General features: G+C 32.5%; 5 protein-coding genes and 2 long non-coding RNA genes across 9 annotated transcripts; 5 read left to right on the top strand and 2 right to left on the bottom strand.

Moving 5' to 3' along the window:
* Positions 1-22,421: 22,421 nt before the first annotated feature.
* On the top strand, positions 22,422-29,128 carry LOC112797834 (cyclic nucleotide-gated ion channel 2). The gene is made up of 8 exons (XM_025840937.3): positions 22,422-23,104; positions 23,186-23,834; positions 26,846-27,061; positions 27,153-27,484; positions 27,586-27,697; positions 27,864-28,100; positions 28,190-28,276; positions 28,375-29,128. The coding sequence occupies exons 1-8, from the start codon at positions 23,079-23,081 to the stop codon at positions 28,867-28,869; spliced, it is 2,154 nt and encodes a 717-aa protein (XP_025696722.1). The 5' UTR covers positions 22,422-23,078; the 3' UTR covers positions 28,870-29,128.
* Positions 29,129-29,620: 492 nt separating this feature from the next.
* On the top strand, positions 29,621-33,361 carry LOC112797831 (phosphatidylinositol 3,4,5-trisphosphate 3-phosphatase and protein-tyrosine-phosphatase PTEN1). Of its 3 annotated transcripts, none has more exons than XM_025840936.3 (8): positions 29,794-29,934; positions 30,520-30,834; positions 30,945-31,121; positions 31,396-31,509; positions 31,738-31,911; positions 32,266-32,505; positions 32,684-32,785; positions 33,086-33,361. In XM_025840936.3, the coding sequence occupies exons 2-8, from the start codon at positions 30,559-30,561 to the stop codon at positions 33,224-33,226; spliced, it is 1,224 nt and encodes a 407-aa protein (XP_025696721.1). In that variant the 5' UTR covers positions 29,794-29,934; positions 30,520-30,558; the 3' UTR covers positions 33,227-33,361. The 3 variants fall into 3 exon arrangements, with proteins under 3 accessions (XP_029153851.1, XP_025696721.1, XP_029153850.1); XM_029298017.2 differs by having other exon boundaries at positions 29,839-29,934; positions 30,583-30,834; XM_029298018.2 differs by lacking the exon at positions 30,945-31,121 and having other exon boundaries at positions 29,621-29,934.
* LOC112797833 (uncharacterized) lies at positions 31,324-32,704 on the bottom strand. The gene is made up of 4 exons (XR_011880597.1): positions 32,608-32,704; positions 32,275-32,452; positions 31,677-31,899; positions 31,324-31,596 (listed from the first exon to the last, which is right to left on the bottom strand). It is a non-coding gene; the product is annotated as an uncharacterized lncRNA (long non-coding RNA).
* A 7,302-nt stretch (positions 33,362-40,663) lies between the features above and the next one.
* On the top strand, positions 40,664-45,140 carry LOC112797830 (receptor-like protein EIX2). The gene is made up of 2 exons (XM_025840935.3): positions 40,664-44,017; positions 44,890-45,140. The coding sequence occupies exon 1, from the start codon at positions 40,842-40,844 to the stop codon at positions 44,013-44,015; it is 3,174 nt and encodes a 1,057-aa protein (XP_025696720.2). The 5' UTR covers positions 40,664-40,841; the 3' UTR covers positions 44,016-44,017; positions 44,890-45,140.
* Positions 45,141-46,646: 1,506 nt separating this feature from the next.
* LOC112795389 (receptor-like protein EIX1) lies at positions 46,647-50,651 on the top strand. Its single transcript, XM_025837320.3, has 2 exons — positions 46,647-49,843; positions 50,268-50,651. The coding sequence occupies exon 1, from the start codon at positions 46,748-46,750 to the stop codon at positions 48,716-48,718; it is 1,971 nt and encodes a 656-aa protein (XP_025693105.1). The 5' UTR covers positions 46,647-46,747; the 3' UTR covers positions 48,719-49,843; positions 50,268-50,651.
* LOC114927602 (receptor-like protein EIX2) lies at positions 49,093-49,823 on the top strand. The gene is made up of 2 exons (XM_029297665.1): positions 49,093-49,357; positions 49,501-49,823. The coding sequence occupies exons 1-2, from the start codon at positions 49,093-49,095 to the stop codon at positions 49,821-49,823; spliced, it is 588 nt and encodes a 195-aa protein (XP_029153498.1).
* Positions 50,652-56,751: 6,100 nt separating the features above from the next.
* Positions 56,752-60,396, bottom strand: LOC112797829 (uncharacterized). Its single transcript, XR_003199875.3, has 7 exons — positions 59,503-60,396; positions 58,906-59,347; positions 58,409-58,644; positions 58,132-58,277; positions 57,735-57,835; positions 57,587-57,639; positions 56,752-57,344 (listed from the first exon to the last, which is right to left on the bottom strand). It is a non-coding gene; the product is annotated as an uncharacterized lncRNA (long non-coding RNA).
* Between the last annotated feature and the right edge of the window lie 11,693 nt (positions 60,397-72,089).

The raw sequence follows: 72,089 nt of genomic DNA, 5'->3' as shown, positions 1-72,089 counted from the left end.
ATCTGACACGTGGCATACCCATCCACGTTAGCATGTCACGTGTTGTTGACCGACATGTCATCATATCGTTACACGTGGCCAAACCATGAGGTGACACGTGTCACCAGAGATCTACGTCATCAAGCCACGTCAGCGCGTCGTTAATAGAAAACGGGTCAGAAATTATGTATTATGATGTAATTTTTTCAATTTCAGAGACGTAATTGGTACAATTGAAATCTTATGAACGATTTTAGTGCACAGCATCAATCTCGAGAATTACTATGAGAATTTACTCTCATATGATAGAGACATGGAGCAAAAAAATGTAAATTAAAATGTCACAATCGTATAGCAAGCGGATACAAAATTTGTGTGGCCATCAAAGATAGTGTTCATATATATATATATATATAAAATTATTAGGACTTAGAGTATTAAGTTATGGTTGAGACTATTATTTTCTATGATTAGTTTACCAATTTTTATAGACTTCTTGTATCTGAAACATTGAGTGGTTGGGTTTATATATATCCATACACAATATTATGTAGGCATTTATTTATTGGCTAACAGTAAATTTTTAAATAAAATTTAATAACCCAATAAATTAATTCTTGATTTATCAAATTAAAAAATATTTTACAAAATAAAAAAATCACTAATTCTATTTTTCATTTCAACTTTCTATTACCCTTATTCCAATAATACTACTTATAAGAGTTTAAATTTGATTGGATTCCGTGATCTTTGAATAATATAATTAACTTATATTTTTTGAAAACAAATGAATACTCTTATTCTTTTGTTATTTATTTTGTCAGTTTAAGATCAGTTTTTATTTTATTAATATTTTTAAAATTTAAAATGTCTACTTACTTTGATTATTTGTAATAATAAATGTACGAATCATAGTTAGATAACTAATATTTTCTTCAACCAACATAATTTTTTTAAAGTTGTTTTGTTTAATTTATATTAAATTTTATATAAATTTATAATTCTACACTTGAAATGATAAATTTTAAAATATAAGTTAACTAATGTTAATTAATTAAAAGTTAGTTTTCAATATTTTTCTATATATATATATATATATATATATATTGTACATATCCAAAATAAACATTCAACTATTACTTACTTTAATTAGCTTTCTCGAAATAGAAGATAAGGTGTTGATTGAAAAATGTTGCCCCATTATTATATATAGTAGAGGAATCTTATCAACGCGTAAAATGCAAAAAGGTGGTGAATGATGGCTTTTTCATACAAACACATACATGGTGACAAGAATTACTGTCGTTTAGCATGAGTATTGTATCTGAAGTTAATTAATTAGTTATTGCACTGATAATGGTGGGTTTACACTTTCGCTTTTCCTCTTTGTCTTTCTCATATTTGATTAATCATTTATGGTAATACTAAATAGTGTTAACTAATTAGATGGATTAGATTATATTTTGGTACTTGCTTGATGCTTCAATTTTAAGTTATCTTTAGCGGATTCATTTCAAAGTTGCTTTGTTCATTAATTAGATGTCGCGCGTCGCTAAAAAATAAACAAACATACATATTCAAAGAAGAATAAAACGCATGGTCAATAATTTTGGTTTTCCAAGATATTTCTAAGTCCAGCACGCTAATGACGGATTTGTCGCTAACCAATAAGTTGCTGCATGTACAATGTAAGGTAGGATTCGAACTCCCAACACTTACTTAAATAGACTAGTGAGCTAATCCCTAAACCAACCTAACTTGGTTCGCATTGTCAATAATTGATACCACCAATAATAACAAAACAGTTATTGTTACGAGAGAGAGTTAACCTAGATTTTTAGATGGATTAATTTGGGAGAAGACATCAAACAGTGACATTTCAGTCGATAAGTTACTCCATGTTCAAGTCAACATTAGTCAAAATTTAAGAGGTACAAAAATTAATGTTAATATCTTCGTCCGGGTATATTATTAGTTTAATTATTAGTAGCATTAAATTAAGGTGTGGTATATTTTTATTTGATTGGTAGTTGTTTATATTGTTCAAGATGATCATTGTTTACCTAATATTCCCCATATTAGGATTACAAAGAGGTGGAAATTTAGGTACAGTTAACTTTACGTAAAGTTGATAATTGACGGTCGTTAGATGAAAATTTAGTAAATCAGTCAAATTATTTAATTGTTCTCAAATATCAACTTCACATAAAATCAACTGCACTTGAATTTTCACCTTGCAAAGATGGTGTGAGTGAGGTGGTTGACTCAGTCTTCAAAAAATAAATCAACAATCTATTATGAACAAGATTTACAATGCAAGCAGCGATGATGAGGCATCTCAAACTGAATCCGCTGCGTACAAGAAGACATTAAGTGCTTCTCCAGGGCAGTGGTGAGCATGGAATGTACATTTTTTGAACGTGTCACTATTTCTAAAGCAATACCTACTCTTCCGATTGCACCTACCATTCTTGTTTCAATTTGCACTTCTTTAGATGTATATCATACAAGATTTGGACATCCTTCATAAAAGATTTGGACATCCTTCTTCTATGCCTATTGTAAAATCTAATTCTTCTTACCAATTGCCTATTAATAAAGAAATCAAGAATCTACTATGAACGTTGTGGTACGTGTGTGAATGACTCTCCAAGGCTATGTATACAAGTGTTTTCATGTTCCTATTCTATGCATATCACTATAACACATGCGTCGAATAGTTGCGGTTTATTTTAAAACCTACGGCAATTTAAAGCATAGTCAACTATTATAGGTTCAATGGTTTAACGATAAGGATGGCAGGAGTATCCAAACTTGCGAGTGTTTAACCCGTCTATTGGAAGGCGGAGCTAGAAATTTTTTTGAAAGGGGTCAACATGAAAAATATAAATTAAAAAGAAAAAAAAATTCAAAAGGGACTAAACTAAAAAATTAGAAACTTATACATACAACTTATTAATTTTGTGGGGGGCATTGCCCCCCTTTCTTATAACGTGGCTCCGCCACTGCCGCCTATACTTGATCGGAATGAGTTTAAACCCAATCCGAGACAGGACTGGATCATATTTATGTATTCGCCCCTACTCATATAGGAGTATATATATATAAGGATTAGGATTTTCGTTTGTGCCTACATTTAGAAATTCACTAATCGACCCGGACTCCCAAAGAAACCAAAGTCATCTTCTTCTCTGCAACCCACTGGCCTAGCCCTGCTCACCGTCACTACTCAGTTTCTCGTTGTTGCTGCTCAGCCCCTCGCCGTCGCTAGCTGTAGTGAGTCCCTTTCTTCTAACTGCGTCGGTGTCTCTTCCGCGGGTGAGTCCCTCGCCGTCATTGCTCAGCCCCTCTCTCTCTCTTTCCATCACAGTTTGAGTCTGTACTTGGTTGATCTAAGTTCTCCTCTTCTTCTTCCACAAGTTCATCACTTGGTTGTCGTCATTATGAACCTGGCCATCCCATTGCATGTGAGTCCGACACTAAAACCCATTTACTTTGTCTCTTTGACCGCCAGTAAATTCTACAATTTTGTTAATATATATATTGTCACTACAACAAACGCGACAGATGGCAGCGGTTAGAATTTCGAATGGCGGCGGTTTTCTAACCGTCACTAAATATTCTCCAACGGTTGATCGACTGCTGATAGTAAAGACACCAGTAAATTTTTAGTGGCGATTTTTAATGATCGCCAGAATAATTGCTGCAAAACTGTGTTTAGCGGTAAATACATTTTGCGGTGATTAACAACCATTGTTATCTTCTAGAACTGATTTTAGACCCTTTTGTTTATTGTAATTTTGTTTATGTGTCTGATTATAGTTTTTCATTTTTTATTTTGATCGAAACTAAGAGACTTTCTATAGTTCTTATGATTGTAGTTTTTTTTATAGTTTATACTAATATTTGTAATTTTGTGATTGTAGTTTTTCTGTGATTTTTCTAATATATGCAACATAAGTATTCATTAATTTAATTACCTTAGTAAAAATATTTTCTTTTTCTAGTGATACTTTTCTTATGTCTAGGGACTCATCATAAAGCACGGTTGTTACAATAATACAAAATAATTTCTTATAATAAAGTTTAAATTTGTGAATTTTGATGGACAAAAGCTAATAATACATATGAATAGTGTTAATAATAGTTTTTTTTAATATGGGATGTATAAAATCTATCTTTTTTAAATGTTCTATATAGTTTGTTTAGTTTTTTTAATTTTTTTAATGTAAGTTCTTTAATGCTATTTCATAATTAATAATGTTAAAAAAGACACACAAATAAAGTAACAATATTGTTTCTAATGATAATGAAATTGAAGTTTAAAGTAATACTATATAATCCAACTTCAAAAATTCTACAATCAACAAATAATAATGTCTTAACTTTAGAAAGATCAACTCCTATGAAGGTGACAATAAAACTAATATTAAGAGTGTTTATTGAGAGTATTTTGATCGTTTGAAAATTGAAAATGAATGGAAGACGAAATATAAATTTGTAATGATTAGACATTATTAATTTTTTTAATTTCAAGTTATTTGACATGGTATGAATTTTATATTTATATTTTAATTTATGTATAAATTTTAAGTTTTTATTTTAATTTATATATAAATATAAAAAATTAAAATGTTATTTAATTTTTATAGAGACAAATAATTAAGAATTAAGAACAGAGCAAGTACCTAGCTATGAGAGTGGGTTAGGATACAATAATTTATTATCCACGGATAGAAGTGAGACTGATAGTAGAAAAGTGAAAGGAATGCGAAACGAGGTCGGATAGCAAAAACACGTCCCTATTCATCCCACTGTCAATCCTATTTAACGGTCTAACTACAATTAAATCGTAGTTTTATTAATTAAAACTAATTTAAATATATAATTAATAAATTGTTTTACTTACATACATATGTTAAGAGATATTTAGGAATTTGGATTTTTTAAATTTTGAATTTGTACTTTAGAAGGTAAAGTGTGATCTTCTACTTTTGAATGATTTTTCTCTCATATTTATTTTTAGTTCCATTTATGAAATAAATGGTGAGAAGTTACACTTTACTCTCTAAAGTGAAATTCAAATTTTAGAGGATTCAAATCCGATATTTAGTGTGTAATTATTTATGTCTCTGCCTGGCAATAATTTTTTTTTTGTAAAAGAACAAGGTATGTATATTTCCCTTTAAATATAAAACGAAGACGACGGCGACTAAATAAATAAAGCTGAAATTAAACTTTTAAAAAAACACAATTGCGGAGCAGAATATTTTTAATTTTTAATATTTTATTCCCTCTTTGCTTGTGATAGTGCTTGAAGAATTGATCTTATAGTAATAGCAATATACATAAAAGTACCCTTTTTGTTCTTTAGAGTAATTTCTTCTTCTCTTTCTCTATCAAACTTTTCAAAGACGGGTTTTATTAGAAACACAAGGATGGTTCCATAGCAATTATATATCTCGTGTCATTTCGTGTATTCAAAAGAATGAAAATAGGTGAATGGTGGGGAACCCTTTTTTGTTTGCATCGATGGAAGGTTCCTTGTGGTCTCCAATTATATATATTTTGTTTTGTTTCGTCGGCGCATGCATGCATATATCCCATCTTACTAAATAATATTAATAGAATAAATATTTAAATTAATTTTTACAAATTTTAGATTAAATATTTTAGTTTTTATTACATAATAGTTTAAGAATTATTCTTATCAGATAGATTAAATTATTCGTTACTTTTAATTAAATTTTTTAAATTTATGTTAGGCAAATAAATTTCAAACAAATTTTATTATAATAGAATTAAATTCTCAAAAATAGCATTATTATAAACAAATTAGTATCTCTTAAAATAATAATAAAAAGACCCATTTATTTAATAAAAACAATTTTTAAAACTTCTAAAAAATAATTAATAATTTGTTAAAAATAAAATATTCAATCTAAAATTTTGTTTAGATGAATTTAAATGTTTATTCCTATTAATAATACCGCATTTATTGACATGCACATTCATTTTCATGTCATTTGCTCTTTTGTATTAATCATAGTTATAGGACCATATAATATAATGGGTCCCAATTTCTAGCATACATAGGCTAACTACGACTCATTTATGAACTATACTCCAACCTACTAATCGCCACTATTATTACAACCATACAAATTAATATATAGTTCCAACATATATATATTTATGGGAGTATGTATATAGCAACTTAATTATACATTTGAAAAATAAAATGAAAAGACATATAGCACTTAGTTGTAGCCGTATATATCCTATAAAGGCAAATAAATTCTATACATATGAGGGTGATTATTACCATATTCCAGCTATCTTCTTGTCGGATTGGATTTTAATTTCTTATTGTTTTGCTAATTAAGAAACCGATCCTACTAGAGAGAGGGGAAAAAAATATCAACCACAAAATATTTACATATTAAAAAAAATTCAAAAATTAGACGTCCAATCATTTAATTTATTTTTTATTCTTTGATTATTTTCTATTATTTATCCTCAAGAGGTATACCAATATATGGCATAATCAATACAAAGTAGTTATAAACACGCAATCAATACAAAGTAGTAATATTTTATCAAAAACAAAATCAAAAACAGATGTTTAATATATACTTATCTTAGTCCTAATCATTATAATTATTTTTTAAAGATACTTATATTTTTTCGTTTACAATTAGTATTTCATAAAAAATTATTCTGAAAATTTTCATAATTAGAATCATTTTTAAAGTCTAAAGTACTTAACTAAAAAATTATTTTGCAACAGTTATAATAAATAAATTAATTGTCGGAAATTTAATTTTTCTTGTATGTCCTTTCATCCAACCAATACTTTGTTGGTATAATTTTATATAATTTAATACTTAATCTAGTATGTCACATGCATTGTCACTATAAATCTAAGAGATGTATATAATTAAGAGTTTAATTTTGATTAATCATAAATGGTTTTATATAATTATTTAATTAAATTTATGTATTTAAATAATTTTTTAAATACTAAATTTAAAAATAGTTATTTTTAATAATATAAAAAATTTGTAGACACCATTAATATATATGAAAATTAAATTATATAATAACTTTAGTTTATGAATTATGATGATGAATTGATGATGATAAGGATATGTATGTAGGGTTTTTTATTTTTTTTAATTATTGGTGGCTTTGTGAGATTATTATTTTTGAATGCAGAATTGAAGAAGGTTCGTGTTTTACCGTTGCATAATCTTTTTCACAATCTGATGATGATTATTATGAGACTCTGAAAAATTTTTTAGGAATTGATATAAAGAAGAAAAAGATTCCTCTATGATCAGAAAATTGAGAATAAAATGGAATAGATTGTTGTCTTTTTTTGCATTCAAATGTCCCTAAAGTGAAATTAAACGTGATGCACGGTTCCATATCCAAAAATTCTAAGAGGTGAAAACGAAAAAAGATTCCGAATAATAATGATGTTAGTAAAGTTAGAGTTAGAGCTTCTGTTCTTCGAACTCAAAGCAGAAAGCGAAAGCTACATGAATAAAGTGAATTGTGACGACTGAGGACTGAGGATTATTTACAATAATATATTAACAATAAAAGTAAAACTAAACTATGTTTTTTGAAAAATATTTATGAATAAGATAAAAAATATTTTTTAACAATAAAAACGAGATTCAACAATTTTTTTTGTCCCGGTTTTTTTTTTAATTTTAAAATATGCTTTTTTTAATATTTGAAATATTTTTATTTTATTTTTAATGGTGATATTTTTACGATAAATAATTAGTCAATAGTTTTTTAAATTTTATCTTTAACTATAATTATTTTATTTATTAAATTTAATTTTAATACACTGTTAATATAAAATTATTTTATATGTACATGTAATTACATAATATTATATTAACAAAAATAACTATTTTTTATATTAATTTTGTAAATAATTAATCATCTAAAAAGAGATGATTATAATTACACAAATATAAAACATTTTATATTATTAATATATTAAAATTAAATATTATTTTTTAATTTTATTATTAATCTTACTTAACTCTAATCTTCTAGAATATCCTAAATTAGAAACCCTACCTAACCCTAATTTCCTAGTCCCTACCCCACCTAAGCCCTCCCTACTTCCTCACCATTATTATTGCCACCACCCATAGCTACCTAACTTTTTACCTTACCACCGCATCTCACCATTGCCATCCACCGCACCACCGTCAACATCAACAAAATGAAGTCCCCAAATAATTGATTAAGAAGGGAAAAGATGACCATGAGAGGTGAAAGTGAGTGTTTATGAAGTATGGACATGCAACATAACACGACAACACGCAAATTTTTATTTTTTATAAAATACGAATACAATATATATATATATATAAAATATAATTTTTTTAAAAATAAATAATATATTTTAATTATTTTTAAAATTTTAATTATATAAAATATTTAAAATAATTTTATGGATTAATATAATATATATATTATTTTTAAATTTATTATAAAAATATAAATTAAAAATAAAATTTAATATGGTGAAAATTTTTAGATGTGTGTAAGTATATTTAAAAGAAAAGTATTTTGTATTTTTTAAAATATAATTAAATACAAAAAACATATATATCAAATAAGTATTATATCTAAAATATGAACAACACATAGATACAACAATTAAGAAGTATCAATGTTTGATAGGTGAGTATAAGGGTGGTGTTGGTAACCACAACAATGATAAAAAGGATGAGGGTGGTGGTGTGCTTATTGGTTACGTTGATGGGATTTGGAGTGGATTAGGATTGGAAATATGTTTATGTTTAAAATTAATGTTAGAAATAAGAATAGAGTATAATTGAAAAATAAAATTAATTATTTGTTAATTGTAAAAACATTAATGATAAAAATAAATTTTAATTTTTTTTAAATATTAAAGATAAAATTAATCTAAATTAAACGTTAAAAATAAATTTTAAAAAATACTAGAATCAAAATACATATACTTTACCTTGTGAATAGTAATAAATAATATTTAAAAAAAAAACTTAATTTGCGTAAATATACCCTATTTATCTTAGAGCCATCTCTTATACATCCCCTCACAGAAGAGGGTTTTTAGCCTAAAGCGTAGATCATATACAGGTCTATTTTTATCTTGCGCTAAAATTGTTTTTTTATTTAAAAGAATAAGTTAATAAGAATTAAATTTTATTTTTTCATTAAAATACATACGATATCATAAAATCATTCCTTCTAAAAACCAATATATATCTCCTACGAGTGAACTATATATTTCTGCTTGTCAACATACATATGGAAGCGATAATAATTAAATATGACGCGAAATTGTTTAAAAATTATATTAACTCAAATAAACTTTAAAAAAAAAACTAAAAAATTCCAAGCTAAAGTTGAGCTGTCTCTTAGTAGATAGTTTTGGCAAATAATACTTTGGCTTTTGGATGGTATACAGAGCCACTGTATTTTATGCTCTTAAAATTGGAAGGATATATATAGGATCAGTGTATTGCCATTGGCACATGGTTTTTTTCAGAAATTCATAACAATTATATGCACATCCTTTTGTTAAAAAATAAAGCGGGAAAAAAAAGATATCGAATTAAAGTACAAATTTAGCGCTTATGCAGTTATGCTACTAGTAGTTCTTCTCTTCATCTTCTACAACTATATATATATATATATATATATATAATTCTTTCTGTTTCTATAATTTTATTAAATTTATAATTAAATAATTAAAAAAAAATTAATTCTTCTTTTATAAAACTGTCAATATTTTTTAGTATAATATTTTTATTTATGTTTTATTTACTAAATATAATTTTATGTCATTATATTTTCATTTCTGTATTTCGTACTTATAAATAAATACAGATTAATATAACAAAATTAAAAAATTATTATGTATTTATTATTCTTCCTAAATATGATAAATATACTTTATACAAATTAAATATATATATATATATATATATATATATATATATATATATATATATATATATATATCCTCTACATTAATAAATAATAGAAGTAATTAATTAAACATAATTCTGAAATATTGCATAGATAGACGACTTTGATAGTCTCGTCTTTCATAATCCAAACACACACATATTACCTACTCTACCTACACATAACATAACCCATCATTCGTAGCAAATTCTTGATCTATTTCTTGAAGACTAAGTCAACTACCTCATTTACATAGTCTTTAGATTGATATATTCACCGGTCAAATTCTTATAACCTTGTAATAATATATGCAGAATGTATTAACATTCATTATAAGAAAAATATTGAGTATTATCAAAATTATCGTCAAATTTAGCATTAAATTATATCGACAGATTTACTGTCAGATTTTTCGACAAAAAAAAAGAAAAATTTATCGTCATAAAAATTATTGTTAGAAGAGATTTTCTATCGATAAAATTGAGGGTAATTGTTGATGGGAAAATATAACTCAACGACGCCAATATATTTTCCCTCGGTATAACGGTTTAATGAAATGTGTTGTTTTTGTGATTTACCAGCAGAAAAATCCAACAATAAGATTGGGTTAAAATTCAAATGTGAAACCTCCTCCCCTCATTTCACGAAAAGGAATTCGCTAGATACCGTCGGATTACTGGCGAAAAAATCCGACGGTATAAATCTCGCCGATAATTATTTACCGTTGAATTTTTCGTCCGCCGCTAATTACTGTCAGATTTATTTCCTGATAAATCCGACAGTAACATACTATTTACTAATAATTAAATAATAATACCAGCAGATTTATCCCACGGTAAATCCTCTAGTAAACTTGAATTTTATTTTATTTTTTAAACAATTCGATCCAATTTAAAATAACAATTTTAAATAAAATCAAACATCCTAAATCATATAGTAGCTACAATATGCAATTTAAAACGCATACTAGACTTAAGGGCATATAATCGAACGCTTAGCGTGCAAAAGCATCAAATAATAAGAAATAATACAACTAAGTATTCGTTCAACATCAATTCACACAAATTCATCCTATACAACACAAAATCATTATAAACGATAACATTATATAAATATATTATATATTAAGATAAGACAAATAAGATCTAAACTTATTATACAAATACATTATATTAAGATAACACAAATAAATTAAATATAAGTAACTAGATTTATGAAATATTTTTCTTGGTAGATGATAAATGATTCAAAGAAATAAAACCCTGCTCAGTAATCAAGCTTACAATGACAATGGTGAGAAAAGAAGAGCATTACCTTATCATAAAGGCATTAGGCATGCTCCCTTGACAAAGGAGCATACATTTTATCCGTATCACAATATACCATAATAAATACAACCTGAAATAATTTAAAAAAAACTCATTCATCAAAATTGCAAAACAAGGCTTGGTCCTATATATATTATAAGAAACTAAAGAAAACTGAAAATTAAATACATCAAATCTAAACATCAAATTTCCTCTTTGTTTTCACTCGCAAAGTTACTGTATAAAAAAAATCCATTGAACAAATATACAAAACTCGAGATAATGCATCGACAACGATAAATTACTCATAAACAATACCAGATCTGGCACAATAGAAGAAATCGATGCAACACACAACAATAATAAGCTGATAGGATTTTTTTCAAATAAATTGCAAAATAAATAATAGGTTTTTTCTTTGTGTTTTTTCAAAGAAAGTATTCTAAATTTTTAAGTACTCAGCTCAATTAACACATTTTAACAAGCAGGTAAAGGGCATTCCTAATTCTTTCATGATATGATCTTCATCATTTTCAAACTGAAAATTTAATTACACAAAAAACCAATCACACCAACCTTAACCTTAGTCAGCATTCTCAAAATCCCCAAACTGACTTGTACTTTTCAAACATTCAATACATTAGTAACATTTTTAATGCAAACGCAAATAATAAACCCTTAACAATAAGAAAACAATCGCTTTCATCATTCATGATACCAAAATAATAAACAGAAATCGTAATAATAAACACAAAATCATCAAAACAAAATTCAAAGTCAGAGTTATAAATGAAATTTCAAACACAGAATCATCAAAACAGAACTAAAAAATTCCTAACTCAAAACAAAATAAAAAAATCCTAAATCTAAACTTATACATGAACTAAATCTACAAAAAAAAGAAAAAAAGCGGAGGACAACATACCTGGAGGGAGGAAGGAAGCAGCTCCACAAAGTGGTGGCGGTGGTGACCAACTGGCAAGGTTGAATTATTAGGATTTTTTAAAAATAAATTAAAAAATATATAATAGGAAGAAGGAGGAGGACAACATACCTGGAGGGAAGAAGGAGGTAGCTTCAGTGACACAGAGAGCAGCAGCAACAGTGGCGGGAACAATGCAAACGGCGGTGATAGAGCGACCAATGTGACGCAAGGAGTCCATGTAGCCTTTGAATGTTGTTGGTGGTGGCGAACGTTGGTGGAGGGGGTGCTGGACCTGGTTTGTAAGAGAGAGAGAGAGAGAGAGAGAGAGAGAGAGAGAGAGAGAGAGATTACCGTTGGATTTACCGGTGAAAAAATCCAATGGTAACGCTTTGAAAGTGACCAAAACGCAACGTTGCACTAATCAGGGATTACCAGCGGATAAATTCGACAATAAATCTGATAGTAATCTCGGCACCAATTTTTCTTGTTTTCTCTCCAATTATTACCGGCAAATTTATCGTCCAAAAATCAAATCCAACAGTAACCTTTTTATCTGACGAATTTGTTACCAAATTTGCCGGTAAATCCTACGGTAAATCCGTCGCTAACGTCCAACGCTAAATTTGATGATATTCAACGTTTTCTTGTAGTGCTTGCCCGAATGCTCTCTCTCTCTCTCTCTCTCTCTCTCTCTCTCTCTCTCTCCTCTCGTGTTCTCTCTCCATCGCCGTCGATAGGTCATCGTTGCCACTGTTGGGAGCTCGTCGGAACCTCATCGTCGTCACCTCCACTGCCTGGAGTACCCACTAAAACCCGCCGCTGCACGCCATCGTTGATTCTGGTGCTGTTGCTGTCCTCGCCACATCCTCCTCCATGGTTGCCGTTAATGTTGCCGTCACTGCCACCTCTGTGACCACCACATTAAAGAGACCCTGCAGCCACTATCATCGGATTTATTATTGGTATGGTTATTTTATTTTTACATATTAATTTATAACTTTAGCATTTTGTTAGGATTTAGGTTAAATTAGTGGTTAAATTTGTTTAATGAAGTGCGTGATTAGGATTTGTTATGTTAATTTAATAGATGTACAAATCAAATAATGTTAGAGTAGGTTAAGTAAGGGGAGATTAAGAGTGCTTGAGTTGTTGGAAGATTTTAGTTGAGTTTAGTGAATGAGTTTATTTCAATTGCATTAAACTTATGTCACTTATTTTTGTCATGCCTATTGTTAGTTTGGTGAAATTAGAATTAGGTTTTAATTAATTGGAATAATGGGTTTTACTTATTCTTTCAAATTAGTTTCTAATTTAGTTTCAGCTTGTGACTTTAATTCGTTGTCCTTTTTATTAGGATGATGCTATTTTCTCTGAAATTAGTTGGAGTTTGATTTTTTTGTTGTTTGTGCATTAATATTCCAGGTTGGTATTTTATCTTTGAATATAATAAATTGTTTAAATCTTATGTTGGACTTACTTTTCCTAGGATAGAGTTTTAAAATGGAAGTGAGAGAAGGCCGCGTAGTGGCGCCTTTTTGAAACCTTGGTTTGCTGAAAAATTGTGGAGTTATAAGGGGTTGCGTACTAGAACGATTAAGATTTGATATTTTATTGAATGCATGTATGTTATAACTTATACCTGCAGTTGTTTCCTATGTGAAAACTATTATATTTATTTGATGGATGTCTCTGAACTAAGGAGAAGTTTTGCCGAATTATCGTTTAAATTGTTTAAAACATGTTTGGTTTGTCAGAAAATGATAGTTATTTTCAGTGGAAGATTCTAATTATAGGGTACACTCGGTCGAATTTTCTAAAAAATTTAATAATTTGTGATGTTCGTTGAACGTTAGGGTGTGTGTTTCAATATAATTCCATGTCTTCGTCTATGGATGTATGAAAGGGATAATGATAGACGGGGGTTTAAAATCCAAATTCTTGGACAGAGCTGACGCATTTGTCGCGCATGTCATCGGCATGGAACCGTTTAGGTCTGAAGGGGTATCTAGGTGTCCGTGTCAAAAGTGTCGGCTGAATAAGTGGTTAGAACCTGCAGACAAACACTACACCTCTACCGTAACGGGTTTAAGAATGGGTATTGGATGTGAACGGAAGATGGAAAAATGGACGAGTAAGGAATCATATAGTCTGCCTCTAATTTGAATAGGTCCGACTGTCAATCAACGAAGGTTGGGGTGGTGAGAGACCTAAACATGGATGAAATTACTTGGGAGGCTAACCAAGAGAGAGACACAACGAGATGGTGTATAATTCAACAGGTGTTACGAATTGGAAGAGGCTGAAGAAGAGCCTAACCCGGAGGTGAAACAATTTTATCATTTGTTAGAATCTGCTACGAAACCTTTGTACGAGGGTGTGTTCATTCAGAATTGTCTGCATGTGTTAGAATGATGAGTATTAAGTCGAAGTCAAATCATACCAAGAGTCTTTTGATAAGTGGGTCACCCTTTGCATTGAACTGGTACCTATCAGGTCTACTGGCATCCGCCAAAACCACTACGAAACAAAGAAGCTAGTTTCAAAATTGGGTCTAAATGCGGTAAAAATTAATTATTGTTTTGAATGATTGTATGCTGTACTACAAGACGGATGTAGACCTAATTGAATGCAGATTTTGTAGATCATCGAGGTTCTAAGTCGAGAGAGAACAGATTGTTAAATGTCAATGAAAGAGAATTCCAATGAAATGGATGCACTACTTGCCCTTAATCCCAATGTTGAAACGATTATATGCATCGATAAGTTCGGCTCCTCACATAACTTGGCAAAGTAACAACAAGAGAGATGATAGAATCATGGTGCATCCGTCACACGGAGAAGTTTGGAAGCATTTTGATCGGGTTCATCCTACATTTGCAAGCAAGCCCAGAAATATTTGACTAGTTTTATACTCTGACAGATTCGCACCGAATTTCAATTTCGATAACGCGTACTCTTGTTGGTCCGTAGTCGTAACATCTTATAACATGATTCCCGAAATGTGCATGAAGGACTCATACATGTTTCTAACTTGCATCATACCTGGTTCCAGCAATTCAAAGGTAAAAATAGATGTCTTCTTTCAACCATTGGTGGATGAGTTAAAGGAGTTATGGATCCATGGTGTCCAAATGTATGATATTTCGACGAAGACAAACTTTCAACTGCAGGCTGCATTGATGTGGACCATTAACGACTTTTCTGCATATGGCATGTTGTCAGGTTGGTCCATTCAGGGCAAAATGACATGTCCCAGTTGTATGGATGATACAAAGGCATTTTGGTTGACAAATGGCGGTAAGAATTCATGGCTTGATTGCCATCGAAGATTCTTCAACATGGATCATCCTTTTTGGCATAACAAAGACTCGTTCAAAAAGAATAAAACTGAATAAAAAGAGGCACATGTGAGGTTGAGTGGTAGGCAAGTTTGGTAGCATGCCAGTAGAATCCCACGAATCATCGATAACAGGACAGGTCTGAGACCTCCAAGATATGGCAAAGAGCATAATTGGACTAAATAGAGTATATTTTGGGAGTTGTCTTATTGGAAAGACAACTTGGTTCGACATTGTCTTGATGTGATGCACATTGAAAAAAATATGTTTGATAATATCATGCATAGAGTCTTGGACAATGAGCAAACAAAGGACAGCGATAAGGCTAGGTTAGACTTGGTGGACATTTGCAGGTAGTCAGATCTGAACTTAAAAAGATTTGATAACAGGCGGTAGACTAAACCAAAGGCAATGCTCGCTCTAACAAAAGAGCAGAGACAAAATGTTTGTCAGTGGATTAGAGGATTAACGTTTCCTAATGATTACACCTCTAACTTGGACAGGTGTACAAACATGTCATAGGGTAGGCTTGCTGGGTTAAAGAGTCATGATTATCACGTCTTCAGGGACTCCTTGCTTTCTGTCGCATTCTAAGAACTTCCAACCAATATCTAGAAACCTTTCACAGAAATAAATGAGTTCTTTAGGGAGTTATATGCTACGAAACATAACATTAATGATCTCATAGTCATGGATAAGAATATTTCCATCATACTTTGTAAGCTAGATATGATATTTTCTCCATCCTTTTTTGACGTTATGAAATACTTAGCAGTTCACCTACTGTACGAAGCAATACTATGTGGGTCGGTCCAATTTCGGTGGATGTACCTATTTGAGAGGATGATTAGTTTATTCAAGTGTACCGTGAAAAACAGAGCTCGGATTGATGACAACATCTGCGAAACATTCTTAGCTAAAGAAACATCCATATTTTGGTAATTATATTTTTAGTCTCATGTTGAGTCATATAGAACAAGAGTTGCAAGGAATGATGAGAGGGGAGAATCCTCGTCAAGTGGAACAACATACCCAATCTTTTTGCTGGAAGGAGCTGCAATGGGTGCAGGCAGTGACTACTGGTTAGAGTAGATGGAAATCGATGCCGCACATCTGCACGTGTTGCTTAACTGTGACCAAATTTCACCCTACCTCATGTGAATTTTTTAAGTCTTCGTAAATATTACAATCAGAAAGATACTAACTTCTTAATCTAATTAAGACTTTGTTATCCTATTCTATCATATAGATTATTCCAAGAGGCAAATCTTGATACCTCATTGAATAATTTTTCATGTTGGTTCAAAGATCATGTCAACATGCAGCTAACTGACACAACAGATTCAAAACTAGTTGCATTTAGTTGGGGCCCAATGAATAAGGCCACTAGCTACCCGATATACAATATTAATGGATATCGTTTTCATACCTTACAATGGTCGATTGAAAAAAAAAACAGATAACAATGGAGTTTGGGTTTATAGGAATTCAGGCGAGGGTCATTCTGATTGATTTGGTGTGTTGCACAATATAATTGAATTAGAGTATTTTTGTCGCACTACGTACAAGGTGTGCGTATTTAAATGTGAATAGTATGATCAAATTTTGCGATAAAGAACACGAAAGCACAAGGACTACGATATCACTGAAGTTACTGTAATCAGGAAATATAGACACTACGATCCTTTTATTTTACCTTAAAATGCACGACAGATATACTATTTTCCTTATCCGGGTTCATGTAAGTTTAGTTGTGTGGTTATGGTTAAGACTAAGTCAAGAGGTCACATCGAGTCTGATGATAGGATAGAGGGCCAGGAACCTTACTAGATTGACGACCCAACTCCTTTGAAAATGGTGGTTGATATCGGTGAGCCGATCACCCTTAGCTAGGTCTGCTATTATAGATTATGACATCATTAACCTCGGTGATATCGGTGATGACGACACACTTCCACCAGAGGACCACGATCTTCAAGAAGAAGATGAGGTCGATGGCGATGAAGAAAAGGATGACGAGTTCGATGATAATCAGGAAACTAGATACCTCGGAAGAGGAGGATGGTGAACCAGAGGAAGAAGATGATGAATCTAATTAGGGTTAATGTAAACATAGTTATGTGATATGTATTTCTTTAAGAAACTTTGTGAAGAATGTAATATAGTTAGCATTGTTTCATATATTTCAGTTACCATCATTTTGTATGTGTAATTTATATTTTTGATATTTCGCATCAGGTTTAAAGCACTATTTCAATTATTAATTATCAGGATACATTATAGATGGACGGGAAAAGATTATAGAAAAAAATAAAAAAGACTACCGTCGAAATTATTGTCGGAATATTTCAATGATAACAGCCCAGCCAATTTTTAAAAAAAAATTAAAAATATTTCCGTCGGCATTATCGTCGGATTAACCCGCTGGTAAAATAGCAAGGAGACGTACAATATGACGCCAATGTTATCGTCAGAAAATTTTTTACGGTAATATCCAAAAGATTCTGTTTTCATACCAACTATATTCTGTCACTAAATCCGACAGAAATTATCATCGGACGCAAAAAATTTGCTAGTATTATATTACCGGCAAGGTTTATGCTATTTGATTTATTTCGACGATAACTTAATTGCTGTCAGATTTTGTTTGTTTTTCCAACAATAATTCTAACGATATTCTGCATTTTTCTTATAGTGATTACTTTTTATACCTCTTAAACTTTGACTGATACTAACTTGAATGTCAAAATAATTTGCCGATCGAAAAGTCACCGGGCTATGTTTTCTCTCAAACTAACCATGCTAAAAATCTAGGTTAACTCTTTCCCGTAACAATAACCATTTTGTTGTTATCAATTATTTGACAATGCGTTTTATTCTTCTTTGAATATGTAAGTTTGTTAATTGTTTTCAAAGCGACGCGACATCTAATCAATAAAGCAACTTTGAAATGAATCCGTTGATTTAACTTGTTTTCTCATCGCCACGAACTTAAAGATAACTTAAAATTGAAGCATCCATGGAACAACAAACAATTGCCGCAAAGTGTAATTGCCGCGCCTTTATGCCTTGCGGTTCCCGTTTCGCTGCCAATCTGTTTAGCGGCGGTTTCAAACCGCCGCAATTCGGCAATTAAACCGCCGCTAATCTCCGTGCATCCTGTAGTGCCAGCAATTAAGTACCAATATATAATCTAATCTATCTAATTAATTAATACTAGTTACTATGTATTGTTTAGATGAAGTATAGGAAACTAATAGAATATTTATATAATGTGTATAATAGGATCAGTATAGGGATGTTGGATTAAGTAGAATATCAGATGTTTATTATCTCTGTTATTCAGATGATAATTATGGATAATATAAATGTATTGTATGTGAGAAATTAATAATATTTTATTTTAGATGTTCATTTTTTAATTTATATTAAATCAAATAAATAATTTATTATACACATTGTATAAATATTCTATTAACTTCCTAAAAGGATGGTTTGTTAACCATATATGAAAGACACAAAGGAAAAGCGAAAGTGTAAACTCACCTTTATCAGTGCAATAATTAATTAATTAACTAGACATACATGCTCATGCTAAACGACACTAATTCTTGTCACCATTTATGTGTTTGCATGAAAGAGCCATCATTCACCCCCTTTTTGCATTTTCGGTTGATATGATTGCTCTACTATAATTGGGCAACATTTTTCAATACTTCGAACACCTCATCTTCTATCTCAAGAAAGCTAATAAAGTAAATATTAATAGAAATGAATTATTTTGGATATATACAAATTACAAATACATTATATTTATCAGATTTGATCAAAATAAAATAGAAATGAATCTCAAACTTACAAAATAAATAACCAAAAAAACAAGAGTATTCATTTGTTTTAAGAAAATACAAGTTAACTATATTAATTATTCACATATCATGAAATCCAATCAAATTTGAACTCTTATAAGTTAGTATATGATTTGGATAATTGGATCCAAATTTCACACATATGCATATATATTAACACTATCTATGATGCATTCAGTATTCATGGATGGCCACATAAATTTTTTGGATCCGCGTGATATATGATTGTGACATTTTAATTTACAATTTCTTTGCTCCATGCCTCCATCATATGATTATAAGAAAACTGCAAATAGTGTTATGAATAAATACCTATTATTAAGTGAAAGGGTAACTAATAAGAAGTTATTTATTCGCAATCAAAAAAAGAAGTTATTTATTTCCATAATTAACTTCAACTAATTATGTCTTCACATACACACTATCTTTATCATATGACATAGCTTGCTTCTATAAAAAGAATTAGCATTTTCGAGTTAAACTCCAAAATAATTTCTTATATAGATTGATAATGTATACTAAAATCGTTTTTAAAATTAATATGAGATTGACAAAAATATATTATATTAGTCTTTTAAATTATTTTACTCATCACATTATTATTACTAATTTAATTAGTATATTTTTGTCAATTTAAAAAATATAATTAATATAATTAAAGTTTTAAAAATTATTTTAGTATACGTAGTCTATTTTAAATATCATTTTAGGGCTTAACAATAGCAGTTTCAGATTAGTTAGAGTAAGTGTAAAAGTGCTACTATATATACATACATGCATATTAAATATTAAAATAAACTCTAAAATGCATTGTTGATTTATAAATAAATTAATTTAGGTCATCCAGCTATTATATTTCATTATCATTTATTGGTGAATTAAATATCTAATATCTTTATTACGAAAAAAGGAAGTTGAAATTTGTTTAAAAAGAAAATTATGACATAAAAAATTACTAACATATCAAATAAAAAGACAAAAAATTTATTAACTGAACAAACCAATTTAATTGCACAAGAAAAGGGTAATAATGGTATCACCGTATTATATGTTCTAGAGATTTAGAAGTACTGCAGTGTCTTCTAATAAAAAACTAAGTAGAAGAAAAATTAACCCATTAATCGTACTTAGATTATTATTATTATAGTACAAACAAGAACAATGCCTTTTCTACACTACTTTATTATAACTACTTAGAAGTTTCTCTCATCACATCTTACGTATACGACATGATTGGTTTTTCCGTCTGCATATGATTGATCTCGCCGTATCTGTGTACAAATCACTACAAATTAATATTAAAGTACTCTTACTTTCTTTTAATTTAGATCTCTCATGTGCCTTAATCGACCAATCGTGAGGTTCCTAGCTATAACTATGCACATATATTAAGATAAATAAATTAAATGTGTACTTATCTATTTATAAATAACTCAGTAACTAACTTTTTATTAGTAAATATTAATCAATCTTTTTAATATTGTAAATTATTTTTTTAACTCTTATTTTTTGAAAGATTTCTGATTTAAAATTTAAAATTTAAAACAAAAAATAATTTCAAAAATTTAATATAAATTAAAAAAGTTAACTTTTTAATTAAATTATTTATTTATTTAACCCGTAATTTAGTTATTTGTTTATATTTTAATAGATAAATGTTAAAAGATCAATAAATTTTATAATTTATAATTATTGATTAATTATTAATAATATTTTTAATAATATAAAATTTTATTTAACAATAAAAAATAACTATTAATCAAATTTTACTAAAATTGCTCGCTCTAGATTTTTTCATTTTAATCTGTTGAGTGTATCCCCTCTCACTCTCTCATACAGTCATACACCCCCCTACTCTTGTGTTCATGATTGGTTTAATATTAATATTTTTATGTATTTCATTATTTCGTCATCTAACCATATATCTATTCATTATTGATAGGAACATACATTATTATTCGAACCCGCAGATAACACCGCCATCACAATCCTTATTTCTATCAGAAAGCAAACACTCATACCTGAATAATTCTCTCTCTCTCTCTCTCTCTAATGTAGTTAGGATTAATGATGATGTCTTATACGTACGTATTTAGGATTTTTGATGAGTTTGAATTGAATTTTAAAGATAAGATTGAAAATTGATCAAATAAAAAAAATATTTTTGTTTGGGTGGTAGGAGAAAAATATAATAATAACAACACATTATTGTAAATGATATTATTTTCTAAAATAAAATAATAAATTTATTATTAGAAGTTTTTGGAATATACTTATTCCTTTTGTTGAAAATATATAGTAGACAAAGGCAGGCCAGCTGTTGTGTCAAGATAAGAAGAATGTATGTTTTTCTTCTCCCCAAGACATATGGAGAATTCATTTATTGTTTCCGAAACATAAGGGAAACGCTTTCTCTTATATTCCTTTATTTTTTTTATTTTTTTATATATATATAATAGCTGAAAACCCTTAATCACACTACCATTTTGGCTTATTTTGATTATTTATTCATTTATTTGGTGTCATTGTTTATTTTCAATGCAACTAAGTATTTTTTAAATATTTTTTTATTTAATTTTTAGAAAAAAATAAAAAACTAATAACTGCTATATAAAAATAGATATTTAAATTAATTAAATAATAATAAATTTTTAAAAAAATTAAAATAATAGTGTAGATATTTTGGAAAGAAAATTTTTAGAAATGAAAATCTTCCCGGCAAAAATTATATTAACTTATTTCCTTCAAAAATCATCATTTTGTGTATCATAAACTGAATTTAAAAAAATATTAGTTAATTTTATAATTTATTATCTTAAATAATAATATAATTCGGGAACTGAGACTTTTTAACCAACAAAGTTAACTAACAATTCATGTTGGAAAATAGAAGAATACATAAAAAATAATACATGAATAATGAATGAAGGAGCACATGCATGATGAAAACAACATGAACCTATTTGAGGTGTGGGGTTAAATAAGATAAAATGTATGTGTTGGCCAAAGAGGTGATGAAGTGGTAGTGATTCTAAACTCTTATATGATTATATATTAACCTCAAAATGGTGATGGATGTAAAATTGTAAATATGTTGAAGATAAGAAGAGAAATAGAGAAGGATAACAATAATGCAAGTAGGCAATCAAAAACAAAATGAAGGGTTTATGTGGTCCCCTGATGAAGGCAGAAAGGGGCAAAACAGCCAACAGCTAAATGGGTCATCACAAGAGTACATGATAGTATATGTGTGTGTGTATACTGTATAGTTCTATTCATTCTGAATTCTGAAACTCTAAATACCCCACACCGCTCTCCATTCTCCAACCACCTCTTTCTCATTTGCGTAACCGTAAGCACAAGTTCATTATTTCACCCCAATTCACATGCAATTTCACTTTCTTTTCTACCCTTTTTGTCTTCTCACTTGCTTTCATCTTATTTCCATTCTTAATTTCTATAATAATAATAAGTTACCAACACAAACACAAAACTACTCCACCATGTGCCAACCCTGACACATTCCAACCCCACCCTCTCCCTCTCTTCTTCTTCTTCATGACCCTCAACTAACTCTCTCCTTCTATTCTCTTTCATTCATTCACCACCACCACTTCTTCCATTCTCTCCTCGTTACTTTCATTCCCATGGTTACCGTCTATCCCCAACCATGCCCAGCTTCTCCTCTCTCTCTGGGTATCTATTATCTCTATCATTCTATATATGCATGTTTCTAGTTATATGCTTATACTATGTTCAATTTTTGTTTTTTATTAGGTGTATTGCTCGACTATTCAACTCTCAATCCCACAATTCAAGCGGCTCCAACAGAGGAGATAGTACTACCAGCAGCGATACTGTGGCTGATGACAATCCTGTCGCAGGACCGGTGGAGTGTTATGCCTGCACGCAAGTAGGCGTGCCAGTATTCCACTCCACCAGCTGCGACGGCTTTCACCAGCCACAATGGGAGGCTTGTGCGGGATCCTCCCTGGTCCCAATCCAAAACCGGTCCAAAAAAGCTCCGACTGTTCGGACAAGAATTCAGTCGGGGCCTTTTGGACAAGTTCTGGACCCGAGGAGCAAGCGTGTGCAAGTATGGAACCGGGCTCTATTGCTAGCGCGTGGAGTGGCGCTGGCAATTGACCCGTTGTTCTTCTACGCGCTCTCCATCGGGAGGGAAGGGTCGCCGTGCCTGTACATGGACGGAGGCCTGGCGGCGATGGTGACGGTGGTGCGGACGTGTGTGGACGCGGTGCATCTATTCCACGTGTGGCTGCAGTTCAAGGTGGCGTATGTTTCGAGGGAGTCGATGGTTGTCGGGTGCGGGAAGCTTGTATGGGACGCGCGTGCAATCGCGTCGCACTACCTGCGATCGATGAAGGGGTTTTGGTTCGATGCCTTTGTAATTCTGCCAGTTCCGCAGGTTCGTTACGTTTTTCTTTTTCTTTTTCTGGAACCACCGCACCGAACAAACGCTACTCTTTCATGCTTCACTGGTTTTTTTCTGAACCACGTGTTGGTATCTTGGCTGCTACTGTTTTCTTTCATTAACCATGGAGAGTACACTTCACTGTAAATCCGATTTTGATTGTAGTAATTATTGCTAGCAATCATTCATGCATACATACTTCCATTGTCTCTCTGCTCCGAAATATATTCGTCCTTTTCCTACATTTATAACTTACGAAAGTTATCAGGTATATCGGAAATATATGAGTATTCCAATTGTTTTAATCATTGATTTTAATTAATATATATTATATCGAAAATGTTTAGTAACTAAATAAAATCAGTTAAAAACAGTTATAATTTGTCTTATTTAATATTTATTAATTGTTGTGACAATTAATTAATATTAAATAAGACAAGTTCTGACGGTTTCTTTTTGTCTACCTAACATTATATATAATTTTTGTAATTTAAATCAACGATTAAAATAATTGAAATAATGATATTCTCGATATACTTAAAACTCTTCCTATTATTTAATAATAGATGAAATTTTGAAGGTAATGGATAAAAATTGGTAAATGATAATTTAATAAAATTTGTTAAATTATCGAATGATTAATAAATATTAATTTTTTATAAAAATAATTTTATGTGAGTTTTTATCTTAATAATAACTTATAATAATTTTAAAAAGAGTAACCTAACTTGTTGAAGAAGCGGTAGATCCTCTTTTAAAGTAGATTAATAATCAATAGTACTATGTGTACAATAAAAATAAAATTAAATATTAATATAAAATATATATTAAAATATAAAATATTTACAACAGATTTTATAATTAATTTTAATATAAATGTAATATTTTTTATTAATAATAAAATATTATTAAAAGACTAACACTTTTAACTTTTAGTTAACTAGTGTTAGTTTACATATATCACAAAAAAAATTATTAGTCGCCTAATATTTTCTTTAAAAATATTGTTTTATAGTGACTATTGAAAACGTAATATCTTAATTATTATTTGAAGAATTTAAATTTTTAGTTTTTATGCATCCAAAATAAAAATTAATTATATTATACTTTTAGCATGTTAAAATTAATTATATTTTAATTAAAAAATAATTTTCATGTATCTTATATGTATATATAACTAAATGTACACTTAAATTTATTAAGAACATATCTAGCAATTTTAGATATGTATTTAACTTTATTTTCAACAATTTTCTTTGAGAAAAGAGTAAATGGCAGGCTCGGTACCTGTAATTTTGCACATGAAAGGTGTGTTGTTCATCGTTTTTGTTTCTACTCTCGTCGTGTAAAACTAAAACACACGTTCCAGTTAAAATCAGATCTCAAATATACTTGGTCATAATTTTTTGGTAAACAAAACCAATGATTAGTATATATTATAACCATAATTCAATTTATATGTATTATAAATTTTTTCTTAAGGAACTAAGATACTATTTTCAGATTTAATTTTGTAAAATTTTTTAAAAAAGTTTTTTATTTTGTATTTAGTAAACCAAAAAAAAAATTATGTACTTATAATTATAATTTTTAAAAGTTATTAATATTTTTAAAAGTACTTAAGAAGGTACTAAAATTTAAAAAAATAATATAACTTTATAGTTTTATATAGTAATAAATATTTATTTATGTTTATTATACTCTTTTAAATTTTAAAAATAATTTTACTAAATACAATTGTTATTATGTATACTTATTGAAAATTATTTTTAATTTAATTTAACAAATATATTACTATAAGTTTTAGAAAATTATCTTTTAAAAATAAATTTTAATAAACTACTTTTGAAACTGATTCTCAGTAAAGATAAGTTGTTTGCATTACTAAGAGGAGCTTTTCTTTTTTATTTTCTTAATTTATTGTCTATCATTTTTGCTAATACTATATTATTAATATGTAATAATTAAGGTGATGTATGTTTCCTTAAAAAAAGAAAATTCAAGCATAGTTCTAACTGAGATTCCCCCAACATAATTAACCATATGGTGTCCTACTACTTTCTCATGAAATATTATCCCTATTTAATATTTATATATTGTTCCTGAATTGAACGACAACATTTATTAATTACTGTACCTGCGATCGTTCATTTATATATGATACTTCTTGGAATTTTGTTACCATGAAATAGTATTATTTTACCTTTGCCTTTTATTCTGCTCTTGAAAATAATATAATGCTGCTTCTGTTGTAAGAGGGAATGTTTCTAATACTTATTGGAAAAAAAATATTAATTAGTATTAGTTAAATTTCTAAACAAGTCATCACACTAATACAGTGAAGTATACCTAACAACTATAATTGATAACTGCATACCAATAATAAAAAATAAAAGTCATTAGTCATGATCACTCTCGTTTTGTCTTATTATTATTATTATCTGATATCATGGTCCACGATATTCATAAATGGTGATTGTGATTAGCTTAGGATTAGGAACTTGAGCATTTTATGAAGAAATGGTAACATTATTGATTGAATTTCTGTATACTAGTACTATATATACCTACCAAACATAAGTATATAATAGGATAAAGTATATTTTTTGTCTTTAACATTTTTGATATTTTTTAAAAATATCTCAAATATTTAATTTCATTTAATTTTCTCCCTAATAGTTTCGATTCATTCAATTTTGTTTTTAATGTTTTTAATTTGTGTCAAAACTACTCTTAAAAGTTTTCAATTTTGTCCCTAAAATTTTACATGAAATTAACGTTTAAGAATAATTTTGATACAGATTGAAAGCATTAAGAAAAAAATTGAATAAAACTAAACGTTAATGGTGTTTTTGAAAAAAATCGCAAACACTAGGGACAAAAAGTATACTTTATTCAATTTTTTTCTATGCAAATTGACCAAATACTAAGCTAGTTTATCTTATTTGAACAAGAAAATCAACTATCTCTCTTTCTAATTATGTGTTTCTTAATTGTATTTGCAGGCTGTGTTTTGGTTGATAGTACCAAAATTGATAAGAGAAGAGAAAATCAAGGTCATTATGACCATATTGCTCTTAATTTTCTTGTTCCAATTTCTCCCTAAGGTTTACCATAGCATCTGCATGATGAGAAGAATGCAGAAAGTCACAGGATACATCTTTGGAACCATTTGGTGGGGTTTTGGCCTTAATCTCATAGCCTACTTCATTGCTTCACATGTAAGAAACCCAACATAAATTTGCAGATTATTGCATATATATGGTTATTGAATTGGTTGTTAGACTTAAAAGTTTCAAATTATGATAATAGGTAGCTGGAGGGTGCTGGTATGTTCTTGCGATTCAACGAGTGGCGTCGTGCATCCGGCAACAATGCGAAAGAACGATGGGATGCAACCTGTCTCTGTCCTGCTCTGAGGAGGTATGCTACCAGTTTCTGTTGTCATCATCAGGGACAGTTGGAGGTTCATGTAATAATGGAAATGGAAACTCAACAACAGTTGTGGTTAGAAAGCCTTTGTGCTTAGATGTTGATGGCCCTTTCAGATATGGAATCTACCAATGGGCACTTCCTGTTATTTCAAGCAATTCTCTGGCTGTCAAGATTCTGTATCCCATTTTTTGGGGTTTGATGACACTTAGGTTGGATACTATTCCAAGAACAAACAAATTCTTTCATGTTTGTGTGTTTGTGTTTGTGTTTGATTCATTATTCATCATGATTTGATTGTTGTTGCATGCAGCACTTTTGGTAATGATCTTGAGCCAACAAGTAACTGGCTAGAAGTGATTTTCAGTATCTGCATTGTGCTCAGTGGATTGCTGCTATTCACTTTGTTGATTGGTAACATTCAGGTATCAAAAGAAAGTATGATGCATTTGGTTTGCGTTTTCATTTTCAGTATTTTCTGTTTGTAAGACTTTTTAAAGAAAGAAGAGAAATAACTAAATACACCTTTATTATTCATATTTTTCAAGTTTCTCACTCAAATATGATGATCTAACAATGAGGATTGTGAAGGTGTTTTTGCATGCTGTGATGGCGAAGAAGAGAAAGATGCAGCTGAGGTGTCGCGACATGGAATGGTGGATGAGGAGGAGGCAGCTGCCTTCGCGATTAAGGCAAAGAGTTCGCCATTTCGAACGCCAGAGATGGGCAGCAATGGGAGGAGAAGATGAGATGGAATTGATCAAAGACTTGCCGGAGGGGCTAAGGCGAGACATCAAGCGTTATCTTTGCTACGACCTTATTAAAAAGGTGAAAACAAATATGATTACACGACTGTATAAATCTCTTTTAGTACTACGAGTTTATAGCTATTAAAATCAATGATAATTTTTTTATAGGTACCTCTGTTCCACAATTTGGATGATCTTATACTAGACAACATATGTGACAGGGTTAAGCCTCTAGTGTTCTCTAAAGATGAAAAGGTATATATATAAAAATTCATATAAACAACTAAAATTTTGAGTCCAATTTTTCAAATGATCACACAATTTAACACTTGAATAATGTACTTGTGAATCAGATAATTAGAGAAGGTGATCCAGTACCAAGGATGGTGTTCATCGTCCGAGGGCGAATAAAGCGCAACCAAAGCCTCAGCAAAGGAATGGTAGCATCTAGCATCCTTGAACCAGGAGGCTTTCTAGGGGATGAGCTTCTTTCATGGTGCCTTAGGCGGCCGTTCATCGACCGGCTTCCGGCTTCCTCGGCCACATTTGTGAGCCTTGAACCAACAGAAGCCTTTGGCCTTGATTGCAATCATCTTAGATACATCACTGATCACTTCAGATACAAGTTTGCCAATGAAAGGCTGAAGCGAACGGCGAGGTACTACTCATCCAATTGGAGAACTTGGGCTGCTGTCAACATTCAATTCGCCTGGCGGCGTTACAGGCAGAGGACTAGAGGTCCGGTGACCCCTGTAAGGGACAATGGTGGCGGAGGCGGCACAGAGCGCAGGCTCTTGCAGTATGCTGCAATGTTCATGTCAATAAGGCCACATGACCATCTTGAATAAGAGCTATATATCTCAATGTTGATCAGAATTTCCAGAGCTTTCAAGTTGGTAAATAAGTCATGGAATTATTCATAAGATGTAGAGAAGAAATACATGGAAAATGGGCATTTGCATTTGGAAGAAACAAATAACAAAAAGGATGAATAAAGATTTGCTATGTTCTTTCATTGTTTATGTAGTTTTGCAAATGAAGTTGTGTTGAGAATTGTAATCTTGGATGATTTACTTAATGAATGATTTCTTTTTTCTTTTGTTCCAATCTATAGTTTATCAAACTACTGAATTTTTTTTATATTGCTAATATTTTAGGTGGATTTGATACAAAAAATATATTTTCAATAACAAAAAGAACTCAAATTTGAGTAATGATGAGATAAATTATGACCATTTGCTACTCATGAGACAAAAATTTAATGTTGGCCGCAACAGTCTCTTAAATAGAATTTAGATTCGCGACGAATTAATTTTTAGTCCATCGAACTGCGAAATACCATAAAAAAGTATTGAAAAAATTTATATAGTAATTGTGTTAAGGGACCAAATTTTCAACATAATGGAAGTTTTAAATAGAGACATAAGAACATGAAAATTAACACATGGAAATAAAAGGCAACAAGGCTGTTAGATTATGTTGTTTCCGCCGTCAAAAAATCCAACGAAAATACAACATAGAAAACAGACCAATTTTCCTATGTTGTCGGGTTCAGGTGAGTCCCAAATTTGGAGGGTGATGTTGTAAATGGAAAAAAGCGAGGTCAGCAATTCCCTCCAAATATGGCAATTCATATCTCTTCTCTCTCTTCCTCTCTCTATTCTCACCAACCAACCCATTATCACCAACAATGGTTTCAAGGAGGGTCCTCATCATCATCACCATCATCACCATCATCACCATCATCATCATCAATCTCTCATTTTCTCATCATCTTGTTCTTCTTCTTCCTCCCACTGGCTTTCTCTGGGGTCTCTCTTCAATTTTCCTTTTGGGACCCCTTTGACGTTACTACTTTCTGCTCTTCAATTTTAGAGCTACTGAATCCGCAGCTACATGTTAAGCTATATTAGGTACCTGCCATGTTTGATCCTATTCTATCTCTATGACTATGTCTTTGTTGTTTCTCATTGTTTTGTAAAATGGGACTATCAAAAGTAACATTCTTTTTTCAATTGCAATTATATCAGAATGTATAATGGCATACCCATGTTTTCTTTTCTTAATGGGGAACCTTAGGGCATAGAAAAGTTTCAAAATTTGATATTCCTTTTGTCAAGAGGAGCATCATTGCAGTTTCTGATTGATCCTGTGAAGGGTTTTTAACTTTTAATGTCATATTGATGCTATTAAAGTATTAATCAACCCAATGTTGAAACTTAAATGTTCTATGGGTCAATTGTTGTTAAGGCAAATGAAGTTTAAACTGAAAATGCGGTTGATTAGTATCAAACATGAAAAAATAAAGGGAACAAACAAAGTAAATGCTTGAATTGAATGCTCTCCAGTGTAACAAAACAAAGAATGAAATTTTCTTTGATATATTTGCTTTCTTTTGGTAGCATTTGTAACTACACCATGAAGCAATTCATTGTTAAATTTTTATGCCATGAACCTTTAACATTCCATATCTTACAATGATTATACTTGTGTCATAGATACCTTATCATTAGTGTGGAACCTGAAATATCAACCAAATGGGGTTGAAATTTACAAAGCAGGGGCCACAAAAAGTTGATGACTTGAGTTTACAGAATCACATGATCAATTACCTTACCAAGAATTTTATTCGAAACTTGGTATCTAAGCAACGGAGACGGATGCTCATTGCCGGCTATGATCTTGACATGACATATATCACAGATAGAATATTGGCAATGTCATTTCCTGCAGAACGAATGCGAGCAGTGTATCGAAATCCTCTATGGCAGGTGAAATCTGTGTTGGACATGACTCACCATGAACATTATAAGGTGCAACTTTCAATCCATGGCCATGTATAATGTACAATATCATCTGTCTCTTCTCTCCATAGTCATGCATATGATTATAGCTAAAGCTTATCAATTTTAAATGTTTTTAGATCTATAATCTCTGTATAGAAGAAAGTTATGATCCGGCAAACTTTCATGGACGTGTCGAAGCATACCCTTTCGATGATAACCATGTACCGCCCCTTGAAATGATCAAAGATTTTTGTGAAAGTGTGCATTCATGGCTATCAAGTGATCCAAGAAATATTGCTGTCATTCATTGCATGGTATGGGATCTCAGAACTTCACTTTGGAATGATGCCTCAACATCAAATAAATTTTGTTTAGCGTTATACTTATCATACAGCTTCTTACATTTTAAAACTTAATGTAAAGTTCTTCTACTAAAAACTAAGCATGAAGTTGCACTGCTTTTAGTTATGCATGATGCAGTGCAATTAACCAATGGACGCACATGAGATTCTTTAATTTGATACATGGAAAGGAATCATTAAGAAGTTGAGAATACATACAACATAATCTTTTGTTGCAATTGTGTAGGCAGGGAAGGGTAGAACTGGCTTAATGGTGTGTTCATACCTAACTTATTCTGGCATGACAGCAGATGAGGCTCTTCAATTGTATGCAGAGAGAAGGACAACAAATAATGAAGGAGTAAGTTATGTTAGGTATAGTTCCATCAATTTAAAAATATAAATTTGTCTTCAACAACAGAGGAATTTGGATATTGACTCTTACAATCTGCAAGAAAGAAATATCATAAGGAATGGACCAAAAAATCTAGGCCTTTATGATTTTGATTTAGTTTTCTAGGAGTATACCTTCTTAAGTTATGCTTGTACCCTTAACAAATATGAATGATAGAATCCTCTGTGATTTCAGGTATCAATACCAAGCCAACGCCGTTATGTAAGGTACTTTGAAAGTGTACTTTCTACCCCTAGGGGCAGAGTGAGCTTGCCTCAACCATGTAGCAGAGAATTGCGCCGAATTCGCCTTTATGATACAGTTAACATCTGTGCAATATTCTTTGTGATTTCAGAGCTGCAGGAGGAGGTTAGTTAACCCTCAGTTTCTTGATGCAACAATATTTTTTGGATACCTTATTGTATGCATATATGTGCAAGTAACAGAAGAAGTAGAATACATGGATTCTTTGATGTTAGAAATCTATACTAGTTACACTACAAAGTTACTAGCCTAAGTTCCTTAGCTTTATTAGCTTAATGTTTTTGCAGCTTATTTCAGTCCAAAATCATTTATTAAGTTTATCTCATTGTTGATCAGATTCCTATAGCTTTCAACATATTTATTGTATGTATATGAGGCAACTAAGAACAACTAATGAATCAACTGCAAAATTCTTTTCTCTACACTTAACAAAGTTATGCTGTTCTTCCTTATTTACAGGCTCCTAACCAGTGCTATCGACCGCCAGTGGAAATTTTCCGAGGGTGCTGCAGAGAGATTAAGAAAGGCTATCAGAGAACCAACAGTCCTCGCTACTATCTTTCTTATATCGAAGAAGAAAATGAAGATGGAACACAATCAGAACAAGAAGAACCTCGGATTGTTGTTCAAATGGACACAGAGAGTCCTGCAATATACAAGAAAACCTGTTTGGATTATTATTTCGACCAACCGATCCTAGTAAATAACCACTAATCATATTTAACATTACATCAATCCATCTTCACCAATCATAAGGATCTTCTAATCAACTTTTTACCAGCAACAACCTTTGGAACATACCTTGTATTCTTTTTTGCTTATGCATGAAAATGTGAAACAGCTACATGTTTTTCTGATAAGATTCTTGTGTTTGCAGTTAACTGGAGATGTACGTGTCATATTCTATGAGAAAATGATAGGAGGCCGTCTCTTCTATTGCTGTTTTAATACAGCTTTTGTTAAGAACAGCATGGTACAGGTAATTTTATTCCATCAATTTATTTTGGCATATTTACAGTTAGATAAAAATCAAATTGATGCTCTAATTTTCATGATCAAATTAGTCCCTTAGTTTTACTAACATTAACAACTGTAGCATGATGTTAGGCAAGCTGAGGGACCAATTTGATAACAGTTTACTAACAGAAGGACTAACTTGATTTACGGATTAAAATTGAGAGACTAATATCATCATTAGGTGAAAACTAAAAGACTAATTTAATTGTTATCTCTATTTACATTAAAAATGTGACTTTGTTTCCTTTTTGTTATTTTGTAGCTGGGAATACAGGATTTGGACAAAGTTGGGAAGAAAGGAAGATCAATATGTGGAAGTGATTTTAGCTTGGAATTACTGTTTGGTCCTGCCAATTCATCAAGTGTATCCAATAGTGACAATGCTACTATTGTTTCCTTGTGATCATAATATTTATGCAACAGATAATATGAAAGGTCATGTTCAATTTTACATTACACTAACGTGTGCTGCCAAAAAAAAAAAACAGCAGAAAATTATATCCAATCATAAATGAGTCCATCAATGTTTTGTTGTGTAGTGTTGCATTCATTCTTTCAATAGTCTTGCTGTCTAATTTTTTTATTGGCACAAGACATTAGGAGAAAGTGCAAATATTGTATTGTTTTGATGTTTGAGTAGCATTTCGAGAAGATGGGGTTTCAAAGCACATTATAATGCAAAAGTTGCTATGTTTTCACATAGAATTTAATTTCAATTAAAGTTGCTATGCACCATAATCATCCAATTGTAAAATAAAAAATTAATAAAATAGTAAAAACATATTTCTATATAGCAATAACTTATTAGTATTTGATTTTTAATGTACATCGCATAGTATGATTAATTTCACAAAAAAAATTAAATATCTTTAATTATTAGTTTTAGAACACTTGGTAGTAATAATGTTAGCACTAAATTGTTAGAATTTTAAGTATATTATTTTCTCTAATTTGTTGAGAGAACTTATATGAAGGTATATGAGACGACAAAAAAAATGAAGGTATATTTTTGTTGATTATGTAATTAGGTTTGGTTTGTTAAAATTTTTTGAGAAAGAGTTTGTACTTTTCAATATATAGCATAAATATTTTATTTTTTATTTGATAAATAAAAAAATATATATTTATACTTATCATTTTTAAAAGATAGGGACGCTTTAGATAATATCTAAAGTGAAATTTTTTAAAAATAATTCATATTTATTAAAATTAAAAAGTTTAATATAATTAATATAAATTAATTTTTAAGTTTAATTTTTATATTTATGTTTAGTATAATATTTTTAAATTTTAAAAATTATTTTATCGAACGTAATTATTATTATTTGTGTTTATTAAAAAAATTAATAAAATAAGGGTTAGAGAAGACTTGAGCTTATGTACAGACGAAAAAATTGACATAAAATTAGTGGAGATGAATGTCATGTTTGTCCAAAATGCAGGATTATTGTGTTAACTTCAACTACAAATCATTTATTTGCTACCTTGTTTGAAATATCCACGAAAGTGCACAACCCACTGAAAGGGACAAAGAAGCCAATTTTTCTTGCCCAAAATGCACGAAAGAATAATCCCTGAGTTATATGTATACTAAAATCAGTTATTAAAATTAATTATCAGTATAAAATATATTAAGAGTGTGTATAGACGAAGTAAAATCATATTTGTCCTGACTCAGACCTAATTCTAAATATATATTAGGACTATTTTTTAGATTCTAAGTCGGTTCTAAACTCGATAAAACCTAAATATTTTCGAGCCACAATTATACTAACTACTAAGTCTAAACCAGGTAAAAACTGAATCTTTAAAACTTAACAATAATTTATAAAGACACTTATTTAAGATGCACTTATTTATAAAGAAGAACCTTGTTATCGAAAAATTGATATCCATATTTGAATTTGAATTTGTCCATAAATTCTAATTTGATACTTCTTTGATCTATTTTCTAATTTAACAAGTGTGATTAAAAATAAAACAATAAACTTATAATTAATATAACATAATATTAAAATTAATTTAAAATATATATATCTTTTTTTAGTTCCCTTAGGTACAACTAAATACCCTAAATCACACAGCTGACTTATACTCAAAAGATTGTGCTTTAAACCACATACCAAAAGTACATCATCAATGAAAGTAGATTGCCCATTACCTACTTTTCCAACAGCAATGATTTTACCTTTACCATCATCTCCAAATGTCACAAAACCTCCATCATACTTATTTAGTTTGATGAAGTAGGTTGACCTTCCAGTCATGTGCCTTGAACATCCACTATCCATGTACCACATGTCCTTTTTGTTCTTGGATGCTAGGCAAATCTGCATGATGAGTTTCAAGTAGCCTTAGGTATCCAAATTAATTTGGATCCTTTGAAGTTAATCCATCTTGGTTGCCCAAGTGCATTGAAATCACAAACAACATTGTAGACTTTGTTTCCTGCAACTCTCTCTTCAATGAAGCATTGTCATATGAGTGACCAACTTTCTTACAATTAACACAATGATTTTCTGATGTGTGTCGCTGAAATTTAGTTGAGTTAAATTGCTTGAAATGATTAAATGGTTGAAATTTTCTGGTTTTTGGAGGAAATGCATCTCTTTTGACAAACTGATTTTTATTAAAGTTATTCCTCTTTGCAAAAGCATTTTCACCAGAATTTTTTTGAATATTTTTACCTTTCGAAAATGAGGTTTTGTTGTAAAATGATGGTTTCTTGAAAGCAGCCTCATTTTTCGAAATGTAACCCAAACCTGGCCGGTTTGAACTCGGATCAGTTCTTGGTGAAGGCTCAGTTTCACTTGTGTATACTTCATCAAATTTTTCTTCAAAAGTTGAAACATATCCAATACCCAATTTGTTTGGTATGGATTCGGTATTTGATGAAGAAGCCACAAATTTTATAGAGGAAGTGTTGGAAACTGCATATTCCTTGGCTATGTAGACTAAACCAGATTTTTCAAACAATGGTCTTTGACTTGCAAGTAATTTGTCCAAGTTACTAAAACCTTGAGCAAATTTTGCTAAGTCTCCATTCAGCTTTTTAATCATATCATTTAATCTTTCATTTTCAGCAATTAACTCATGAGAATGATCCACAATGTGCTTTCCTTTTAATTTTTCAAGTTCAGATTTTAGAAATCTATTTTCTTCAATGATGTCTAAAGCACATTCAGTTTTCTTCACTTTTTCTTTTAAAAAATTATTTTCAACTCTTAGCACATCTCTTTCAGATCTGCACTCATTGTACTTGTCAAGCAGTTTTGAGGTGTTTAAGGTGAGATCATCAATAATAGCATGTAGATCATCCATAGACAAATCAAAGTAATTTACCTCATCAAAGTTTTTGTTTCCAGCCATGAAACAGTCTTTGTCTTCACCTTCAGACTCTTCTTCTTCATTGGAGTCGTTCTCGATTTCCTCCCAAGCTGCCATGAGCATTCTCTTCCTTTCCTTCTTTCCTTTGACCTCCTTTTTTAGCTTTGGACAGTTTAGCTTGAAGTGTCCAACCTCCTTGCAATGATGGCACGTCACCTTGCTCAAGTCGATCTTGTGCTCCTTTGAGCTTGAACCCTTGTATTTGCCCTTGTTCTTCATCCTCTTTCTAAATTTCCTAGCAAAAAACAAAAGCTCGTCATCTGAAATACCATTACTAGACTCACTCTCTTTTGGTTCTATTTGTGACTTGAGGGCTATTCCCTTTTTCTTTGAGTCTGTGTTTGTGTGTGTGGCTTCATAGGCAAGGAGTTTTCCTCTCAACTCATCATAGGTTATGGGACTTATGTTGTTACTCTCGGTTAGGACAGTGGCAGTGTTTTTTCATTCTTTTGTGAGGCTTCTAAGGAGTTTTCTCACCAAGGTTTGTTCTGCATAGTTTGTACCCATAGCATCAAGGTTGTTGATTATGATTGAGAATCTCTCAAATGCTTCATCAATGCTTTCTCCATCCTTCATGCTAAACATCTCGTACTCTTTTCGCAACATATCAATCCTCGTTTCTTTTACTTGTTTGGTGCCTTCGTGTGTAACCTGGAGTTTTTCCCAGATTTCTTTGGCTGTCTTGCATCTAGATACCTTCCGGTACTCTTCAAAGCTGATAGCACAGTGAAGAAGGTTGATTGCTTTAGCATTCAGCTCTATCTTCTTCTTGTCATCCTCATTCCATTCAGCTTCTTCTTTTGGAGTCACCACTCCATCAGCACTTGTTTTTGTTGGGATCTTTGGACCGCTTACGACAATCTTCCATATGTTGTAGTCAACGGATTGAATGAAAATCCTTATCCTTTCTTTCCAGTAGGAGTATTTCTTCCCGTTGAAGAAAGGTGGCCGGTTGTTTGACTGGCCTTCAGTGAGGGTGTAGGCAACTGTGGTAGTGCCCAAGTTGTTTGCCATTGGATCTTTGCTCCAAGCGGTTAAGCTTGATTATTGAGACCTTAGCTCTTGATACCAATTGAAGGTTGTGGTAGGCTTAGAGAAGGGGGTTGAATCTATGCCTTCCTTTTTGTTGCTGTTATTACCCTTTTAAAACAAACTTTCAATTCAGGTTCTGTTTGAACTCAGCAGCAAAAATTTATGAGACAATTTATTTTTGTCTCATGAATATCAGAAAACAGAACTCAGCAGAGAAGAGAAAAGCTAACACCAGCATGTATCCTGGTTCGGTTGCCTTGTGCTATGCAACCTACATCCAGTCTCCTCCACAACTATGGAAGAATTTCACTATAGTTAACAGTATTACATACACCAATTTCACAGGATTGACCCAATCCTTTCACACTCAAATTCTAACCTAACTTGACATTGGCTATACTAATACCTAACTATTCACTCTTAGTGCTAACCCAACTAAGAAAGGGATACCTCACAGGTACAAGATATAAGACATAAACACACCTAAAGAAATCTGAAAATAACTCTAGGCTTTTCTCTCAAGTGTTTCACTTAGCCTTTTACCACTCATGGCTTTTACTTGAGCTTTCTCACAATGCCTTTTCTCACAAGAAATTACAGAAAGATAAACATAGAAAAGTACATCACAATCTGTAAAACATGAATGAGATTGACTTCATCAGCAGCCTCTTTGCTATGTGCAAAATCAGATTCGCAAACCTCAGATACAGTTCTTCAGTATTGGCCGAATGCTTCTTTGAAAGAACACAACTCTCAAGCTCTGATTTTCTCTCCTTGCCTTCTGAATGAACAGAAAGTCTTTCTTTTATCTCCTTGCATGTTGCTTGGTTGCTCTTCCTATGTCAACTTCTTGAGCCTTGAACTTCACCAACCCACTGTTTCACTTTTTCCCATTAATCCTCACAATGGAAACTTTGCTTCTGACTTCTTCATCTTGACCGAAAGCCACTTTAACAGCAGAAAAGATTTCTTCAATGGTAAACCCAGATCTTGACCATTGAAACACAACTTGGTCCCCAAGACATATTCTCAACCGTTGATGCACAGCAGTGAGGAACAGAAATCCTCTTTCCCTTATATCCCATTTCGGATAGAGCAGAGAGTTGGGAAGAAGAGATGAAGATTTAATGCATGCAAGAGGAAATGGGTTACCTTTAACCTAAGCTTGATTGGGCTTGAACTGGATGATTTGATATCTGCCTTTCAAGCTTAATCCTTCTCTCTCTTGCTTCTTTGGTGACTAGCTTGGTGAAGAAGCTCTCTCTCTTTCTCTTTCTTACTTTTCTGAAACTCTAATTTGACTAGGACAAAAGAGAGATGAACGTTGCTTTTGGTTAATCAAAAGAGATGGATTTGCTTTTCTGAAACCAGATCGGGCTTGGATCGGGTATTGATATGCTTGGCCCGATTTGATTTCTTTGGCTTCTTTCTTTGCTTTTCCTTGGGCTCTTAATTTTGCTTTCAGCCCAACATTTTTGTTGATTGCTTTTTATTCCATTTGGGCTATAATTTCAAGTTTTGGCCTGCAACATTTTATAAATAATTAGTAATATGCAATTTTCAATAATCAACACTAATTATTTATCTTGCCAAAAATAATATTTGTCATCACTAATAAATTTAGTTAATTTCTTAACTCAACAATCTCCCCCTTGATGACAAACATGGTTTAAGCAATAATCAAAAGGAAATGAATTTGAGTAAGGTTTAGAAACTCCCTTTGATTTTTGTCATTTGCTTTTATGTTGCTCCCCCTTTCCTTTTCAAGAGTAGCTCCTCCTGGATTTATGCTTTCCTCTTTGTTCCTGTTTTACATTGTACTTAAAGAGAACACAATAGAGAGCTATACACATTTATCTTATCTAAGGAATACCACATAATTAGCCCAACATCACGCTAATATCAGCAGCACAAAGATTCAACATGTGAGAGCAATTTTTAATGCAACAATCAGACAAAAATCCCAAAAGAAACACTAGTAGCTACAGCAATGCCAAAAAATTCCTAGGAAACATTTACCATCTAGCATCCTATTGCTACTAGCATCCTATTGCTATTACTCCCCCTTTTATCATCAAGGGTGGATAATATGCAAGATCGGCAAAAACAGCACCTTATAACCTGCAGAAGAGAGTTAATGCACAGTTCTAATGAATTAACAAAGGTGCAATGTTATCCAAAGTTATTACAGTCAGCCAAGAGAACAAAACAGTTCAACAGTAGCAAAAGAAATAGAATTCATCAGACAAAATGAGCAGACAACAGCAGTTTCATGAAACAATTTTTAGGCATCCGAACCATTTTCCTCCGAATCACTGTCTTCATCAGCATCAGTGGCAGGGTCTTCATCCTTTTGAAGGTTATCAATGAAAGTCATGAACACAGCCACTCTATTTCTTGACTTATGGAGGAAATTTTCGCGCTTGCTTGCTAGCTTCCTTTGCTCTTTGCTCATAGCAATCAAGTGATTTGATTGAGAGACAAACTCCTGAACAACATCCTTGACAACATTCAGCAGGGCAGATTTCTAGCCAGTAGAGATGGAAGTACCCTCGGTGGAAGGAGGAGGAGATTCGTCTAGGATAAGTCTACATCGAGAAGGTCCTTTGACAGGAAATATCGAGCAAAAGTCTGATTGTCACAACTAGTCAATAAGTCGATTGATAAAGTAAATCGAAGACCTCAAGATTCGAAGGTTGCTTTTTGGACATTATAATATCAAGCAAAAGAAGTGAAAAACTACACGTGATTTAATGGACGTGGGAGTTGCACTTTAAATTGATTGGTTGAAGATGATTATAAATAAGAGAATGCTCGAAGGGAAGCATAGGTTGGAACTTTGCTTCAAAAATTACTCACGCACACTCACATCCTAGCGAATTTCTGAATTTGTATCGAAGTAATTTTCTGTAGGCTTTCCTTTCATTTGTTTTTACTTTTTATTTACGTTTTCTGCAAATTTTACTTTTTCTCGCAAGTTTATCTTTCAAACAACATTTATTTTTCTTGTCAAATTTTACATTTCAGCACCTTTATTCTCTATTTTCAAAAGTCCTTTGATTAAATTGAAGGTATTTTACTGTTTCATTTAAATTTAATGCAAATCATTTTAAATTCAGTCAATTTATTTTTAAAATCTTTATTTATCGTTTTTAGATTTCTTTGAATCTTGTCTGGTCGAAAGGTCTTTAATACACTTTGAGAAAATTGGTACTCACAAAGAAGAGTAAGTTTTGGCTCCCAGACCAATAGATATGGAACCACCTTCGATTTGCTAAAAATCGATAAGACAAATAAATATTAAAAAAATGAACAATAAATAATTGGTAGTGTGATGAATATAATAAGTTGACTTCTTAAGTCAATAGTTCAAGTCATGAGTGATGTGAGTATAGAGTACGTTGAGTGAGTGGAAGCATTTGGGCCACACTTGACAAGTTATATATCTTTGTTTTGAATTAGTCTTTGTGGAATTTGCTGTCCTCATTATGTATTTTTCATTTTTTTGTGAGTATAACCTACGTACGCGTTGATTATATTGTTAATTTGAATCAGTTGGTTATAAATTGGAAATATGTCCCTTGTTGAGAACACATGATATGATACAACAACTTAACTTGAAATATTGTGTGGTTGGAGTGATGACGATGAATGGTGTAGTTTATGCGGTGTTGATGGTGCAGCTACTTGCATGGACCAGCAGTGCAGTGGTGGTGCCACGCGTGAAGTGCATTGAGAGTGAACGGCAGGCTCTGCTTTCTCTCAAACGTGGCTTCAATGCCACGGATGATGATTGGTTGTCTTCATGGGGAGATGGGGAGCAGCAGAAGGAGTGTTGCAACTGGGAAGGCGTCAAGTGCAGCAATGTAACTGGCCATGTTCTCATGCTTCATCTTCATACTGATCCCTTTAGGACAGTTGGATCCATAAGTCCATCACTAGGTGAGTTACATCATTTGAAGTATTTGGACCTTAGTGGTAATTACTTTACTCACACTCCATCCATCCCTCCTTTCATTGCCTCTTTAACCTTTTTGACACACCTCGATCTCTCTTTTTGTTCCTTTGGTGGAAACATACCCCCTCAATTGGGAAATCTACTCTTCCTCCAGTATCTTGATCTTAGATCGAATGAATTTGATCCTCCGCAACAAATCCCTTCTCAGTTCTCAAATCTCTCCCATTTAGTGTACCTTGATCTTAGTTTCAGTAATTTGGTTGGAGGATTCCCTCTTCAAGTCACAAATATGTCATCCTTGACATATTTGGATCTTAGTGATAATAACTTCAATGGAACACTGCCTCCTCAGCTTGGAAATCTCTTATCCTTAGAACATCTTGATCTAAGTGCAAATGCATTCACCGGAACCATTCCTAGTCAATTCAAAAACCTTTCTCGTTTACAGCATCTTGACCTCCATCCTGAGTATTATGCCTTGGACAAAACCATGTCATTAAGTTCAGATTTACAATGGCTATCTGAACTTTCAACCATGAGGTATCTTTCACTTCCTAGGGTGAATCTAAGTGGTGCCAGCAATTGGCAACAACAAGTGAGTAGCCTTTCTCATCTTCAATATTTAGACTTGAATGCTTGCAATCTTGTTGATTCCATGCCCACTTTATCCCCCGCTAACTTCTCCACTTCTCTCTCATATGTGGATATCTCTAACAACTCTCTAAGGGATGCATCCTTCATATTCCCATGGTTAATGAATTCCACTCGTAGTCTTGTTACTCTCAGAATGAATGATAATGGTTTAACAGGAACCATACCAGGAACATTTGGGAACTTGAGCCTCCTTGAGGAGTTAAATCTTGAAAATAATGAGCTCAAAGGCCAAATACCTGTAACCTTGTTTCATAGTTGCAATTTGGCAGAACTATACCTATCCAAAAACAAGTTGACAGGGGAGTTTCATGAATATATTCGAGTATTTTCTCGTTGTGCTCATAGACCCTTAAAATTCTTGGATTTGAGCTGGAATGAAATTACAGGGGTGGTGCCTGACATCTCACATCTTTCATCTTTGCAAGAGTTACTACTTGATAACAACAGATTAAATGGAAGCATACATGAAGGTATTGGACAACTATCCAACTTAAATGAGCTAAGCCTTGGAAATAACTTCCTGACAGGTTTGATATATGAAGCTCATTTCTCAAGACTTTCCAATCTTGACACTTTGGATTTGTCTCATAATGCATTGGCTTTTAATGTTAGCGTCGATTGGATTCCCCCTTTCAATTTAAATAACATTTATTTGGCCTCTTGCAAGTTGGGACCTAACTTCCCAACATGGCTTCATACCCAAACGAAGATTGAGTATTTGGATATCTCCTGTGCTGGAATTTCTAGCACTGTTCCTAATTGGTTTTGGGAACCCCTTCCTCAGATGTGGAATTTGAATATTTCTCACAACAGCTTTCGAGGAAAAATTGAAGACGCAATTCTACCTGACCAAAGTCTTTCAATTGATTTGAGCTTCAATTTATTTGAAGGCCCAATTCCAGCATTCCTTTCAATTGCTTCAAAACTTGTTTTGTCCAATAACAGATTTTCAACTGCAAATCATCTTTTATGTGGAAATTCTTCCAAATACACAAGATTTATGGATTTGTCAAACAACAACCTTAGAGGAGAACTTTCGGATTGTTGGAGGGGTTTTGAGTTATTAGTCGTCCTAGATTTATCCAATAATCAGTTTTATGGAAATATGCCAAAATTTCTGGGGTCTTCAAGAAAAATCCAGTCAATACACTTAGAAGGCAATAATTTTTCAGGAGAGATACCATCATCCTTGCATAATTGCACACAACTACAAGTTTTTGATGCTGCAGGTAATAAGTTGTCAGGAACAATACCAACCTGGATTGGAGATAATATTCCAAAGCTACTTGTACTTAGCTTACGTTCCAATAATTTTCATGGTAACATTCCATTAAGCATGTGCAATCTTCATGAACTCCATGTCTTGGACCTCTCTCTCAATATTCTCTCTGGCAATATACCTAAATGCATAAATAATCTATCTGCTATGGCCACACTAGCAAATTCAAATGCAACCATTACTGATTACTATAATTATAATGTGACCATCGGAATTTATAATGATAGCACATCACTGATATGGAAAGGAAAAATGTCAAAATATGGAAGCACCCTGGGATTGTTGAGAAGTATTGATTTCTCCAGCAACAGATTAAGAGGGAAAATACCAAGTGAGATGATGAGTCTTATTGGCTTGGTTTCTTTAAATCTTTCAAGAAACTTGTTTAGTGGAGACATTCCTCCAACTATTGGACAGCTGAAGTCAATAGATTTTCTTGATCTATCCAGAAATCATTTGTCAGGAAGAATTCCTTCACAGCTTGCTCAGATTGACCGTCTCAGTGTTCTTGACTTGTCATACAATGATTTATCTGGAGAAATCCCAGTTGGCACGCAACTTCAAACAAGGGATGCTTCTGATTATGCAGGAAATCCAAAACTTTGTGGTGCTCCCCTCAACAATACTTGTCCCATTCATGGTCACCAGATCAGTGAACATGATGCTGACGGTGATGATGATGAACAATTTGTAAGCGAGGTGTTCTACATTGCTATGGCTGCTGGATTTGTTATGGCATTTTGGGGAGTTTGCTTCTCATTGATTTTGAAGAAATCTTGGAGATATGCTTATTTCAAGTTGTTGAGTGATGTCTATGACAAGCTCTATGTATTTACAGTGATCAAGGTGGCCAAACTGAAAAGGATCAGATCTCAAATATGAAGGTATGCACCGTTTTCATTTCTTCTAGTTTTTGTTATTGTTGATATAGTTGTTATATTCATAATATTGGTATACCAAAAAAATTAATATCTGATCTATCTAAACGAAACAAAATATAGTAGTGCTAAAATGTACTTTATTATAGTTGAAACCTTAAGTTGGACACACCAAATAAACCATTTATTATTGATTTTTTAATGGTTAAAACATAGCTTAGTTGATTACTTCCAAGTTAAAACAGTAGCTTACTTATAATATTAGTTCCTAGCAAACATATGTTGTATTTTACCGAACATGAGTTTGTTTGATGCAAGGAAGATCTTCATGGTTATCCATTTGAAGTGGATATGTTTTTGAGAATAAGTATCACGTTTTCTAAGGATTTCCATGTGTTAAAGATTATGTTGTAGGTGTGAATTGATGAAGTTTGGACAGGATGCTTTTTCGTATCACTCTGTTTACATTTTCTGAATTGGATATTTATATATGGATGTGAAGCTTGGTTTTATATATTTTATTCACGTTTTTTGGTTTAAGAGTGCATGTTTTAGTGTGTTTTTGTATAAGTGGATTTCATTCAATTTCTCTAGTACTACTCTGTTTTCGAGAGCTGTTGATATACTTACTTGGCTCTATACTCAAGAGATTGTTTACTGTTTTCACTTTTTATATATGCAGACTCTTTTATTATATATTTAGTCTTTATATATACATTCTTATATATACAATTGTAAACATGTGAACTTGTTCTTGTATTACAGTATATGTATATGGGATATGGATTGCATTTATGTTACTTAAATGTATAGTTCTGCTCTTTTACACATATATATTTTGAATATTATCTAACATGTAATGTTGTCATATCTTTCAGGCAGAATCTTCATGCATGTGTATCCATTTGGAAGGAGACTAATAACATTTAGAGATGCAGTTAATATAATAAGTGTTATGTTTGCATATTCTAGCCCTTTTTTTAGGTTTTCTGCTGTAGCTGCAGGGTGTTTGTTTTGTTATATTGGTGTGATTGTAAAACTTGGCCTTTGTTTTATTGCTGTAGTTTATTTTCAGGGACGATATTAAGTGTTAGTTATTGTGGACTTGTGATAGTTCTGTTTTTGTTCAGTTCATGCTTACCATTTTCATATAAAATTAATATTTTCTTCTTTCAAAGAAAAAGAAAGTAGAAAAGCTTTCAAAAAGCATTGGTTTCCTCTTAACATTTCAAGAAACACAATGAGAGGAGATAAATTTTAACTATAGGACAATTGAAGTTGATAAATTTTCTTGATTTATTTAAAAACTTTTTTTTTTTGGAAGGAATATTCACAACTTCTCATCATTTTTATGTTTAATTTTGTATTGATTTTTCCATAAAAAAAAAATAAACTACGCTCGTGGTGGTTTCCACTTCTCAACTGTATCATTTCTATCTATCTATTTATATTATGTAAAAGTTGATACTAACATATAATAGAATGAATTTATGTTATATTATTTTTTGTATTTATGCCTCGTCAATAATTTTACATACATATTTGTCAATTTACAATATAAAAAATAGTTAAATTTTTATATAATATTAATATATCATTTATGATTAATCATTACAAAATTTAAATTAATTTTAATATATCACTAAATAAAATTTTAAAATTTTTAATTAATTAAATTTAATATATATCATTAGTCAAAACTTAAACAATAACGATTATTATCTACATCAAAACGGTATATTTTTTTGTATTTCTTTTTTTTTAAATAATCATATTAAATTATATATAAATTTTCAAATAAAAGTTTTGTATAATATTTGTTATAAATTAACTTTTAAATTCAATATTAATTTACATATTATTAATTCATCCATAATATAATATGGGTTAATAGTCAAATTAATCTCTCAAAGATAAGACACTCTTCAAATTCATTCTTTGAATATTTTTAAAATCAAATTGGTCCTTCAAAGATTGAGAATTAATCATATTTGTCCTCTAGTCACTCCATTAACAATTTTTTTCAAAGATTGATGTGGTAAAACGTTAATTGATAACATATATAATAGCTGATATGTCTAATTGGATATTGACCAAACATGTTTATGAAAATTTATTAATTTAGTCATCTTTCCCAATTACAAGAATCCTATTTCTAATATGACCTAGTGATTAAATTGGTTGTTTTTGTAAACATATTTAGTTAACGTTTAATTCAACATGTTATGTGTCATGTATACCATCAGTTAACATTTTACATCATCAATTGTCGACGAAAATTGTGAGTGGAGTAATTGAATGACAGATATGATTAATTCGTAATCTTTGATGGACTAATTTGATTGAAAAAATCTTTAAGCGACGAATTTAAAAAATACCTTATTTTTCAAGAACTAATTTAATTATTAATCTAATATAATATTTTAAATTTATATTATATAATATAATATAATTAGTTTAGCTCTTAATATATAGCAGGTCTTAATCTAGTCTTAATTAAAACGCGCTGATCAACTTCATTTATCTGTATCGGTTCACTGCACTAGTGCACTAGTTACTTGGTCTACGTAATTAATATCTATTAGTTAAACCGCGTTGATCAATTCAACTCCATTCTTTATGTCTTCAATTTTGGACTAGTCTTTTTGACACATAAGTGGTTAGCTTAAGCTTAATATATGACTGACCTTTGCTCTTGTAAATAATCATTCCTCTTTCATTTGCTACACAATTACCATGAATCCAAGGTTTGCTATGGCATTTCAGTATTATGTCTTTATTGTATTCTTCATGCACATATCAGTGTTACATGCACTTGCATTAAACCCCATGATTGGCAACGTTACTGTGAAGTGCATAGAGAGTGAAAGGCAAGCACTACTCGCTTTGAAACAGGGTTTTCATCTCAACAACAATGCTTGGCTTTCTTCTTGGGGACATGGAGACAATCAAAAAGAGTGTTGTAACTGGGAACACATTCAGTGTAGCAATGAAACAGGCCATGTTTTGAAGCTTGATCTTCATGTTTCTGATCATATTGTAAGAGCTGGCTCCATTACTACAGCACTGGCTGAGTTGCATCATTTGAACTATTTGGATCTTAGTTACATTTCTTTCAATCTCACCCCCTCAATTCCTATCTTTATTGCCTCTTTAACCCATTTGAGATACCTCAATCTTTCACACTCTGGCTTCCAAGGAAAAGTACCCCATCAGTTTGGCAACTTGCTCTTCTTGGAATATCTTGATCTTGGATATAATAGCCTCTTTGCAGAAATTCCTCCTCAAATTTCAAACCTCTCCAATTTAGTGTACCTTCATTTGGGATCCAATTCTTTTCATGGGAACATTCCTCCACAACTTGGAAGTCTCTTATCCTTGAAATATTTGGATTTGAGTGAAAATGGTTTCAATGGAACTATTCCAGAAAATTTTGGAAATCTTTCAAATTTGGAGTATCTTGACCTTAGCTCCTCTTACCAAATATCTTTGAGTTCTGGTTTGCAATGGTTATCTCATCTTTCATTTCTGAGGCATCTTTCACTCCCTAAGGTTAATCTTAGCACTGCAAACAATTGGCAACAACTAGTGAGTGGTCTTTCTCATCTACAATACTTGGACTTCAATGGTTGTGATCTTTCAGATTCCATCCCCTCATCACTTTCTTCTGCTGCAAATTTCTCCACTTCTCTGTCATTTGTGGATCTCTCTGGCAACAATTTGATGAACTCGTCTTTGATATTTCCATGGTTAATGAACTCAACTAGCAGCCTAGACATGCTCAATTTGGATCATAATTCTCTGAGGGGAACCATACCAGAAGCCATAGGGGAATTGAGCTCTCTTGAATACTTGAATCTTGCCAGCAACCAACTCGAAGGCCAAATACCTATATCATTGTTTCATGTTTGCAGCTTGAGAGAATTAGACCTTTCCGGAAACAGGTTGAGTGGCCAGTTTCATGAGTTTGCTAAAGCATTGTCCAATTGTAATCACAAGCAATTGCAAACTTTGAAGATGGGATGGAATGAAATTATAGGTATGGTGCCAGACCTTTCTTCATTTTCATCATTGCAAGTGTTACGACTTGATAGCAATGGATTAAATGGAACTTTGCATGAAGGCATTGGACAACTATCCAATTTGAGGGAGTTAAGGCTTGGAAATAACTCATTGGAAGGTTTGATATCTGAGTCTCATTTCTCTAAACTTTCCATGTTATTAACTTTGGATTTATCTCATAATTCATTGGTCTTTAACATTAGCAATGAGTGGGTTCCCCCTTTCAAATTAATCAAGATTAAATTGGCATCTTGCATTTTGGGCCCTGACTTTCCAAAATGGCTTCAAAGCCAACATAACATGAATTGGTTGGATATTTCTGGAGCTGAAATATCTAGCAATGTTCCTAATTGGTTCTGGGAATTCCTTCCCACAATGGTAAAATTGAATCTTTCCCACAACCATTTCAAAGGCAAAATTGAAAATTTACCTTTGATTCCTCAGAGTGCCTTGCAGATTGATCTAAGCTCAAATTCTTTTGAAGGCCCAGTCCCAGCATTTCTTTCAATATCAGCACAAGTGTTTCTGTCCAACAACATGTTTTCAACAGCAAATCTTTTTCTGTGTTCTAACGTGTCTGCGAACACTGAATATTTAGATTTTCAAATAATCACATTAGAGGACAGCTCCCAGATTGTTGGATGAATTTCCAATCTCTAGGCTTCCTAGATTTGTCCAACAATTATTTTCATGGCAGCTTACCAAGATCTATGGGATCATTGAGGCAAATTCAGTCATTACATCTAGGTGATACCAATTTTTCTGGAGAAATACCATTGTCCTTTGTTAATTGCACAGGGATAAGACTTTTTGATGCTTCAAAGAATAATTTAACTGGGCCATTCCCTAGCTGGATTGGAAATAATCTTTCAAATCTGTTTATACTTAGCTTGCATTCCAATCAATTTCATGGGAGCATGCCTCTAAGTATATGTAATCTTGATGAGCTTCATTTGTTGGACCTCTCTTTGAATAGTCTTTCAGGGAATATACCTAAATGCATAAGCAATCTTTCTGCAATGGCAAGTCAAGCAAATTCAAAGGTTGATATTTTCTATGCTTATGATGCATATTATGATGATTTTGATGGCATTACTAGCTTTGGAGTTAATGCTGATAGTGCTTCACTTATATGGAAAGGAAAAATGTCAAAATACAGAAGTACATTGGGACTATTGAGAAGCATTGATTTATCAAGTAACAGATTCAATGGGGAGATTCCAAGTGAGATGATGAGTCTTGTTGGTTTAGTTTCTCTTAACATTTCGAGGAACAAGTTAGTTGGTAATATTCCTCAAGGTGTTGGAAATTGAAATCGTTGGATTTTCTTGATCTATCTAGAAATCAATTGTCTGGAAGGATTCCTTCACAACTCTCTCAGCTAGATCGTCTCAGTGTTCTTGATATATCATATAATGATTTATCAGGCCAAATTCCACTCGGTACCCAACTTCAAACTAGAGATGCATCTGCTTATATAGGAAATCCAAAATTATGTGGTGCTCCTCTCAACAAAACCTGTCTCATTCCTACTCAGAATCAAGTTGATGGAAATGATGATCACGAAGAACAATTTTTTACTGAAGGGTTTTACATTGCTTTGGCGATTGGATTTATTATGGGGTTTTGGGGAGTTTCCTGCTCATTGATTTTGAAGAAATCTTGGAGATATGCTTATTTCAAGTTCCTTAATGATCTATATGACAAGCTTTATGTATTTGCTGCAATTAAGATGGCTAAATTAAAATGACTCAGATCTTAAGTATACAGGTATGTAACCCTTCCATTTTTGTGTATTAGTATCTGTGGAATTGGTTACATGATTCTCTTAATTAGCTATTTATGGAGCAATTAGTGTGAACATAATATATCCACCCAGATCCAGGCATCCATATATTTTGAAATTATTCATTATAAGATAAGATGTAAGTTGAACAAATATGCAGTGTTTTAGCAATTATTAGTAGTATTGTTCTTCTGGATCATAAGAATTATGATAATGTAGATTCAGTTAGGATTAGTGTTGGTCGTCCATAAAATTGTAATAACAATGTGAAGTTGATCTTGTGTTGTATTGAAAGATAATGTATGTCAGATATGGTTTGCATTGTATGTTACTTAAATATGTTCTGCTTTTTGTCACTTGTGTATATTTTGAATATTACCTGATGTGTAACTTTGTTATATATTTCAGGTAAAAGAGTAGACAACATCATATGTTAAAAAAAGAGGTTTGCTTGTGATACAACCAGGATCTTCGTGTGTATCCATTTGGAAGGAAATCAACCAAATGTAGTGATGCAGATGCTAATAAGTGTTGTGTTTGCATGTGTGGAAGAGGATTCTTTGAAACTTGGCCTTGTTTTGTTGCTGTAATTTATTTTCATGGATGATTTAGGTGTTGTTATGAAAGTGCTTTGTATTTGTAGTAGTTATGTTTTCTGTTAAGTTAATAGGTATTAAATCTATTGGTCTAAAATTTGAGTAATGATGTATCAAGTAACTTGTCATATGTTTGTCTACTCAAAAGTTGAAAAATTAAAATAAAAAAGAAAAATAGATAGTGTTAAACATATAATCTTTTATGTTATTTTTTTATTAGCTTTAAGTTTTTGGGAGAAGTAGTATAATAGCATAAAACTTTTATGTTTGAAAAGTCTAAAATTTTATCTTTGATGAACTCTCAAAAAAATAAAATAAAATAATATAAGGCAAACAAAAAAGAAAAAAGAAAGTCTATGCTAAAGTTCAAACAAATCTAAAGATGCTCTGAAGGTTGTGGTAGGCTTAGAGAAGGGGGGTTGAATCTATGCCTTCCTTTTTGTTTGCTGTTATTACCCTTTTAAAATAACTTTGCAATTCTGATTCTGTTCGAACGGAGCAGCGGAAATTTATGAGACAATTTGTTTTTGTCTCATGAAAATCAGAAAACAGAACACAGCAGAGAAGAGAAAAGCTAACACCAGCAAGTATCCTGGTTCGGTTGCCTTGTGCTATGCAACCTACATCCAGTCTCCTCCACAACTATGGAAGAATTTCACTATAGTTAACAGTATTACATACACCAATAACACAGGATTGACCCAATCCTTTCACACTCAAGTTCTAACCTAACTTGACATTGGCTATGCTAATACCTAACTATACCTCTTAGTGCTAATCCAACTAAGAAAGGGATACCTTACAGGTACAAGATACAAGACACAATCATACCTAAATAAATCAGAAAACAACTCTAGGCTTTTCTCTCAAGTGTATCTCTCAGCCTTTTTCCACTCACGGCTTTTTCTCAAGCTTTCTCACACTGCCTTTTCTCTCAAGAAATTACAGAAAGATAAGCTTAGAAAAGTACATTACAATCATTAAAACATGAAGGAGATTGACTTCATCAGCAGCCTCTTTGCTATGTGCAAAACCAGATTCACAGACCTCAGCTTGAGTTCTTCAGTATTGGCCAAATGTTTCTTTGAAAGAAAGCATTATCCAAGTAGATGAACTTTCTAACAGAACACTGTTCTCACACTCTGGTTTTCTCTCCTTGCCCCTGAGTGAACAGCCAGCTTCTTTTTATCTCCTTGCATGTTCCTTGGTTCTTCTTCCAAGGTCAACACCTTGAGCCTTGAGCTTCACCAACCCACAAGCTCCCTTTTTCTTCTCAAACATCAAAGTAGAACCTTTGCTTCTGACTTTTTTAATTTGACCGAAAGCCATGAAGGAGTAACCGAAATTGTCTTCCAATGGTCAACCAAATCTGAACCATAGAGATGCAACTTGGTCTCCAATAATCTCTTGTGACCGTGGATTTGTAGCAGTGAAGAACAGAGATCAACTTTTTCCTTGAATACCATTTTCGGATAGAGCAGAGAGTTAGAAAGAAAGGATGAAGATCTGATGCATGCAAGATGAGATGGATTACCTTTCTTAAGCTTGATTTAGCTTGGAATTTCTGTTTTAGCTTCTGTGCTTCAAGCTTTAACTCTCTCTCTCTTGCTTCTTTGGTTACTAGCTTATGAAGGAAGCTTTTTCTCTCTTTCTCTTTCTTACTTTTCTGAAGTCTTGATGTGACTTGATTAGAGAGGAGAGGAACGTTGCTTTGGTTGGAGCAAGATGGTGGGAAATTGAAAAACAATTTCGAGCTTGGATCGGGTTCTTCTATACTTCAGCCCGTGGTGCCTTGCTATGCTTCTTTGATGAATTTCGTTTGAGATGAATGACTTGGACTTGTCTTTACTTACTATTCAGCCCATTAGCCTTGTTTTGCTTTTCATTCAAATTGAGCTGCTTAAATTGAATTGTGGCCTGCAGCATAACATAAATAATTAGCAATGTATACTTGTTAATTAAACAACTCTAATTATTTATTTTGCCAAAAATAATGTTTGTCATCACTAATAAATTTAGTTAATTTCTTAACTCAACATGCTCTAATTTAAAAAGATATGTTAGAGATATAACTATTTATATTATCTTCTCGGTTTAAACTTTTGGGAATATAGACATAATGACAAATAGTATTAGCCTTGGAACAAATCTAAAAGGTCCAATAGATTTGTTATTTAAATTAACTATAATTTTGGTGTATTTATAGTATAAACTCATTTAATCATAATTATTCTCCGCATACAAGTCATTTTTTATACAAGTACATAGAAGTCTCTTTAACCTAATTCACCTCATGCGCCACTATCTAACTAACCTTTTAATCAAATGCGTGAATATATAACTGTCTTTTTGGAAAGGATTTCGTTTCTATTTTCGAATTTTCTCAGCGTTTTCAATCTACGTTCTCTTCCATCTCTGCGTTTCTCTTCGTTCGTTCTCTGCGTTCCCTTTTTTCATTTTTTGTAATTTTTTTCATTCTCTACATTTTTAAAATCAAGATCTGAAATCAATTTTAAACAGTTATCTCGTTGTTGAAGACAATGAATGATTCAAGTTCAGATTGTCAATTGAGCCAGAGCGAAGTGGATTATTGTTTTGAATCCAATCAAGTGGCTGAGGTGTGGTTCGATTCTAGTTAATATTTTTGTTAGTAGTTTATGATTCTATAGGTAAATAATGTTGTTTTTGTTAGTGAAAATTGATGTTCATCGTTGATGGTTTGAATTGAATGTAATGTAGGAGTTTTGCATTAAAGAAAATATTTTTGTGTATTTGTAACAAATTTCACTATTTCAGTGTAAAACTAAGATATTTATGTGTATTGTTAAGAATTTTCAATGTATGTGTATTAATAAGTTTTGCATAATTCAAAATTCTTATTCTCCCTCTTCCTCATCTTTTGTTGCTTCTTCTTTTTCTTTTTCTTTTTCATCATCATCATCTTTTTTTTTTCTTATTCATCTTTTTCTTTTTGTTTTACCTTTTCAAGTTTCTTCTTATTTTACTCTCTTATCAAGAATAAAAACAAAAGAAATCAAACAAAGAAGAAGAAAAAACACATAGTACTACAAAATTACTTGGAAGATAATGAACCTACATTCATTCAACTAAAAGAAAGAAAGAAATAGGAAGAAAAGAAGAAAAAATATAGCATTAAAAAAAATATTTTTGTGTATTTGCAGCAAATTTCAGTGTAAAACTAAGATATTTATGTGTATTATTTAAGAATTTTTGGTATTTTTGTACTTATAAGTTCTGAATAATTTAAAACTCTTCCTCTTCTTCCTTCTCATCTTTTGTTGCTTCTTCTTCTTTTTTTTTCATCACCATCACCATCATCTTTTTTTTTCTTATTCATCTTTTTCTTTTTGTTTTACTCTCTTAACAATAATAAAAACAAAAAAAATCAAACAAAAAAAAAAACACATAATGCTGCAAAATTACTTGAAAGAGGATAAACTTATATTCATTCAACTAAAAGAAAAAAATGAGAAAAAGTGTAGCATTAAAGGAAATATTTTTGTGTATTTGTAGCAAATTTGGTGTAAAACTAAGATATTTATGTGTATTGTTTAAGAATTTTCGGTGTTTTTTTACTGATAAGTTTTGCATAATTCAAAACTCTTCTTCTTCCTCCTCTTCATCTTCTGATGCTTCTTCTTTATCTTTTTATTTTATTTTCTCATAATTCTTTTTGAATTCAGCTTCGAAACTTCCTTCACTTTTCGCGACGATTTTGAAAATTTTTTTAGATTTTTATCTTTGTTTGAATTTTGAGTGTTGCGGTTTTGATTAAGGGAGAAGAACTGTTTGTCATAATGGGTTTTGCGCTATTCCAGAGTTGGAGAAGCGCGTGTTTACACGCAATCTAAACTGAGAGTTGTTTTTAATTTGTTAGATTTAAGCTAATTTGTATGAACTTATATGCCAAAAAGACTTATATGTATAGTAGACCTGAATGAGATATTTAGATAACTATTTAATAAGTAAAGTTTGAAAATAACTATTTACTTATATTTGTTAATATAACAATTATGCACAATTAAATGCATGTATATACCAACGCAAGTTGGCACAGATGGATGAGGGTCTGTGTCCCTTAACCATCTTTCCCGGGTTCGATACTCACTGGAGGATGGGAATGGAGCTTGCTTGGGAGGGTCACCCATTTTGCCTCTGCAGTACCCGAGAGATTAGTCATTGGGCTTTTGGCTTGATGGATATCCTGGTGCAAACAAAAAAAATAAAATAAATGCATGTATATAATTTTTTTCATATTAACAAATAAATTAAATCAATATTTTTAAAAGGTCAAAAAATTTATTCTCTTATTCTTGGTTTTAAATTGTGGGCTGCATGACATAATGCAGCGACAATGATTGCATAAGCAATTGCAAATTGCAATTGTATTTTCCATAATTAGGGTTAAGTACGGTTTTGATCTTAATATAGAGGTCAAAGATTTTTTTTATCTTTGATTTTTTTTGCCTATAAAATGATCCCGAAAGCTTAACTTAATTTTAAAATCGTTTTTCGAACGAAAATACCCTTCTCCTTTTTTCCCCAAAATTAACCAGAAGCTGAAGCAAAAGCAACAACAACAACCAGACACAGAATAACAACAATAACTATTTATAGAAGTATTGAACAAGTTATGAGTTCTAGCTATTTGATGTTGTGTTTTTTCTTTCATTACTTTTGGAGGCTACAACAGCGGAGTTGTTGAGTTTAGATTGAAAATTGCTCTACTGTTTGTTTACATTTATGGTTCTATTATGAGTTTAACAACTGACTCAAGGAAACCTTTGAATGCTTGTTGATTAGTGTTACATTATATTTGAGAACATGTGCGGCAGTAAAATGAAATGACTATGTCACTGTGAAATAAGAAAAATGACCTAAATTCTGATACATGATTATATATCATATTTATTAGGCACATGCATATATATGCCCTTGGCTTTTAATTTGGATTTTAGTAGTATCATTTTGCTTAAAGCTTATTATGAACTGTTGCATTTTACTGGTTGACTAAGCAAGTGCATGTAAAGTGAGTGTTTTAGATTTGAGTAATGTTAGAAAATCAGCTAATTTTTTAAAAATTATTTTAAATTTTAAAGAAACAGCTTCTTTCACAGCAGTGCAAAATTAAGCAAATTACTTATTGCAAATTAATTTTCCTACACTTTTTAGCAGTTTCTAAAGAGTATCACATCCGTTAAAATTTGAAATTTGCCAATTAAGCAAATTAGTTATTGCAGAAGGCAACTTCTTTAGCTCATGATTGAAAGACAGGTTAAGTTACCTTAGATGTAGCAATTCAGCTGCTTTCAATGGAAGCTCTTTTATTGCGCAAAAGCTTAAGTGTTGTTTGGATTGATACCCTTTCAAGAAGGCAACTTCTTTAGCTCTTTCAACTAAGCAGTGGAGCAATTGATCTTGTTGATGGGGATACTTTCTCTGATTGCCTTGTTTATTCGAGAGCAACTAAGCATTCTTAATGAGAAAGAAGGTACAAAGAACAACCACGAAGCCTGTCTTGGTATAGTGCAGACCGCTTATGCAAATGCAACATCTACTAATGACCACCAGCCTGTCTTGGTATAGTACAGTGCTGTCACATACCTACCTATATACTTCAGTTCCTATATTAATACTAATTTTAGTCTTTTATGTTGGCGTTTTCTCAAAGGTGTTACTGCTGTAATTTTATTTTATTTTCTCTCTTACATTATTTCATATTGCAAATCTTTGATCCAAGTCATTGGGCACATGTTACCTCTCATATTAGAATTTGAATGCAAATTTTGTAAAGGAAGAAAAAAACTAATTTGAATCGAAGTCATTTTTCGAAATCTATTTATAATATGTTCTCTAAAATATTTTTAATATAACATTTATTAAAATCTATTTATAAGTCTCACTCTAGTTATAATATATAAAAAGAGATGCAAATAGTGTTTACAGTGAATAAATAATACGTTTAAACAGTTGGTTGATGCATTGGTAATATATTCCTATTTTTAATTGCTTCTCTTCTTTGATGGTTTGAGGTGGAAACTTTCAGCTTTTCTTGATCCTCAAAGATTTTAGTGTTACTATTCAACTGTTCACTTATAAGCAAAATTAGTGTTGTACTATTTCATTTGCAAACTTTGCCACTCTTATTTCACTACAAGTATAACCTTCTAGACCATGAACATGAAAGTCTCAATCTTGAAAAGGGAAAGGTTTTGAATTAGTCCAATTTGTTCATAGCCACCAATCAATATCCCATTAATTAAAGCAAAACTATATTTATCTGCTAAACTTTAGTTCATGCGCCTGAAATTTATTATCAGATGGTTTGGAAGAATTTTAGAGTGTAACATATACATGAACAGAAATTCAAAAGGTAAATATGATAATGATCAATAAGAAGGACTATAATTAATATAATAAATCAATATTATGATGGCAATGAAGATGGACTTCCGGTATTCTTCTGGTGCTTCCTTGCAAACTGAAACTGCCAGACCCACGGCAAACGTACGAATTGGCTCTTGACTCGTGGCTCTGTATGTCATTGAGTTGCTTACCTTGTGATTGGACCAAAACAGTCATGTCCAAGAACACTTGATGAAGCTCATTGAGGCTGCTCTCTATATCAATCAGTGTGTCATGGTACTCTTGAATCTCTTGGATTGTGATCGAATGGATTGCCTAGCTTCAATGGAAGTAAAAGAACGCATGTAATTCACCTTGGTAAGAATAGGGAAGCCGGGAATAATCTTCAAGATGACAATGTCTCTAGTGTTGAAGAAAGCCGGGTTTTTCTCAATGATAGAATTTGAAGGGAGCCAGTTTTGAGAATAGTCTTGGAGAATATTTTACAAGCCACACATGCTAACTGCACAAACAAAATGGTGATATATCCACCACCTAGTGAGGTATTTCACAATGACAAAAATACATATTTTCAGGTGATATATCCACCACCTAGTGAGGTATTTTACAATGACAAAAATACATATTTTCATTTGCATGAGCACAACAAAATATATACCCAATACATCTATTAGTTCCTAAACCTATATTTACATCAGCTAGCAGCACAACAAACATAAACTGAAATATTAAAGAATCCCTCACCCATAATTGGCACCGCCCACAACCATAGTTCATGAATCAACAAAAGCACCATCCTACAAGTTTAGCAAAAAGTAAAAAATGAATCTAATAAAAGCCAAATTTGATGAACTTAAAAGTTAAAATCACGATTTACATATAATGTTCTTACATCCTTCACTATAATCTTGTCTGGAAGTCCAATTCTTGGTAATAACCGTTCCAACACATACAATGAGGAGTTTTCATAATTGCTTGTAACAGGTTAATCATCTGAAAAGCAAGAATATGCTGAAGTCATAATATGCAGCATTAGAAGTATTTTTTTAAACTTGAGTCATCAGTTCCCATAATGCAGAACGTATCTTGCAAAATCAACCAATCATTCAAATTTGCAGATCAAGTGCAAAATTTCAAGACAAAGCAGTTCAATATCCGTTAAAATCACTCCAATAGATCAACTTTAACCATGCATTCCAATTCCATAATGCAAAAACCATTAAAGTACTCCAAGAGACAAAAAAGACGTCAAAAAATTTGCACACCCAATTCACAGCGAAGAACCAAACCTGAGAACACTGAGAAAGGAGCTTCCGCCATGCTGTCTTAGGTCCTGATTTCGATTTCACTGACGGCTTCTTCATTCGGCCCGCAGCAGCAGCCGCCGCCAAAGCCGCCGCAGCACTTGATTTTTCTCCATCTACCGCATCCTCACCTAAAATTAACAAAATTCAACACAAAACTGACTCCAAATTCTACCAAAGATTCATTATCTAATACTCACATGCATGCAAAAGAACCATTCACTTCCCACAAAAGAAACCAAAAAGGTTGCAACTTTCTAACCTATGGACTAAGGGGTCATCAAATCATCCCCTTCTGTCGCCGGCACAGAAGGAGGCGTGGCCTTCAACGACAAAGTTTCTGGCAAAACATAATCGCAAGAATTTGGATGAAATCGAGAAATCGAGTAGCTTCATGGAGGCACCTGGTGCGGAAGAGGGAAGAGGAAGAAGCGGCTGTCTTCTATGACGGTGGTCTTCCATGAGATGATAGATTTTTTTGGGAAGTTCTTTCAGGAACTGAAACGAGGATTAGCAAATTTAGATTTTATTGTTGGGGCAAAGTTAAAATATTAAAACTTGTTGTCTTTTAGTATAAATTTTAATAAATTATTTATAGATTAAATATAAACCATTAAATTTATTATCAATCTAATTAGACAGACCCGTAATCATGCACCAAAAATTAAAAATACAACTACAAGCTTCGAACCATAGAGCATACAAAATTTAAAAAAAAAAACGAAGAACAAGTGAAGAACAAGCGACTGAGTCACTGACCTTCCGACCAGACGACAGTGAGAAAATGCAGACAACGGCGAGAAGATGAAGATGACAGATGGGCCGAGAGCTTGCGGAAAAAGAGAGCAGGGGTTGGAGACTACTTGAGGGCAGAGGCTACACGAACAAACAACGGCTGAGCTCGACAGACGGACGATGGCAGTGAATCGACGGACCAGCGACAGCAGCAGTTAGGATTGGAAGAGATATGTGAAGAGTGAAGACTAAAAGGGAGTATGGTCGAGTGATGTGATTTCAGAGCCGTTTAAGCCAAAACTATGCCGTTTTCTTCGAATTAACCGGTTTCTAGTCCAGTCCAACCGACTAATTCCTGGCCGATTTGGCAGTTTTTACCGATTTTTGTTTCAATAGTTTTGTGTATCTAATCGGACTGTTAATGCTGTCAGTTTGCTGTTGAATCGGTTCGACTAGTTAATCCGATCTGATTTTCAGAACCATAGTTGTAACTCGGTTACGGTCGTTATATAAATCAGGTATCAAAACTAAAACATCATCAATATCATAACGGACGACTAAGTCTTTATGCCTTCTATTATGAAATATTATAACCCATAAACGGTCACAAGGTGTTCTTGCCTGAACGTTCTGGAGGATAAGTCGGCTCTCAATGATAGATTGCTGAGCTGTTACCTTCAGTACCAAACTATGAATCTCGCTTGTCCGAGCTTTTCTTTTAGTAAGGTGTGACTTGTGAGCAAGGAGGAGAGGGGGAGTGTACCTGTAAAGGTACTCCAATGCTTAAGTCACTATTATATCTTAGTTATCTTGGAAGAAAATACTTTACCTTCTTTTTATACATTCCGAGGTTCTCGTCAGTTACATTTGGTGTGATTATCTCAGTTTGTAGAAGATTTGTAACGTATTCGATCATTGCGTCATAAGATCGGACGTTAGGATTGTAGGTACTGTTCGGACGATTTATAGCTCGTTTAACCGAACTATAACGCGCACCGAGTTATGACATATTCGTAACCGCCATATCACAAGGTATAAACAAATTATAAAAAACATGAAGAACAAGGAAAGAGATACACACAAACTCATTTTCTCAGTTTTATAATTACTCTCTAAAATACTAATTGACAGTCAGAGTACTTTTTATAGATACTTACATTCTTCTGCTCTATTCACCCGAGATATAGTTCGTGATATTGTGGCATTACTAAGCTGAGTTGCAGGATTGGCCGAGCTATACTCCAAGTTCTATTTCATTTCTAGAACATTTGGTGTCTACTGTAAGACTGAAGAATTAAATTTTTTTTGCGTTCCAATTTTTTATTAACCATGACAGATAATCAATCTTCTCCAACTCCATCCGCGCTTTTACGTATGATAATTGAGTTATAATAGACAAATCAACGTATAACTGTTAAAAACCGACGGATAGCAATTCAGCTAGCCGAGCTCACCAATGCTCGGATAGAGAATAATGAACACAATGAGAATAATGAGAATGGATAAGATGAAGATAGGAAGGAAAATCCAATCCAACTCATGTATCTAAAACACCAGGATGGAACACAATCTTCTTCCACCACAAACTGAAGGGCAAAATATTGTTGGGCCCTTCACAACTGATGTCATAATTCATGAACTTCCAATTGCTCATAAATTTTGCTTTACCTATGACTTTAATGCCATATGATGGTCTTGGTGACCCTAAAAAACAGATAAAGAAAATTTCATTTTAACAATGGTGCTTCTGATCCTATTGTATGTTGTTTTTCTATATTTTTCGAAGTTGCTGTATATTGGTTTTCTTCTTTGTTTATACGACCTATTTTTTATTTTTGAAATTTAGCTAAATCATCTGAGGATCACTTTATTGCATTTTCGTTCTATTTACTTACATGACTAATTATCTAAATACAATGAAACAAGAATAGCATGAGAATCTTCATAATTATGTTAATTGTTTTACTAAATTAAAATTACTATGAATATTCCTAATCTGCATCGTGAGGTAAATTTACATGCAATCAAGAATGGTTTAGAATTGTTAGAATTCCAAGTGTATTATTTTCTCCAATTTGTTGAGAAAACTTATACGAAGGTATATTCGTGTTGAATACGAAAAATTGACATAAAATTAGTCGAGATGAATGTCACGAGTTTTTGTCCAAAATGCACAAACATTATGTCACCTTCAACTTTAAAATTCTCTCATTTATTTGCTACCTTTAGTTTGAAATATCCACGCAAGTCCACAACCAGCTGAAAGAGATAAAGAGGCACTTTTTCTTGCCCAAAATGCACGAAGAAATAATACTTCATATATATTTTAGAATATGTATATAAATGGTATTTTAAAAAAAGAAATACTCAAAGCTCATCAATATTTGTTATTTTTTACTATCACTTTTAGTTATTAATTCGATTTCTTTAGTCTAATAATTTAATAATATAATTTTAGTCTACACTTTTAAATATTGATGACTAATTGATAACCAAACAATAAATTTTAGAAAAAAGGACAAATTAGTCCCTGACTTTTTATCCCGTAGACATTTTAGTCTCTAACCATTGAAAAATACTTTTAAGTCCCTGACGTCCTTAAAAATTAGACGAATCAGTCCCTCCGTCCATAAGCCACCGTCAGACCCAACGGAAAAGGCTGACGTGGCTCTCCCTTTGCTTACCTGGCATCACAGTGTCCCACGTGGCACGTTAGTGGGATTGAGCTTTTTAAAAATGGGCACATAAGTTCCTGTCACTCAAAACGACGTCACGTCATTTTGTGTGCTGCCCTAATCTTCAAATTCATTTGAGTTATTCGTTTATGGTGGTGGCTGGTGGTGAGGAGAATACCGGAAAAGATAAAGTGTCTACTCTGGCTTTGCCTCAACAACGGAGTTCCCACGGCTAGCTACCGATTTCAAAGAGGTCTTGCTACTTCTAATTTTTGTCAGAGATGTTATCTTACTCTAGAGGATATTGACCATTGTTTTAGGACTTGCCGAAAAGCTCATCAGATTTGGATTAGCTTAAACTTGGGAATGACCGCTGTAGATTCTGGTTTGGATTTTGTGTCTTGGATTCGTTCTAACCTCAACAAAAATGAGTTCCTCTTTGCAGCGGCCTTTTGGTGGATTTGGAGGGATAGGAACAATGACATATTCCATCAAGATGATCCATGGAGTAGGGAGAAAATTGTTCACTTGGCTAAATATGCTGCTCGAGATTTCTCCAATGTCATTACCACCCAAAAACATATTACTCCTTCATCTTTGCAATATAATTGGGAACCACCTCCGATAAATGTCTATAAAGTGAACTGCGATGCAAGCGTTTTTGAAAATGAACAATTAGCTGGCTTTGGGTGTATTATTAGAGACAGCATGGGAATTTGGATAAAAGGTTGTTCTGTAAGTATGCCTCTTTCTAGTGTTCTCTGTTGTGAACTTCATGCTATTTGGAGAGGGCTTGTTATGGCTTGGGATTGCGAGTGCAAAGAGGTCATATGTGAAACTGATAATCTTGATGCGTTTCTTCTTGTTTCGTGAGACACAACAAGCATGATTAGGACTGACTTTGATCTGCTTGACAAAATTAAAGAGATGTTCCAGCGTAATTGGACAGTTACAGTAGTACTCATTCAGCGCATAACAAATAGAGTGGCTGATTTAATGGCTAAGTCTGCTGCTTTTAACAAGCAGGTGTACTTGGAGTGGTTGCTACCCTCTAATAGTTTAGACATTATTATTAGAGAGGAGTCTTACTCTTTCTTTTAGGTCCTTTTTCTTTATGTTATTTCCAGTCACCAAAAAAAGACTTCACCTTGGAATTTTTTAGTATAAAACTGTTTAATGTGTACCATACTTTCCATGAAAAACCTTAAAACAAGTGTATAAAAATGGGGTTGTGGTGTTTTATTTTAAAATCACATCCATTTATGCCTAAATAAATTATGTATATAATTTTGCACATAAAATTAATTCATATATATAAATATATTAAGTAGACTTGTTAAGTGAATAGGTCATCGGAGCATAGAGTACGTTGAGTGAGTGGAAGCATTTGGCCCACACTTGACAAGTTATGTATGTCCCCTTCCACACCAATGTGTTGATTGTTCAGTGAGAAATATAATTTGAATCAGTTGGTTATAAATTGGTAATATGTCCTTAGCTTGTTGAACACACATATGATATGATATGATACCACAACTTAACTTGAAATATTGTGTGGTTGGAATGATGATGATGAATGGTGTAGTTTATGCGGTGTTGATGGTGCAGCTACTTGCATGGACGAGCGGTGCAGTGGTGGTGGCAAGTGGGAAGTGCATTGAGAGTGAAAGGCAAGCTCTGCTTTCTCTCAAACGTGGCTTCAATGCCACGGATGATGATTGGCTGTCTTCATGGGGAGATGGGGACCACCAGAAGGAGTGTTGTAACTGGGAAGGCGTCAAGTGCAGCAACCACACAGGCCACGTTGTGATGCTTGATCTTCATGCTGATGATTACACTCTTCGATCCATAATAAGCCCATCACTCAGTGAGTTATATCATTTGAAGTATTTGGACCTTAGTGGTAATTCTTTTACTCTCACCACATCCATCCCTCCTTTCATTGGCTCTTTAACCATTTTAACACACCTCGATCTCTCTTTTTGTTCCTTCGCTGGAAAAATACCCCCTCAACTGGGAAATCTTCTCTTCCTCGAGTATGTTGATCTTAGAGCGAATCATTTTGAAGATCCGCAACAAATCCCTTCTCAGTTCTCAAATCTATCCCATTTAGTGTATCTTGATCTTAGTTTCAATTATCTGGTTGGAGGATTTCCTCTTCAAGTCACAAATATGTCATCCTTGACATATTTGGATCTTAGTCATAATGAACTTAACGGAACAATGCCTCCTCAGCTTGGAAATCTCTTATCCTTGGAACATCTTGATCTAAGTGCAAATGCATTCACCGGAACCATTCCTAGTCAATTCAAAAATATTTCCCCTTTGCAGTATCTTGACCTTGATTCCTGGGACAATACCATGTCAGTAAGTTCTGATTTACAATGGCTACCTGAACTTTCAATCCTGAGCTATCTTTCGCTTGGTAGGGTGAATCTCAGTGGTGCCAGCAATTGGCAACAACAAGTGAGTAGCCTTTCTCATCTTCAATATTTAGACTTGAATGGTTGCAATCTTGTTGATTCCATGCCCACTTCATCACTTGCATCCCCTGCTAATTTCTCCACTTCTCTCTCATATGTGGATATCTCTTACAACTCTCTAAGGGACGCATCCTTCATATTCCCATGGTTAATGAATTCCACTCGTAGCCTTGTTACTCTCAGAATGAATCATAATGGTTTAACAGGAACCATTCCAGAAACATTATGGGACAAGTTGAGCTCCCTTGAGGAGTTAAATATTGCAAATAATGAGCTCAAAGGCCAAATACCTCTATCCTTGTTTCATAGTTGTAATTTGGCATACCTTGACCTATCCAACAACAACTTGACAGGGGAGTTCCATGAATATATTCGAGAGTATTCTCGTTGTGCTCAAAAACCCTTGCGAATCTTGGATATGGGATGGAATGAAATTACGGGGATGGTGCCTGACCTCTCTCAGCTTCAATCTTTGGAACAGTTACGACTTGGTAACAACAGATTAAATGGAAGCATACATGAAGGTATTGGACAACTATCCAACTTAACTGAGCTAAGCCTTGGAAATAACTTCCTGACAGGTTTGATAACTGAAGCTCATTTCTCAAGACTTTCCAATCTTGACACTTTGGATTTGTCTCATAATGCATTGGCTTTTAATGTTAGCGTCGATTGGATTCCCCCTTTCAATTTAACTATCATTTATTTGGCCTCTTGCAAGTTGGGACCTAACTTTCCAACATGGCTTCATACCCAAACGAAGATTGAGTATTTGGATATCTCCTGTGCTGGAATTTCTAGCACTGTTCCTAATTGGTTTTGGGAACCCCTTCCTCATATGTTTTATTTCAATATTTCTCACAACCGTTTTCGAGGAAAAATTGAAGACCCAAATCTACCAGCTATTGAATATCGTCTTTCAATTGATTTGAGCTTCAATTTATTTGAAGGCCCAATTCCAGCGTTCCTTTCAACTGCTTCACATATATTTTTGTCCAATAACAGATTTTCAATTGCAAATCCTCTTTTATGCGCAAACTCGACCGAATCCATGGGATTTATGGATTTGTCAAACAACAACCTTAGAGGAGAACTTTCGGATTGTTGGAGGGGTTTTGAGTTATTGGTCGTCCTAGATTTATCCAATAATCAGTTTTATGGAAATATGCCAAAATCTCTGGGATCCTTAAGAAATATCCAGTCAATACACTTTGAAGGCAATGATTTTTCAGGAAAGATACCATCATCCTTGCATAATTGCACACAACTACAAGTTTTTGATGTTGCAGGTAATAAGTTGTCAGGAGCAATACCAAGCTGGATTGGAGATAATATTCCAAAGCTACTTGTACTTAGCTTACATTCAAATCATTTTCATGGTAACATTCCATTAAGCATGTGCAATCTTGCAAATAATGAGTTCAAAGGCCAAATACTTGTATCCTTGTTTCATAGTTGTAATTTGGCAAACCTAGACCTATCCAACAACAAGTTGACAGGGGAGTTTCATGAATATATTGGAGAATTTTCTCGTTGTGCTCATAAACCGTTACAAATCTTGGATTTGGGACGGAATGAAATTACAGGGATGATGCCTGACCTCTCACATCTTTCATCTTTGCAAGAGTTACATCTTGATAATAACAGATTAAATGGAACCATACATGAGGGTATTGGACAACTATCCAACTTATTTGCTTTAAGCCTTGGAAATAACTTATTTCATGGTTTGATATCTGAAGCTCATTTCTCAAGACTTTCCAATCTTCACTCTTTGGATTTGTCTCATAATGCGTTGGTTTTTAATCTTAGCGCCAAATGGGTTCCCCCTTTCAATTTAATTTTCGTTAACTTGGCTTCTTGCAATTTGGGGTTCAACTTTCCAAGATGGCTTCAGACCCAAGTGAATATTGAGCAATTGGATATTTCACAAGCTCAAATATCTAGTGTAGTTCCTAATTGGTTTTGGGAGGGCTTTTCCACAATATGGGATTTGAATCTTTCTCACAACCAATTTAGAGGAAAAATTGAAGGCCAAATTCCAGCTAACAATCTTGAAATCCAAACAATTGATTTGAGCTTCAATTTATTTGAAGGTCCAATTCAAGCATTCCTTTCAACTGCTTCGCTACTTTTTCTGTCCAATAATGGATTTTCAACTATAAATCCTCTTTTATGTGCAAACTCGTCCAAAGACACAAGACTTATGGATTTGTCAAACAACTACCTTGGAGGAGAGCTTCCGGATTGTTGGATGGATTTTGAATTCTTGGTCATCCTAGATTTGTCTGATAATCATTTTTATGGAAAAATGCCAAGGTCTCTGGGATCATTAAAACATGTTCAGTCAATACATTTTGGAGGCAATAATTTCTCAGGAGAGATACCATCATCATTGAATAATTGCACAAAACTACTAGTTTTTGATGCTGCTTATAATCAGTTGTCTGGAATAATACCAAGTTGGATTGGAGATAATATTCCAAAGCTACTCGTACTTAACTTATATTCTAATAAGTTTCATGGGAGCATTCCGTTAAGTATTTGCAATCTTCATGAACTCCGTGTCTTGGATCTGTCTTTAAATATTCTCTCTGGGAATATACCTACATGCATAAGTGATCTTTCTGCTATGGCCACTCTAGCAAATTCAAATGCAACCATTGCCCATGACTATTATTATACAGGATTGTATAGTACTTCCGATCACATTATTGGCAGTGAACATGTATTTGTCAAAGTTTATAATGATAGTACATCACTCATATGGAAAGGGAAAATGTCAACATATAGAAGCATCCTAGGACTGTTGAGAAGTATTGATTTCTCCAGCAACAGGTTAACAGGAGAAATACCAACTAAGATGATGAGTCTTATTGGCTTAGTTTCTTTAAATCTTTCAAGAAACCTATTTAGTGGACACATTCCTCCAACTATTGGACAGCTGAAATCAATAGATTTTCTTGATCTATCCAGAAATCATTTGTCAGGAAGAATTCCTTCCCAGCTTGCTCAGATAGACCGACTCAGTGTTCTTGACTTGTCATACAATGCTTTATCTGGAGAAATCCCACTTGGCACACAACTCCAAACTAGGGATGCCTCTGCTTATGCAGGAAATCCAAAGCTTTGTGGACCTCCCCTCAACAAAACTTGTACCATACATGGTCACCAGATCAGTGAACATGATGCTGATGGTGATGATGAACAATTTGTAAGCGAGGGGTTCTACATTGCTATGGCTGTTGGATTTGTTATGGCATTTTGGGGAGTGTGCTTCTCATTGATTCTAAAGAAATCTTGGAGAGATGCTTATTTCAAGTTGTTGAGTGATGTCTATGACAAGATCTATGTATTTACAGTGATCAGAGTGGCCAAACTAAAAAGGATAAGATCTCAAGTATGATGTATGAAGGTATGCACCGTTTCCATTTCTTCTATTTTTTATTATTGTTGATATAGTTGTTATATTCATAATATTGGTATATCAAAAAAATTAATATCTACTCAATTTTTCTAGGACGCTATGTAAATGAAACAAAATATTGAGCTGCTAAGATGTTAATTTACATTTTCTTTAAATTGGGCACACCATACAATTTATTATTAATTTTTAATGGTTAAAACATAGCTTAGCTGATTTCTTCCTAGATAAAAGACAGTACCTTGCGTATATAATATGGTTAGCGTTTTTGTTACTCTGAATATGTGCTTATCTTGCCGTTACTGCATATGTTGAATTTTACTTGATAGAAACAAGAGACTGAGAGAGTGATCTGAAAAGTGTATTATTGAGTGTGATGAAAGGTACAATATATAAGGGGTATTTATAGGTGCTAAATGAATCAAAATAATAAAGATATAGAATTCTACAATTAATGTACAAATATACTATATAAATATAGACGATACTAATTAATTTAAATTGATTCTAATGATTCTCTAACATTATCATGAATTCGTGTGATGCGAGCAAGATCTTCATAGTTATCTATTTCAAGTGAGATAAGTGCATAATTCAGTTATTCAGAATAAGTATCATGTTTGCTAAGTAATTACATGTATTGTAGATTTGTAGGTGCATATTGATGAAGTTTAGTTTGGAGAGGATGCTTTTTCAGATCACTCTGTTTATTATTAAACCATCATTCTCGTGTAATCTTTTTTTCTTCTAAAAATAAAATTTGTTATGCTTATCTTTTTCTAATCGAATCATCTAGAGAAGCTTGGTTTTTCATATATTTTATTGCTGCGTGACTTAAGTGTCATGAATAAAATATTATTCATGTTTTTCACTTTTTGATTTTTACACATGCATGTTCATCACACGGCCCTTTTATTATGTATTTAGGCTTTTTATATATATACATTCTTACATATACAATTGTAGTCGTGTGAACTTGTTCTTGTGTAATAATATATGTACATGGGATATGGCTTGCATTTTATTTTATGTTGCTTAAATGTATAGTTCTGCTCTTTGACACTTATATGTATTTTGATTTTTGAATATTATCTGACATGTAACTTCGTCATATCTTTCAGGCAAAAGAGTAGACAGTATCTTGTGTTGAAAAAGAGGAGACCAATAACATTTAGTGATGCAGTTAATATATGAAAAAAGTTTGTTAGTATAATAATTAATAAGTAATATGTTAGCATATTTTACCCCTGTTTAGGTTTTCTGCTGTAGCTGCAGGGTGGAGTATGTGGAAGAGGATGTTTTTTCACATTTCACCTATATTGAATAGTGTTTGATATGTGGGTACTTAGCCTTGTTTTATTGCTGATGTAATTTATTTTCGGAGAGATATTAAATGTTAGTTATTATGGAAGTGCTTGTGGACTTTTGGTAGTTTTGTTTTTGTTCAATTCCTGTTTACCAAATCTATTAGGCTGAATTAGGATGTTTATTTTATGGTGAATTATAAGGTAAAGATGTAAATTTATAGATTTTTTTTTATGTGATGAGAGAGAGATTGAAAATACTAGGACTCACATATTGAATATTAATAAAATAATAAAAAATAACTATAAAAGGAATTTAATTCTCTCTCTATACAACTTCAATCTGTATAATAGAGTGTCCCTTATTTTATAATGAGCTCTCACTTCTAATAATAGCTAGTTTACTTATAAGTTGAAAATTAAAAGTAAATATATCACCTATTGGTAGAGTTCGTAAGGGGTAGAGTTTAGACTTATCATTTTATTCGCAAGGTTAATTTTTTTTCTAAAATTAACTCTAAATTAAAAATCCATAACTCTATTCTCATTCCGAAGTTCTATACTCAATTTTATCCAATTCTATCGGTAACAAATTAATTTTTTTAATCAAATACAATATTTTATCCTTCTATATTTCATAAACATAATGATAAAAATAATTAAGTCCATATTAAAATTAAAAACAACAAAATTATAATAAAATCTATGTTAATATTAGAAATAAGTACTGTTTTGGTCTCTAAAATTTAGAGTCAAAATCAAAATCGTCTCTAACTTTATTTAGATTTAAAATCGTTCCTAACATTTTATTTAGTATTAAAATTGTCCTTTGGACCATTTTACCCTTATTTTACTAACCTTACTCTCTCATCTCTCCAACTCCAAACCCTATCCTCCTCCTCCTCCTCCTTTACACACAACGGTCACACACCTCCTTCTTTTTCTTCTTCTTCTTTTTCATCACACACAACTGTACGCTTCTTCTTCTTCTTCACCTCGACAGTGACCTCCACCCCGACGGCACGCCGACCTCCAAGAGCAACAGCAGCCAACGGCGACCTCTACCTCGACGGCGCAGCAACCAACAAGAGCAGCAGCGATCAACCGCGACCTCCACACCGACGGTGACCTCCAAGAGCAACAGTGGCGACCTCCAAACTTTTTATAAGATATAGTATTTTTGGTTTTTTAAAAAAAAATTGAATCTGTTATTGTTAGATTTGAAGAATTTGATGTTGTTATCACAATCCCTAATGTTTTAATTTTTATTGTTGGTTTTATTCTTGTTCTTATTTTTGGATTACATTTTTTTTGGATTTTTTGTTTCTTCCTAATTTTTGTTTTTGTTTTTGGTAATTAAATTTATAGATTTTTAGTTTTTATAATTAGAGATGAATTTGGGTATTTTTAATTCTTGTAATTGGATTTTGTTAATTGTATTTAAGGATTTGAAGTTTTAAGTTTTGTTAATGAAAGAAGAACAAGAAGAGTGAAATGGTGGGAAAAGGGATATTTTTGTCATTTAATAAAAAAAATTTATTCAAAAGGACGATTTAATATCAAATAAAACGTTAGAGACTATTTTAAATTCAAAATAAGGTTAGAAATTATTTTAATTTTAACCCTAAACTTTAGGGACCAAAACAATACATATCCCTTAATATATTATTAATAGATATCTGTAATATGGAAGATGATGCTTTATTTTTTTAGTGTTTTTTTTTTACTTTTGGTTTAATTGTGTTTATTAGTTATATATTGTCTTTATTATTTGTAGGGTCGATCTACCGTAAAGATGCATATTGTACAGATTTACAGATTCTTGTTTTTATTGAATCTACTGTGGACACGTGTTGTCTGTGTATGGCTGAAAGTAGGTTGGTCTCAAGTAGCTGGGGAGGCTCATTCAAGGGCTTGGTGAGCCGACTAATTAGCGCCATTCAGAACGGGATTCTCCTTGTAGAGTGTCCCGTTAATGGTGTTGTTGGACCTTTAGGTTTGTTCCAAAAAAAATAGTTGGGGTAAGCAAGGGAGTTGTTGCTGTGGGTGGCTCAGTCTTTCCCTGGCACTCAAAAAAACCCTAGAACCGTTCACCAAGATAGCCGTCGCGGTTCTGGTGACTGTCGCTGTCTTCGACGGTTGGCTTCCTCGTCTGTCCCGGCTGCGCCCTCCCGGTGAAAGACCTCTCCACCAATGGCATTCTCCAGAAGATGCGTGGTACCCAAGGATCGGTGGAAACGAAGGATCGGTGGTAATTACAGACGCCATGCATCTGAGGTGCAGTTGTCCTGTAGTGGGTGTTGTTGCTCGTCATCCACGGTACCTGTCAGTCGAAGGTTGGAGCTGGTCTGCCCAGTAAAGGATCAGCTTTGAGCTCGGGTCTCGAAACACTATCAAGTTAGGTTGAATCTGAGTATTGCATCTGAAACTTGTTTTGTGAAATTGTATGTTCTGGTATTGGCATGGAGGTGAAAATCTGAATTGTGATGTTGTGGTTAAAGGATTAGGGTAGTTGGTAAAAGAGTAAGCTAAATTAGATCATTGTTAGCATTCGACGAAGTCTGGTATGAACAAATTGGTAGATTCTTTTGAAAAAGTATATAGTGAGAAACTAGTAAGTTCAATGTATTGTGGGTTTGGAAAATTGTTAATGCAACAGGTTCTGCTAGCAATCTAGGCAACATAATCTATACATGGCTGCTGAGAGGTCAGTTCCTGTTAACGCCCCATAATTGGTAGATTCTTTTGAAAAAGTATATAGTGAGAAATTAGTAAGTTCAATGTATTGTGGGTTTGGAAAATTGTTAATGCAACAGGTACTGCTAGCAATGTAGGCAACATAATCTATACATGGCTGCTGAGAGGTCAGTTCCTGTTAACACCCCATAAGTAGTTGTCGTGGTTTAGTAACAAGTTTGATGGCTCGGACTTTTGCTAGGGTGATTTTGTGAAACCGGCATTTGGATGTACCCTTAAGGTAAAGTAGAGTGTTTTTTCCGAGTGGAATGTCGTTTACCTGTCTGCGGCTAAATATGGGTGCTGTTGTGAGAGTAAGGAGTTGTATCAATCTACTAAGGAAGGACACCTTTAGGTAGCGTTTGTTTTGCAGTACTGGGACAGAGACTGAGAGATTGAGACACAGTATCATGTTTGTTGGCTCAGAGATCGGTACTAAAATTTCTGTCTCTGTCCCCAAAATTTCAGTATTTCAGTGCCTCCAAAATGTAAGGACACAGGAGACTGATATTTTTAGAAACAGAGACTGAAACTTTAATAATATTTTATACCTAAAATACTCTCATTTTAATTAATTAATTCCAAT

Source organism: Arachis hypogaea, chromosome 4, assembly GCF_003086295.3.
Source record: "Arachis hypogaea cultivar Tifrunner chromosome 4, arahy.Tifrunner.gnm2.J5K5, whole genome shotgun sequence".
NCBI classification, from domain to species: Eukaryota; Viridiplantae; Streptophyta; class Magnoliopsida; order Fabales; family Fabaceae; genus Arachis; species Arachis hypogaea.
This window is presented reverse-complemented; position numbering and strand designations above follow the sequence as displayed.

What these genes read in the sequence shown, in the direction of transcription:
- LOC112797831 (XM_025840936.3), top strand. Translation starts at nt 30,559, where the DNA reads ATGGGGTTGAAATTTACAAAGCAGGGGCCACAAAAAGTTGATGACTTG. An exon ending in CTCACCATGAACATTATAAG is followed by an intron (nt 30,835 to 30,944) that starts GTGCAACTTTCA and finishes AAATGTTTTTAG; the next exon opens with ATCTATAATCTCTGTATAGA. An exon ending in GGACAACAAATAATGAAGGA is followed by an intron (nt 31,510 to 31,737) that starts GTAAGTTATGTT and finishes CTGTGATTTCAG; the next exon opens with GTATCAATACCAAGCCAACG.
- LOC112797834 (XM_025840937.3), top strand. Translation starts at nt 23,079, where the DNA reads ATGCCCAGCTTCTCCTCTCTCTCTGG. An exon ending in AGCTTCTCCTCTCTCTCTGG is followed by an intron (nt 23,105 to 23,185) that starts GTATCTATTATC and finishes GTTTTTTATTAG; the next exon opens with GTGTATTGCTCGACTATTCA. An exon ending in GCTACGACCTTATTAAAAAG is followed by an intron (nt 28,101 to 28,189) that starts GTGAAAACAAAT and finishes ATTTTTTTATAG; the next exon opens with GTACCTCTGTTCCACAATTT.
- LOC112795389 (XM_025837320.3), top strand. Translation starts at nt 46,748, where the DNA reads ATGAATCCAAGGTTTGCTATGGCATTTCAGTATTATGTCTTTATTGTA.
- LOC114927602 (XM_029297665.1), top strand. Translation starts at nt 49,093, where the DNA reads ATGGCAAGTCAAGCAAATTCAAAGGTTGATATTTTCTATGCTTATGAT. An exon ending in TTCGAGGAACAAGTTAGTTG is followed by an intron (nt 49,358 to 49,500) that starts GTAATATTCCTC and finishes ATGATTTATCAG; the next exon opens with GCCAAATTCCACTCGGTACC.
- LOC112797830 (XM_025840935.3), top strand. Translation starts at nt 40,842, where the DNA reads ATGATACAACAACTTAACTTGAAATATTGTGTGGTTGGAGTGATGACG.